Genomic DNA, 60777 nt, shown 5'->3' on the forward strand with positions numbered 1-60777 from the left:
CAAAGAGGTGACTGGTGGTAACCAACATGGTTTCACCAAGGGCAAGTCATGCCTGACAAACTTGGTGGCTTTCTATGCTGGAGTTGCACTATTAGTGGATAAGGGAAGAGCAACTGATGTCATCTACCTGGACTTGTGTGAAGTGTTTGACACTGTCCCACATGGCGGCATGGTCACCAGATTGGAAAAGCAGGGACTTGAGGGATGGATCACTCTCTGGATAAGGAAGTGGCCGGATGGTCACACACAGAGTTGAGGTCAATGTCTCAATGTTGAAATGGAGACTAGTGACAAGTAGCAACCCTCGGGGGTCAATACTGGGAGCAGCGCTGTTTAACATCTTTGTCAGCAACCTGGACAGTAGCATTGAGTGCGCCCTCAGCAAGTTTGTGGATGACCAAGCTGTGTGGTGCAGATGACACACTGGAGGGAGGAGATGCCATCCAGGGGGACTTGGACAAGCTTGAGGGGTGGGCTCAAGCCAGCCTCATGAAGTTCAACAGGGCCAAGTGCCAGGTCCTACACCTGGGTTGAGGCAACCCCAAGCACAAATATAGGCTGGGCAAGGAACAGCTTGAGAGCAGTATCGAGCAGGAGCACTTGGGGGTGTCAGCCAATGGAAAAACTCCACATGAGCCAGCAATGTGAGCTTGCAGCACAGAAGGCCAAACAGTGTCCTAGGCTGCATCAAAAGAAGTAGGACAAGGGAAGTGATTCTTCTCCTCTACTCTGCTCTCATGAGCTCCCACCTGGAGTACTGCATCCAGTTCTGATACCCCCAGCACAAGAAGGATCTCAGAAGAGGGCTGTGAAGATGATCAGAGGTCTAAAGCACCTCCCTTATGGGGAAGGCTGAGAGAATTGTGGCTGTACAGCCTGGAGAAGGAAAGGCTCCAGGGAGACTCTATAGCAGCCTTTCACTACCTGAAAAGGGCCTACAAGAAAGCTGGGAAGGGACTTTTTACAAGGGCTTGTAATGCCAGGACAAGAGGGAATTGATTGAAGCTTGAGGAAGGCAGATTTGCACTGGATATTTAAAGAAAAATATTCTTCACAGTAAGGATGTGAAGACCCTGCAGCAAGCTGCCCAGGGAGGTCATGGATGCCCCCTCACTGGAGGTGTTCAAGGCTGGGTTGGATAAGGCCTTGAGCAGCCTGGCCTGGTGGAAGGTGTCCCTGCCCCTGACAGGCAGGTTGGAAGTAGATGATCTTTAAGGTCCCTTCCAACCCAAAATATTCTATGATTCTGTGATAACAGGACTGGCAATTATTGTAATTGCAGTTTCACTTGCTTGTGCTTGCTTTGTGACTGTATCCCAGGCCACAATCGCTGCAGAGACTGCGATCTCTGAGCTGTGAAGAATTAAACAGCTACATTCCTGTTTGCCTCAGACACATACCCAGGCTTTCGTGCCTAGTATCCTGGCCACAACAAACAAAGTTCTCATTTATATACAGAAATAACAAGATGGAAAGATGTTCAAAGCATTGCCTGAAAGCTGCAGATCACTTCTGGCAATAGTTATTTATCTGTCCACCGTTTTTGTCTGGATATATTTCAGTCTCTGTGTTTAAAGTAACAACAAATTGCTCAGCAGAATCAAAGCTGCTTATTTTAAACTTACAATGCTCTCTTTTGACCTGTACACAAACAAGCAGCATAGTGGAGGACATATGCATGGCTCACACTTGGTACTCTCTTGGTGTTAATTTGTTAATATGCATCTGGTTGCTTTTCCAATAGAATTAACCAGGTTGGAAAAGACCTTTGAGATCATCAAGTCAAACCCAACACCAACAGACCAGTCCCCCTTCCATAATGAAAGCAGTAATAGGAAAATTGCCTGAGATGATATAATGAAAGCAAATTCATTATGATGTGTCTTTAGCAGGGTGGGTTAAGCATGAGTACCTTCTGTATTAACTGTTGCTTTCACCTGTACAGTACAAATTCTGCACTAACAATGTCAAGGTATTAGCATTTTACACAGTGAAGAGTCAGCATTAACTAAATATCCTTGCCAGAGGCCCTGAGGGAGGGGAATGTCGTTAATCTCTTTAACAGATGAGGAAACAACATTAGACTAGCATTGTAATTCCATTGATTTCTGTGGAGTTATTTCTACTGGGGTAAATCTGGAATAAGACTAACATTAGCCCTCAAAAGAAAAAGCCATTCTGCTCATGGTTATCTAGTCACAAATCTGCACACTCAGGTTTAGAGACTGAAGACATCCCCATTTCCTTTGCTGTTATAATGAGACTCACTACTAAAATAGCACCTAGCCTTTAGCTAGGATCATTAAAAAACAACTCACCAGCACAGAATCTTGCATTGTTCTCCCACTTGTGCCTAGAAATAATTGCCATGTCTAGAAAGGTCTGTATCCAATGGAAATAAATGAACAAGAAGGAATTATTTGTATGAACTCCTATGCACCCTGAAATGTGAATGTTTTTTCTGGGTGAATTTAACAGCAGAAAAGAATAATGGGCTTCAAAAGACTACCAATGAGCCAAGAATGTAAGCTGAAAGCCTTTTTATATGCAAATACTTCATTATGTTTGGAGGTTTTCCTCTTTCTACCGCCCCCCCCCTTTCATTTTTTGGAAAGCAAAAGCACAATGGGATATCAGTTATTGCAATTTAAATATGAATCCCCCAAATTCACTTTCCACTTACAGTTATTCCAGAGTCCTGGTGGTACCTGTCAGCATATGAGGTCTGGAGTGAAGCAGTCTGCTGACTTCTCTAGACCAAGTACCTTGCAGGAAGAAGGGGCCTACACTCTTTCTGCATAAACAGGAGATCTTTTTGCAAGGTATGTGTTCATTCCCAAGTAAGTTGTGGCAGCAGCATTATTTCTGAAGCAGTATGGCTTGAAAACACTTACAAACACGACGAGTGTGCCTCCTAGTTCAGTTATTTCTAATGCATCTATTACAAAACTGTTTAGCTGCCAGTTATGATATACTCACTGCAAGTCTAGGAGCTAGAGCTGAAATTCAGCCTTGCACAGAGGACCTGGACCAAGCTTCATGCATAAGTCCCACTCAAAAGAGGGTTGAAGTTCTACTCACTTATCTTGAGTTGAGTGGCCCTGATGCACTGATCAGTGTCCTCTTACATTGGCTGAGTGGTACCAAGCTGGGTGGCTGTGTCAATCTGTTAGAGGGTAGCAAAGCTTTCCAACGCGGTCTAGACAGGTTAGACCGATGGGCCAAGGCTAAGTATATGAAGTTTCACAAGGCTAAGTGCCTGTTCCTCCACCTGTGTCACAACATCACCATGGTAAGCTATGGACTTGGGAATGTGTGGTCAGAAAGCTACAACTTGGAGGGACCTGGGGGAATTGGTTGACAACTGAATGAGTCAGCAGTGTGCCCAGGTGGCCAAGAAAGCCAGTGGCATCCTGGTGTGTATTATAAACACTGTGGCCAGCAAGAAGAGGGAGGTGATCATCCCTGGAATGGTCTGCCCAGGCCATGGTGGACTCATCCTCCCTGGAGGTGTTTAAGCAGTGTGTGGACCTGTCACTTTAGGACATAGTTTAGTGTTGATCCTTCACTGCTGGGTTGAGGGTTGGCCTCTTTGCGGTCTCTTCCAACTGGATGTGTTCTGTGGTTCTGTACCCTATGAATGCAAATTCCTTCTTGAAATCAGGTTAGAAGATAACTATAAATCTTGAGTATTCCAGATTAAATACCATCAGATCTGTAGCCTGAAACTCCTTTTTCTGGGTGAGAAACTAACATGAATTTCATGACCTAGTTCAGTGAAATCACTGATGCTACACAGGTACAAATTCACATGGTCTGCTGAAATGGAAACTAATGTTCTTAAAAGGTTTGATATTCTTCTGAAAAATTAAAAGATTTTAAAATTTAACTATTTTAATTTTGAAAACCTAAACAGGGAGTAGAATATTTTTGTTCCAAGTTGGCTTTCACATCCTTCTGAAGGTAAGCGTGGAAGAAAAAAGAAAAATATGCACAAGTCTTTGCAAGACCAACTTTGAGCCAGAAAATTAAGTCCATTAATTGCACTAGAAATTGGAATCCATTGCCCACAATTTGCAGACAAGAATTGGAGGCTGAGAAAACCCTACTAATCTCAAAAATCCAAGGCAGCATTTTAAGAATCATAGGGTCACTAAAGTTGGAAAAGACCTCAGAGATCAAGTCCAACCTATCACCCAACACCTCAGGACTAACTAAACCATGGCTTCAAGTGCCACATCCAATCCCTTTTTGAACACCTCCAGGGATGGTGACTCCACCACCTCCCTGGGCAGCACATTCCAATGGCAAATTACTCTTTCTGGGAACAACTTTCTCCTCACCTCCAGCCTAAAGTGTTGATTGATTATTTATAGTAGTAAGTAACCATCACTGTTAAGTTGCCAAATATTCACTAAGAGTTAATATTCAAATTTGCAAAGGGAATCTGGAAAATATTTATCCCTGTTTTTCCTTCTCTGTCAGAGGGGTTTTCTTTCTAATACAGTTTATCATCAGGGGGGACTTTATCTGTTTCACATGGCAGCACTTCAGTGCATGAAAGATGTTGGCAAGTCGAACAGATTTTGTAGGGAAAACTCTTGCTTGGTAAATAGCAGTAACAACTTTCCTGTAAAACAAATTAGAAAGCCTAAGGACATCCAATTAGCCCCAAATGTGAAATCTATTTCATCTGCTGATGTTTGCTTATATAAGGTAAGGGGTATTCAGCTTTATTTTTAACTACTCGCATTAGTAAAACACAATAAGAGGTGAGATGCTAAAAGCAGAGATACAGAGAATGAGCTACATTCTCTCCAGGGAAAATTATGATTTACATGCAGAGAGGGACCTGGGGGTGCTGGTTGATTGTAGGCTGAACATGAGCCTGTAGTGTGCCCAGGCAGCCAAGAGGGCCAATGGCATCCTGGCCTGCATCAGGAACAGTGTGGCCAGCAGGAGCAGGGAGGTCATTCTGCCCCTGTACACTGCACTGGTTAGGCTGCACCTCGAGTCCTGTGTCCAGTTCAGGGCCCCTCAGTTTAGGAAGGAGGTTGACTTGCTGGAACGAGTCCAGAGAAGGGCAACAAGGTTGGTGAGGGGCTTGGAACACAGTGAGGAGAGGCTGAGGGAGCTGTGGTTGCTTAGCTTGGAGAAGAGGAGACTCAGGGGTGATCTTATTGCTCTCTACAACTACCTGAAGGGGGGTTGTAGTGAGGCGGAGGTTGGTCTCTTCTCCCAGGCAACCAGCACCAGAACAAGAGGACACAGTCTCAGGCTGCGTCAGGGGAGGTTTAGGCTGGAGGTTAGGAGGAAGTTTTACACAGAGTGATTGCCCACTGGAATGGGCTGCCTGAGGAGGTGGTGGGGTCGCCATTGCTGGGGGTGCTCAGGACGAGGCTTGACAGGATGCTTGGTTGCATGGTTTAGTTGATTGGGTAGTGTTGGATGATAGGTTGGACATGATGATCTTGAAGGTCTCTTCCAATCTGGTTTATTCTATTCTAACTATGTGAAGGGACGTTGTAGACAGGTGGATGTTGGTCTCTTCTCCCAGGCAAGCAGCACCAGAAGAAGAGGACACAGTCTCAGGCTACACCAGGGGAGGTTTAGGCTGGAGGTTAGGAGGAAGTTATACACAGAGTGTGATTGCACATTGGAATGGGCTGCCCGACGAGGTGGTGGAGTCACCATCACTTGAGGTGCTCAGGGGAGGAGACTTGACAGGGTGCTTGGTTGCATGGTTTAGTTGATTAGGTGGTGTTGGACATGATCTTGAAGGTCTCTTCCAACCCGGTTTATTATATTCTATTTAGTCTTATGTGGGGTGGATGTGACCCCATCCCACTGCCACTTCTCTGCCTTCTCCCTCACACAGGTCACACAGCCACAGACAGACTGTTCTTTTTCAGGGTCAGTCTCTCACCAGCTCTACAGCATGAACAGCTTACTCTGGGGTTACATTCACCCATATTTAAAGCATTCATCCTCCTGTTAGGCTTGCTTCCCAGCAGAAGCTTGTCATAATAAATCAGCAGGTCAATCTGGGATATGACAGGATCAGGCCCATGCTAAACCAGGAATATAAGCTTTTGATTCTTTCAGAATTGCACTTGGTTGTCCATACAACTTTCAAAAGCACAGGCCAAGAACAGAGGAAAAGGCAAGCCACCAAGCTGAGCTTACTCACTGGATTTACCTTGCAAGCTCCTCACAAAACAGACTGTCAAGCGCTGTAAGACACTGAGTTGCACAAGTGCTGCAAATGAATGCAGACAGCTTTATTGCTGCAAGTGAGGTACCAACCTCCTGTGGCCCACCAGTTATACAACACTTATTTGGACCACAGAAGATGGCTAGAAACTTGAAACACTTACAGGATAAAGCAATGCTCCCAGTTCAGGAACAGAAACTTTAATGTCCCCTCTCCTCAGAGGGTCTTGTGGCTGCTGGGCCTTTTCAGCCCTTTTTTTTTGGGGGGGGGGGGGGGGGGGTGGGGGTATTAGTTTTTTTTAACTTGGACAAACAAGGCAACAAAGCTGGTGAGGGGTTTGGAGCACAAACCCTGTGAGGAGAGGCTGAGGGAGCTGGGGTTGTTTTGCCTGGAGAAGAGGAGGCTTAGGGGAGACCTTATTGCTCTCTACAACTACCTGAAGGGAGCTTGTAGCCAGGTGGGGGTTGGTCTCTTCTCCCAGGCAAGCAGCACCAGAACAAGAGGACACAGTCTCAAGCTGTGCCAGGGGAAGTTTAGGGTGGAGGTAAGGAGAAAGTTCTTCACAGAGAGAGCTGTTAGCTTTTGGAATGTGCTGCCCAGGGAGGTGGTAGAGTCCCTGTCCTTGGAGGTGTGCAAGAGGGGATTGGACGTGGCACTTGGTGCCATGGTTTAGTAGTCATGAGATCTTGGGTGACAGGTTGGACTTGATCTTTGAGGTCTTTTCCAACGCTATTGATTCTATGACTGCCCCAGCTCATCCTGCAGGCAATGGCAACAACCCCACCTGACTCAGATTGGTTCAGGTCCTTAATTTCTCTGAGTGTATTTCCATTTGAACAAGCAGCAGACATTGATATTAGCAGAGAAAAGGACGGTGACACGAATCTATTTCCAAACAAAAGAGATTTATGGGACAGCTGAAATTACAGCACATTTATTTTCTTTAAAGGTAATGAGCTGCATGATCCAGTAACAATTATGTCTTATGCTTTCCCTAAAGCTCGAAAGGCATTTCATAATCAATTAACAGCTCAAGCCCGTCATTACAGAACATTTTGCAATAATCCATTAGGAATTAATGTAGAGTAAGCTTTCCATCATCACTAAACAAACCACTACACAGCTAGGATCCACACCAAGCAGAAAGGCTTTGAATTTTCTGATGAAGATTATGCATTCCCTGCAAGCATATTGCCAGGACTTTGTTTGCCTCCTCCCCAGCACCTGAGATTTTTTTGGCTGTTTAGCCACTTCTCTATATTCTGGTGAGCTTAATAAAATCCAGTGTTTCAGTGCTGCATCCCCTTTAATTCAGATATTTAGGACAAGATAGATCACAGAATATGCAGTGTGGAATAGTTATACTCCTGGACTGAAAATCAGTCCCTAGAAGGACTTCGTGTATTTCTGAAGTCCTCCTTATTAACTCTGAGTAAGACTCCCAAACAACCTTTTGCTGCTTCAGCTGAAATCTTGCTGCTCCTCCTAGTTTTCCCAGTTAGTAATTCTGGACATATCCCTACCTCCTCGGAGCAAACACAGCAAAGAGGGAGAAAGCACCTGTGTAGGTTTTTCCTAGCTGTTGTCAGACCTAGCAGTTAAGTACTTGGCTCTCCCGGGTATTTTAGGGCAGCAGTAATGCAATCAGGCTCCTTATATTTCAGAGATAGTCATCTGGAGCTAAAATTGAAGCTTGCACCTAAACAGCTCCCTCGCCTGGCAGTATCAGGCTATTCCCTCTCTGCCTCAGGTATCTGGCTTTCCACACTTATCTGCCCAGCAACAGTTTGTCTCTTCCTGTCTGCAGCAACTGCCTAATGTAAGCGTCTTGCCTTGAGATCAGCAGAAGGAACTCGCAGTATATGATTTACATGGGGGGAAAAAACCATCTTATTTTTCAGAGGTTAAAACTTTTAGATGTCTGACAGTGGGCCCCCACACTGACAGCATCACACAGGATGTAACTTTTAAGCTATTTAAGCAAGACATGTTTTTGTTTTACAAAGACAGCACACAGTCTATTATTAATCTTGTGCATGAGAGACATGGCAGTTTCCCCACTGTTATGCCAGACAATATGTTTTGATTGCTTCTGCCTCCTGTCAAGTCTCCAACTGGAAATGTGTAATATGAAATGAAGTGCAGCAAAACAGATAAGGATGTGCTGAGGTAGTTAAAACAATCCTGGGGTAATTAAGACTCAGTATCCACACTAGAAACAAAATAAGCCCAATATTTGAATGGTTTGATTAACACTGCAGGGTTGTACGGCTACAGATGAAAGGGAAAAATCACCTTAAATTGGGAAAGTCTGACATGAAATGGCATACACTGAGAACATTTAATTTATTTAAAGGTTTTCAGGAAATATTCTCCTCCAAGCAGAAGCAGGAATAGAAAATGGTTGTTGCAGCAGCTCTAGCAGCAATTTATATAGTGAGAGACCACTCTGATCCTTTTGGTAGCCTGTACTGCGTTGTTGTTATGAGCTTAGACCTCTGGCAAACGTAGCAATAATGAAGGAGACTGAATGTCAGCAGCAGAAAAAACCTAGCAGCAACTAACTACACAAAACATGAGGAACTCCTCCTGTGCATGCCACTTCCCTCCCCCCCCCCCCCAAAAAAAAAGCCAAGAGCTCCTGCTTTCCCAGCACTAACAAATGATGAAGTACTGCCTAGAACAGCAGTGCTGAACCATCAATTGCTCTTATTAATGATATATCATGCAACTTCAAAAAACAACCTGTTTTGCTCCAGAAGGCACCAGCATCTAAGAAATGGAGTGAAGCTTGCTTCAAGGTAACTGATCCATAACTCCTGTTCTTGTGAATCTCTTCTTTTACATTTAGATTACATTTGACCTCAGTCCCCTGTAACCTTGCAAAGCTTGGTCCCCAGCTGCACTTCTTTGACTGTCAAATAGAGTCATTAATTCCTGAGTCTTTAATTCTATGTTTACAAAGTAATCATCCCTCTTCTTTGGAGAAGCAACAGAGTCTGTTGCACCCATAGCTGTGCAGTGAATGTGAGAAAGGGGCAAAGGGTGGATGTTTAGATTTTCATAAGCTTCAAATGGGGTCTATGTCCAATAAAGGGGGAAAAAAAATAAACCAGTTCCCTCCAAAAACATATATTGCCTCATTTTCTTTTTCCTCCTCTTAATCATGCCTATGTCTAATCTCACATAGTCATCATCACTCTTTTCAGGTAGGGGAAACAGGACAAGGGATAATAGCTTTAAACTGAAAGAGGATCGATTTAGACCTCTAGATGTAAGGAAGAATTTCTTCACTAGGAGGATGGTGGACACTGGAATAGGTTGCCCAGAAAAGGGGTGGATGTCTCCTCTCTCCACAGTCAGCATGGATGGAACTTTGAGCAGCTTGATTTAGTAGGTGTCTGGGCCCTTGGAGGGGGGTTGGAACTAGATGATTTTTAAGGTCCCTTCCAAACCAAACTGTTATGGTTATGATTCATGCAGTATAGCCTTGCTCAAACTGAGAACATTCTGACTTTATTTCCCAAAGTGAGTGCTTCAATTGAACCAACTCAACTGGAAATTGCTGTGAGAGAGCCAACCCCAGCTTTCTGTGTTGTCAACTGAATGATGCACACTGCTGACAAGCTTGACAAAACAGGCCATTTCACAGTTGTGAGCTGCAGAGTGATTGAGCAGATGTGGATTTCCAGCAGCATGCCTTCCTGAAGAACTATGGCTTCACATTCCTCTTGTGCCATAGCAACGTTGGGGACACTCTTCACTCACTCCTCACACATGGAAAAAAAAATACTGCAGTGATTATTTCAAGATAAAGATTAACACCAGAGCAAAGCTTGTTAATACCAGCAGTGGTCTTCTGACTGCTAGGAGGCTGATTAGATTAGGCACCAGGCTAAGCTCTACTGGATGCTCCTGTCGTTTTACCTAACAGATTGTTGATAAGGATCTGAGTTTGAATACAGCTCAGGACACAAGAACTCAGTTGCTTCTTTTGCCATGAAAGTGCCATAATGTCCAAGTTATAGAACAGTGTGAATGTCTCTCTTGGTCACCTTTGATGACGTTGTACCACTCTGTGTAGAATAATTAATATCCACAGGAACCTGAAAGAGTATGTATGGCTTGTAATTCAGTGATTAAATTAGGCATCTGGAGAGGGAATGGGATTTCTTCTCTGTTCTCCAGGGAATATATGAGTTTAAATTTACTAACTATGTGGTTAAAAACTTAAGATGAATACTGGGCAGGCAATGCAAAATGACCCAGACTTATATTTGGTCATAACACTACTCAAATATGAACTGCTATGGCAAATGAGCATCTCTACCACTTCTCTGATGTGGATCTGGTGCCTCTCGGAGCAACTTCAAGCTGTGGTCTCTGCAGCACTCCAAGGCAATCTTCATTTTTGTAGGATTAAATGCACAGATGTACTCCAGTGGAGTAACCTCTCTAACAGCAACTAAAGGAGAAGAACCAGGTAGCTACATGTCTCTTGGATATGCAGAGTTGCTCAGGCATTTACATCACAACAGTTAGAATTAACCAGGTTGGAAAAGACCTTTGAGATCATCAAGTGCAACCTATCACCCAGCACCATCTAATCAACTAAACCATGGCACCAAGTGCTTCATCCAGTCTCTTCCTAAACACCTCCAGTGATGGTGACTCCACCACCTCCCTGGGCAGCACATTCCAATGGCCAATCTCTCTTGCTGGGAAGAACTTCTTCCTAACATCCAGCCTAAACCTCCCCTGGCAGAGCTTGAGACTGCGTCCTCTTGTTCTGATGGTGGTTGCCTGGGAGAAAAGACCAACCCCCACCTGGCTACAACCTCCCTTCGGGTAGTTGTAAACAGCAATAAGGTCTCCTCTGAGACTCCTGTTACATCACTGGGCAACTGAGTCAGGGCATGGCAAGCCTCAGTAGATCTGTAAGATTAAGTGAAACTTACTTGTAGTCATTGGAGTGGCTTTGTAATGATCTTGATACATAACACAAAAGTTATTGAATCAATCTTCATAAATTAGTAGAAGATTCTCATTGATTTCAGAGGAGCACAGAAATTACTCATTCCAAATCAGCAGACTGCACCTTGAAGAATCCCTGATGAACTAGACCAGTCACATATTTTAGTCTAAATAATTTTCTTTGGAGAGCACCACTTCTAGAGCAGTGGGGCCTTATGGAAAACTGTCCATTTAAAAATAATTTTTATCAGGAAATAGGGAAAAATCTTCCTCTTGCAGTATTCTACAAAGGAGAGCTATTCCACACTGCTCACCATTCAGTGATGAAGCTCATATAAAAGAAACTTAAATTGAAACAACATATTTTGAACAGATGAGAATCATAGAATCAACCAGGTTGGAAGAGACCTCCAAGATCATGTAGTCCATTATTAAGGTAAAACACAGGAACTTAACCAAAACTGATTTAGGTCTGTTTAACTAAGAATTCTCATTCCACTCCTCTCCTTGCCCCCCAAAAAGGAGGTGAAGCTTTTGTCCTGTTTAGGAGAAGGAAAACTCCTGTCCTGTTTTCACAGACAGAAAAAAGATATTTCCCAGTCAACTCTACCAAACAGACTCCTGTGTCTCAGAGCTGTAAATACAGTTTGCAGATCTTGCATCTGTCTTCTCTTTACAGTGACAGTAAGATATCTGTAGGTAGCTCAGGTTTTCCATGACAACAGTGTGTATTTCTACATTTCTAACTAGTGGCGGTTCTGGAAAACACAAGAGCAAGAGAATACAGAAAGAGACTCTTACAGAAAAAAAGGCAAGAATCTAAAGAGGCAGATGGAGGTAATACATAGAGTAGCCGAGCTTGTTCAAGTAGGTAATTGTATTAGTATTGACTCAGTGTAACCATCTCTCTTTCATAAATGAATGCTTTGCATGACTGGTTTTCTGTGAGTATAAATGCATTGGATTTTCTCTTGTTACTGAATTTTACAGAAAAAAACAACAACAAAATCTCCCCAAAACAACTACAGAGATGGAGGTGAAGAGAACTAATCGCTGTTATTTCATAGGAGAGGAAGTATGAAACACACCTAGCAGTGGATCCAAATGTAACTAGAAATTATTTGCACTGCCAGGGTGCACAGTCATGCCTGTCTCCACTGGAAAAAAGATCAAAACCCAGAACTCCAATCTGAAGCCATCACAAGCATACTATTTCAAACACCCCTTCCTGTGACTGTGAGCTCCCATTGTGGGCCTCGTTTCAAAACAGGATTTCATGCCAATCTCGCCTTGATGAGATTGCTCCTGTAGTCTTTGCTCATGCTGTGTAGCACCAGCTCATACAAGTTATTAGACTGAAGAAGGGGGTAAGAGTATCACCCCTCCTCACTTTTCACAGCACTGCAGAAAAAGTGTAATTGTGTCTTTGCAAGAAAAGTTATGAACTTGGCCTCTGGGATCCACAGGACTGAATTGCTGAGAACATCCAGAGATAAAATATTAGATATTATATCCATGGCTACAATGTGGAGGAAGACTTTGGAATTGAGCCCAGACAGAACTGCTGACACAAGACAATTCCTTATTCATCTCCTAAAATCTAGAAATCTGATATTAATAAATAAGTAGGTTTTCAGGCTGGAATCACACTTGCACAGTCTTATGAGGGACAGGTCCTTACTGCCTAGTTCAAATTGCATGCCAATATAACCCTCAGACTCTATCCAAGCTTTCAACTAATGTGGTAGTTGAGGAGGTCCTTACGGTCAAGTTACAAACTTCTCAGTAGAAAATAAACAGGAACCAAACATTCTCTTTTTACCATGTTACATATGAAAATGTCTTAGAGTTATACGACTAGCATTACTGGAACCAGCCAATCTACACCCAAAAGCTACTCCAATCCTCTACCCAACCATAAGCATAATCCCCCAACCCTTCCATCCTGACATAAGTACATATATCCACCTTAGAGTCAAAGCCTGACTGAAGTCTGTTCCATGGCCCAAAGCTGGCTTGTGAACAAGGCATCCCTGCCAGCCAGTCTGAAATATTCATCCTCTCTAGCTGCCAGTGCCTGCAATCCAGCATCTCACTTTTCATGGTTTTGACGGAGGAAAAGATAAATAAAAGTACATCTGTCCAGTTCTGCTCAGGAAAGTGAAGGGGCAAGAAAAAGAAAACTTCCTAATCACTTCAGGAAATCATCAGCCTAATTCAGAACTGCGAGTGCTATGAGCAAAGCAAGGACTGTGGACACAATCCTGCTCACTATGCCATGACCCATAAAGAAAGGAAAATGCCTCATGGATTCCTGAGTCCTGAGACCAAAAGGAACTGCAATGTCTCCATCCTATAACCTCAACCCACAGGCTGTAAATTTCTTCCAGATAATAAAAGCATCTTTTGTAAAAAAGATTAATAACTATACTTCTAAAACCCCCAAAGTTATAATGATCTACTGTTCCTTGTTAAGGCACCCTACTGTTTAATTATTCTCACAGATTCCATTTTATTTCAAGGTTGAATCTCACTCTGACTTAAAGCTCTTGGACTTTGCAATATCATCAGATGTGAAGGCCCATCACAAAGAATTATAGTGATATCTCTGTCAGAAAAGCACAGGAACCATCTCTCTGCTAAACATGCTTTATCTAGCACAGTACTGGACAATACTGCTATATGATTTTCTAATGTTACCTGGGGATACCTGCACTGCTCCTTGTAATTTCTTTATTTTACCTCCCCAGTCACTGTAAGGTGATCATCAGGGATGTAGAAGGAAGCAGAAGGCTCAGCTATGTGCCAGAAAGAATGAAGGACATGCTGTAAACAGTATCTATACGCCAAATGGCACTGGATCTTTCTACAGATCATTGAGCACTTAACAGCTCTGGTCTGGCATCAGGCTGATTGTTTAACAAAAAGTCTGCAACCAAATCAGCTCTCTGGCTGCTCTGATTTGGGAAAAATATAAAAGAGCTAACACAGCATTAGCATGTTCATATACACGAGGGAGGCAAATTATCTTCTCAAAGTCATGGAACTGCACATTAACTTTTACAACAAAAACCTTTCTCCACTTAAGCTTCTCCAAAACATTTTGCCCTCTGACACTGAAGGTAACATCAACAGAAGTTGATGGCTGGTGTGAGAATCCTAAAGGAAATGACAGTAGGTGTTTGCCAGTTAAGTATATCTTTATGTCAAGAAGAAAAGAAAATAGAAAATGTCAAAATATACCTAAAGGTAGCTACAAGTGTGTAAGCTAATAGGATTAATTTGCACTTGATTCTTTACAAGTCTCAGCTCTTCTTGCAAATAGTCAACTTCCTTCAATTCCTAAAAGATCAATAAGAGTTGAAAGCATATAATAATAATAATAATAATAATAATAATAATAATAATAATAATAATAATAATAATAACAACAACAACAAACAACCAGGTTGGAAGAGACCTTCAAGATCATTGCGTCCAACCTATCAACCAATCCAACCCACCTAATCAACTAAACCACGGCACCAATCACCCCATCACGTCTCCTCCTGAACACCTCTAATGATGACGACTCCACCACCTCCTGAGGCAGCCCATTCCAATGGGCAATCACTCTCTCTATGAAGAACTTCTTCCTAACATCCAGGCTAAACCTCCCCTGGAGCAGCCTGAGACTGTGTCCTCTTGTTCTAGTACTGGCTGCCTGGGAGAAGAGACCAACATCTGCCTGTCTACAACTTCCTTTCAAGTAGTTGTAGAGAGCAATAAGGTCACCCCTGAGTCTCCTCCTCTCCAGGCTAAGCAACCCCAGCTCCCTCAGTCTCTCCTCACAGGGCTGTGTTCCAAACTCCTCACCAACTTTGTTGCCCTTCTCTGGACTCGTTCCAGCAACTCAACATCCCTCCTAAACTGAGGAGCCCAGAACTGGACACAGGACTCAAGGTGCAGCCTAACCAGTGCAGTGTAGAGGGGCAGAATGACCTCCCTGTTCCTGCTGGCCACACTGTTCCTGATACAGGCCAGGATGCCATTGGCCCTCTTGGCTGCCTGGGCACACTACAGGCTCATGTTCAGCCTACTGTCAACCAGTACCCCCAGGTCCCTCTCTACCTGGCTGCTCTCCAGCCACTCTGACCCCAGCTTGTAGCACTGCATGGGGTTGTTGTGGCCAATGTGCAGAACCTGGCACTTGGATGTGTCAAATCTCATGCCATTGGATTCTGCCCATCTGTCCAGCCTCTCGAGGTAGCCTGTCGATTCAGCAACACGCAGGAAGTTCCTCGGCACCGCACTGTGGCGTTTATAGCGCAGATTCAGAAAGGCTGGCTGGAATGACAGATTCTTCAGAAAGGGAAACATCTTCAAGCACAGAAAAATCTTTTCTCAATTGTACACCTACAGGGATTCACCATAAGCCACACAACTGTTAATATATTTATGATGATTGAATGACAAAATGTTACCTGTAGCCGCCGAGTTTCCAAACGGCTGTGATTTAAAGAGCGGCAGGTGTCGCTTTTGTATATTTCACACAGTTCAGGGCCAAAAGAGGAGACAGCATGAAAAATTATAAGCAGATCCACCAAAGCATTTGTATCAATTGTCTGTACTGAAGAAAGCTTTGTCAAAGTCCATGTCTTATCTTTCCACTTCTGTAAAACATGTTATAGATGTAACTATCTAATCTGACTTTCAGTCACAATATTTAGCTACCTGAAAGATAAAGGATAATGTAATGCTATACATTTCTCTTTCAGGCTTTCTCTGCTCTGGAACTGGGAGCCTTTGAAAGCAGATGACATACTCAATTATTATCAAGCAAATTTTTTATCTGTCTTTTGATCACTTGTGACAAGTGAATGAAATGTAAAAAGGCTAGATGTGCGCTACAGAATTGGCCTGCAAAACATAATAGTTACTGCAGTGTATCCAACATACAAAATGTAAATTGCCTGTCAGAACTTTCTGAATAATGTCTTTATGCCTTGCAGATAAGATCAGCCCAAGTTCTGGTGACATGACATTTCTATAATATCTTTCAGAATATTATGCATCATGTCCTGCTGTAAAAAGAATTCTGAAGTCCAGCAGCGCTGTGGTAAATTGGAGTTCTAGGGAAAAAGGATGATGTCTTAGCTTGTATTAATCTTAGCTTCAAATGTTCCTAGATCAGAACTTCTCCTTTAGTAAATCAATGTAATTTCAGTGACTGCAACAGAGCTATGTCAAGTGAATAACAGCAGAATAATCCGATCTTTTGTTTTCTATCAATTCACATTTTCTTCTCAAGGTTATTTTAGGCTCTACACTGAGCAAACTGTTATGATTGTGGAAGTGTTATCCAGAGTTCAGATAAAAGAGTCCTGCAGGACGGTGAGAGCACAAGCTACTTCTTTTGCCTTGTCCATACTGAGTGGCTTTCTGTGGAAGAAACTTATCCCATAGTGTGCAAATGCAGAAGAAAGCGCTGTGATTAACATTTACTCCTCCTATAGATCCAGAAGTCATGACAATTTCTGGGCTCAATTCTTGTGTGAACTACAGTAGTTTTTTAAGGAAAGTGTCCTATCTGAATTTAGACATTTACCAGTATTAACACTTTTCAAGTCATTATTCTCCTTCCTCTTTATTTGCTTGCATTTAAAAAATGTCTCGTTCTTAGTGTGAGTATGTTGATCTTTCATCTCAGAGCCTGAGGAGTTTGTTCCTGAAATCTTGTTGCCCACATAGGTATTTCCAGTTCACAGCTGATTCGCTCCTGAAAGCATCTCTCTGATATGCTGCTTCTACCACAGCCAGATTGAACTCCAAAGATCTTCCCTCCATAAGAAAAGAGTGCCATTGTCTCCAGGACAGATAAATGAGTAACATCTATCACGAAGTCATCTCTGAGAATATAGATTAAGAGCCAAGTGGATTTCTCAGTTTTCAGAGACTAACAAACTACTTTCAGACAGCAATAACAAATGTCTTCTTGTATTCCAAGGGAGCTGCTGAGCTAGAAAAGGTGGCATTCATTATCCATCACCTCAGGTACCATTGTTACTAGGACAAAAGATTTCTAGGCTTTATCTTTCAATACTGACACTACTCAGAGTTTTTCTCTGACTTCACTGGCAACTTCATTCCCATAAAATGAAATTAATCTTAATCTGCTTTAATGTCTATATCTGATCTACTTCTTAAGCACTTTTTATAGTCTGTAAAAGATAAATAGGTACTTCCATGGTGCATCCCTCCTACCCAAAATTTGATAGATGTGTATCACCTATTTTGAGTGTTTCAGGTGACTGTACAGGAGATTTCCATGTAAAAATCTCTCTGTTTCACAAAACTGTGATGATGTGATTTAGGGGAGGTCCCACAGCAGTATGGTACAAACAGAGAATAAGGAAAACAAGAGGCCAGAGCACATCTGAAGAAAGCGCAGTGTCAAAAAGAAATCACGGAAAGGCAAAAGAGTTCTGAGAGGTAAAGACACCAGCAAAACTTAGAGGCAGAACTACCTACAGGTGGAACTGCACAGAATTGGGAAGGATTTGCTCTAACAGTACTGTGGATCCAGCACCCTCGGGAGAAAAAAAGAACCAGAGAATTGTTATGGGTGGAAGAGCCCTCTAAGGTCATTGAGTACAATCACCAACCCAGCACTGACAGGTCACCGCTTAACCGCGTACCTAAGCACACAAGTCCAGAACTGCTGGAGTCTGTGAAATCACAAATCCAAAGAGTCTTGGCACACAATATTTGTTTCATGTTATGAGGAAATATTTTGTCATTTATCATCTGAAAGGTTTTGCCACTGTCTGTTTTCAGAGAAGGAAGAAAAATGTCTAGGGAAAGGCCTTTGTAGTGTGTACATATTTGCACCCATACAACTACACTTTCTTTGTATTTGAACTTTTAACTACTACAGCAGTTACTGCACTTCAGTTACAGTTTATATGTGATGTTTTTACTCTTTTTCTCCATACACACTTATATGCAACCCATATGTATTTATTGAAAGGCTTAAGATGCTACTGTCACACTCAAGCAGGATACAACGAAAGGAGAAAGTGCTGAATGTGGTAATAGCATTTTTACTATGTAAACCCAAACAAAGTCTATAAATTCTGAGCAGGTTTAAGGGGAGATTACTGCACACTGACTTTTTTTTTGCTTCAAGATTAAAAATAAAAGAATAAAGATTGTAATCCAATCCTGGCAGCAGACATTTACCTCTACAGACATGTAGGTTTATTAAAGAACAGTGCAATGTCTTAAAATGTGAACTGAACCTTTTACTGAGCTGTGCTGCAGACTCTGCTGCTGCAATCAATACTCCAAACGGCCCTATTTTTCTTGGACAAAGACCATACATATATCTGACATTTGAGGAAGCCAGGTGAATAAATCAATAGCTAAACAAAAATGCACTTAATCATACTATTCTAGACAGATGCAGATTGGAAAATCCTATACAGTCCACATACTGCCTTCTGCTTAAAGCTTAGAAAGGAATGTGCGTGTCCTACATGGCAATGTCCTGTTGCTAGAGCCCTACTGAAGCTGGAGTGATTACAGCAGCAATTAACTGTGTGCCAGCCAGCCTTAGACAAACTCGAGTTCAGCTATAGTTCGCTATTAGAGTACTTTAGCATAAAAACAGCACTTAATAACCAACCAGTAAGGTACTTTGTGAGTGTAACAGCTTTCCTGGAACAGGTAGCAAAAATTCACACATCCACTTTAACCTTAAATCGACTGGGCTACGTCTTCCTACTTTAGAGTCAGACCAAGGCAGAATTTAATATACATACCTTACATATCTTTAATGGTTTTAAATGGTGACCACTACAGGCTTTTCTTGTGGCATTGCAGGTGATCATTAAACATACCTAATAGCCCTAATAAATTAGCACAGGCTATTGCAACAAAATTCCATCTCCAAAGGCACATTTGTCCACAGAATGGCTGCTGTGCTCAGAGGTGCTCCTTTATTTGACATTACTTCAGAAAGCCCTTTGAGATAACCACAATGCAGGAGGTGTTTTAGAAAAACACCGTTCTGTTTCTTCTCTGCTTTAGCCCTAAGCGGTTCAGCATTATTTGAACATCAGCAACAGCACTTCTTTACAACGTCAAAGTCAGGTTCCAGCCTCAAATTGGCAGTGCACCTTGAGAGTAAAAATCTGCCCGGCACTGGAATAAATGGATGTTTTAGGAAGAAAGAAGAGCAATAGGAAGTATCACAGTATAACCAAGGTTGGAAGAGACCCCAAGGATCATCAAGTCCAACCTGTCCCAACAGACCCCACAACTAGACCATGGCACCAAGTGTCATGTCCAATCTCCCCTAGACATGAGTATCACTCAATTAGAAGACAGATTAAGGTTACACTAAGGTGCCTGACATGTATGCTCTTTTACAGGGGACACTTTACGAAAGGCATGAGGAAAGAGGTGACACCATTAAGCTTGGGAAGGGTTTTGTAGCTTTTGCTATCCAAGAAGGTGAGATTCCTCCCAACTGACCTTTTCAGTGAAAACCTCCATGTCAGGCACTCTGCAACCATGAAGCCCAGGTAATGTCTTTTATTTTCAAAATGTGTAATCCTGAAGAGAAGAAAATGCAAATAGATGTCTGGAGCCTTCTATTCTCTACCAGTTACAGGTACTGTCTATTGAAGAACACAGTGAGAGGTCTCTCCTCAGTAAGAAAGAAAAGTACCTCTGTGGTGGAGCTAACGTAAATCGTGGAAAATGGTAAGCAGCTACAGGTGTTTTGGGGTCTTGCTGGTACAGAGATAAGTAATAGCAGTCGGGGCAGGGTTTGACAGGGTTCAATCTTCTTGCTGTCCCCATTCAGCCCTTGTTCCTGGAGGATGTGGCTGCTGCTCTCCATTTTTATTTTAGGCCTGTGATTGCACAGTTTGATCAACTCAACAAGTGCTTCCATCCTGCTGATACGCAAGAAAGAAACTGCATCTGTGATTTCACCTGTTTTGGCATTATCCTTTATAATTCACCAGTGAATGCAGCACCGCATGTCAGAGAGAAGCGCTCGCTGTGCAGCACCGCACCTGGTTTGCACTTGAGCCGCCAATGATTTCCACGCTCGCCTCTCTCTCTCCCGCCCACCTGTCCCACGCAGCCAGCGGAACGACACTGGCGGGGTCTAAAGCGTCGGAGGTGGGGGTCGAGTTCAACTCGCCCAACTGCACATACATCCGTGGGCTCCCTTCAGGGGGGCATTGCTCGCCCCTCTGCGTGTCATCAGCCCCACGTTCTCCACGGCGAGCGCTGAGGGGCGGCGGCGACTCCCCGCGCTTCGTCCTTCCGCTCTCACAGCCGAGCTCCCCTCAGCGTCCGGCGCCGACACAGACCGCGGCCGGGCCGCGTCTCGGCGGCGCCAGCGCAGCCGTGGCTGGGGAGACCGAGGCGAGGCTCGGGGGTGGCGGGTCCCTCGGCGTGCGGCAGAGGGCGCCCCGCATTCCGCCAGAGCGGGGCCGGGAGGAGTCTCCTGCGCTGCGCGGCTTGGCCGGGGAAGGAAGGAGGGAGGGAGCTGCCACGTCCTCTGCGCCGAGGGAAGCCAGCCCGCGCCTCAGCCCCACGTGTGGCGGAGCGGGGAAGTTGCCGGCGGCAAGCGCGGACTGTACCGGTCTCCAGTCGCTGCCGGTTCTTTCCCTTCCCTCGGGTGAGCGCAACTCCAAGTACAGGCGCGCGGCGGCGGCCCGCTCCCGCCCGCTGTCCCGAGGGAGGCCAGCGGGGCGGTGGGCGCGGGCGGCAGCGGCGTGCTGCACATGTTGGGAAGGGGGCGATGGGGAGCGCTGAGGGGCGCGGATCGAGCCCGCCGTGTCCCCAGGGGAGCCGTGGGGTAGCCGGCTCGGCTCCCGGGCGGGCCAACTTCCTGCGGACTTTGGCTCCGAGCGCTCCTTCCCGGGGCAGCGGGAGCAGTCTGGCAGCCGGGGCGCCGCGGTTAAAACCGGAAAGTTTTAAAAGACGGTGTTCGGGCTGGGTGCTGCGGCGGAGAGCCGGGAGGCGAGCGTGGCTCGGCGGCAGTGGGAGAGCCGCTGCCTCAGCCTGTGTGGCGAAGGGAGAACTCGGGCGGCTCCGGGCGCCCTCCTGCCGTCTCCCCGCGGGGCGGCCCAGCTGGCGGCTGGCTCCCAGCCCTGCGACTAAACCGCCTCGCGTAGAGACCCTGCGGCGGGGGAGGCCCGGGGGCGGCCCGCGCGGCGCCGGTCCCGCCACTCCGGGCGGGGAGCTCAGGTGTGCCGCCGCGCCGCGCCACGCCACGCCGGTGGGGCTGGATCGCGGCCCCTGAGAAGCGCTGCTGAGACATATAACGAAGAAAATAACTAGGAAAGCTTCCCAGAAGACTTCCGAATTTTGTGGTTCGGGGTTTTCGGGGGGTTGTTTGTTTGTTTTCCCTCTTAATTTCTGTTCCCCTGTGGCGAGTACAGTTGTGCTGGGGAACGACCGAGACCTGTGCTTCAGCAGCCTATTGGAAAAAAAGAACTCGGGAAAGCATTTGTAATGACCCGGGGAACGATCCAGATAATCCTTTGTGAATGTAAATATCTGGCTTTTGCCTCTCTTTTAAGCACTGTGCCTTCGTTTGTACGCGGTTTGGCTATGGGATGTGCAGACGTGAGTTCAGTTGCTATCTTTTTGGTTCTTATTGGTGGTTAGCTAGAAAAATATATTAAAAGGATCTGCCACGTTTCTAAACCAGTTATGGTTCAAACCTTCTTTTAAAACAACAGAGAAAATAACTAGAATAGAATTAACCAGGTTGGAAGAGACCTTGTGAGATCATCGAGTCCAAACTATCATCCAACTGTAGCTAATCAGCTAAACCATGGCACCAAGCACCCCATCCAGTCTCTTCCTGAATGTTCTCATGTGACAGAGATTCCCATTCCAGAATCCCAGTTGTGCCTGAAATTTGTATGAGCTTTGTTATCAGTCTCTGTGCGGTACCAACCTGGCTGGGACCTCCTGGGATTACCATATTTCTCTCAATTTTGCAAGTGTGATTGTTAGTTATTTTTAGCTTGGTTAAAAATGTCCTCCTTTAAATGAACAAGAGATCCTGTAGGATTTCCCTGATGCCCTGTTAAAAAAAAAAAAAGAAGTAGTTTAGATTAGTTTCTCATTAGTACATTTTTAATAATTTCCTTTCTCTTCCATTTTCTCTTAACTGCCTTTTTAGTGGCCTATTTATAAAACACAGACATCCTAGACTGAAGTTAAGAAGAAAGCTGATTTCAGACTATTATCAGCCTTTGCAGGTTTTCAGTGATCTTTGTCAGATAGGTGAACTATTCCTTGTCACAGCAATTTTAGCTACTGCTTTCCCTCATGCTTTGTGGGACTCATAGAAGGGACATCTGCCAACAGGGATTTCGGGCGCAGCTGTCAAATACCCCTTATCCTGTAAGAAACTCTAGGAACTACCTGTTTCTTTTAGTACTACTTTCTCCAGCATGGATTTGCACAGGTCTCTTATTCTGATCCTCAAGAGGGTTTTGTCAAAGCTGTTGACCAGAAATGCAGGATGACACAGAAGAGCGTGGGCAGCCCTTGCAGATATGCAGAGATAGAATAGAGTAGAATTAACCAGGTCGGAAAAGAGACCATTGAGTCCAACCTATCACCCAACACCATCTAATCAACTAAACCATGGCACCAAGCACCCCGTCCATCCAGTCTCTTCCTAAACACCTCCAGTGATGGTGATAAAGACAAGATGAGCTATTTACAGAACCAGACACCAGATGCTGCCAGGGTGGACATTGGAAATCCCTTCTAGGAAGTCAGTGACAGGACAAGAGGACACAGACTCAAGCTGCACCAGGGGAGGTTTAGGCTGGATGTTAGGAAGAAATTCTTCCCAGAAAGAGTGATTGGCCATTGGAATGTGCTGCCCAGGGAGGTGGTGGAGTCACCATCACTGGAAATGTTTAAAATAAGACCTGATGAGGTACTTAGTGCCATGGTTTAGTTGGTTAGATGGTGTTGGGTGATGGGTTGGACTTGATCTGGAACCTGGTTGATTCTGTGTGTGATTCTGTTTGTGTGTTAGCATGTATAAAACCCTCGTGGGATGTGACTGGTGCTCACAGACTGATGGGACTGCTTTGCATGAGAGATACTTAGTGGCTGTATGCCCACACCTGCTGTCTCTGGAGCACCACCTGAGCTTTGAAGCATCAGGCTTGTCTGGAAACTGCCCTGTGTGAGGTGGCAGCCCTCAGTCACACTCTGTAGATGGCTGCTGGTTTGTTTCTGCTTGTTTGGAGGTGTGTGCTGCACAGTGAGAGAGCGGAGTGTTTCCTTGCTGGTCATTGCTGTATCTGTAGGCTAGTCTCAGGGTTTTTAAAAAGAAACCTGTTTGCCCATGCATTAAATAGTGAAATACTTCTGTATTTGTGTAGGTTACACAGGCTGTTTGGGTGATACAAGCTGGCTTATGGGACAGTAAATGAACTATACACTAAATATTTTGGCTGTTAATGTGTCATCTAATGCAGCTTCCTTGTTTTTCACAAATGTTTCCTCTCTTCCATCATCTTTCTCCCTTGCCCATTACTTTGAAGTCCAACAAGCCCTGTCCCTCTGGCTGTGCACTACAAAAGAGCAGTGGTGTAGAGGAGCTGAAAGAATTCCTCCTATGCAGAGTCACAGGAAACTGCCCTCATTCAGCAGCTAGCACTGGTTGTCATATGGACTGCACTTGGAGCAATACAGAGAGCTTTACGGTGGTATCAAGGTTTGAGGGAACTGAGCACTTACTATCTTTGCTGAATTGGGCTGGATTTTGCTTTTTCCATTACAGCTCTGCCCCAGCTACTCCCAAAGCCATCTGAGCCCTTTGAGAGCGGTTCTTGAATCTCTTAATTCAACTCCTTTGGTCCAGGTGATTCAGAATAAAATGATCTCTTTCTCCATACTAGCCTCCATTATGCATTGCAAGCAGCATCTGTGGGCGGATTGGTGCCCACGGTGTCTGAGAGCAGTTTTCTGTTGCATGTCAATCTGAATGTCTCTGGGTTTTGACTGATTGTGGAGATCCTAACATGCTTGGAGAAACATCCCACAAAGAGATCTTGGCTGTTGTCTCAAGGCTGATTGCTGTACAGGGCCACCAGAATAGTTACAGGCTGCTCAGTAGCACAAGTTCTATAACTGGGTGGCTTTTTTTGTCCCCCCTCAATGGAAGAGGTCCTGAGAGGTCTCCATGAATAGAATAGAATAGAATAGACCAGGTTGGAAGGGACCCTCAGGATCATCACATCCAACCCATCACCATCTAATCAACTAATCCATGGCCACAAGCACCCCATCAAGTCTTCTCCTAAACACCTCCAATGCTGGCGACTCCACCACCTCCCTGGGCAGCCCAGCTCTCTGTTGCTTCAGTTTTGTTTTGTTGTGTTTGTCTTTTTCTTTTTTTTCCTAATAATTATTGCAGTATCAGATTTCCAGTAAGTGCTCCATAAAGCTGAGAAGCTACCTTCCCTTCTGCCCATTATGGGAAAGAGTTATGTTGACAGATGTGGGCTGTGTGAGGATTTGCTGAGCTCTTAATCCTGTTTGTGGCTAATAGGCCATGCTAATGTGGAAGGGCATCCCTTTCAGTGTGTAAAGGTCTTAACTGCCTGCTACCTTAGGGAAATGTGCTATTAAAATGCTGTAATTGTCTTAGCAGTAGTGGCAGGCCAGGAGGTTATCTATGTAAAACTCTGCAGCAGTGCACACCTCCACCTCCCACTGATTTGTTTTGTTTTATGAGAGGGATTTTTACTTGTTAGGGCAAACCCGAAAATAATGGCTGTAGGCAGTAGAAGCAGCAGACTTTGTATGTTGACTGTGGCAAACAGCCAGAGATCAGAGATTTATGAGCCCTTTAGGCACACGTGTATCCTGAGGGAACAAGAAGGTGGGATGATATTCTCTTTGTTGTCTTTGCCCTACCCCTGGTGCGCTTTCAGGCTTTTGGGTTTGTTTTTGCCGTCCTGCTTAGTCTGATTTCTTGTAGGCAGTTTTCAGTTGCAAAGAGGTTAGTCATTAGTCATCTTTATGCCTTTAACATACAAGCTTGGTACTTTTAGATGTCAGTGTGACCAGATGGTTCTGACCACTTCTGTCATTAGGGGGTCTCATAGAGTTTCTTGAAGCGTAGAGCATGCCCCAAAAGAATTATTTGGTATTAAAGTTCTGAAAGTAGAAGCATAGTTTAAAGTATCTTAGCAGCTTGGCAGAGACTTCTGTCTAGTCCATCAGTATGCTGGTCAAGACTTAATCTAAGTAAATAGTGTGCAGTGATGGGACTTTCACCTGCAGTTTCATCTGAGTGTAGAAAAATCCCACTTTCTGCCTCGTATAATTAATGTATGCTGTCGAAGCTGCTGCTTTATTAACGATGCAGGGTACGCTCTTGGGGTCAAAGGAGTTAGATTGTGTAGTTTGCTGCTGAGAGTCTTTGGTACTGAAAAGCTCCTGAGCAAAGGAATCCTAGAGAATCATAGAGTCTGCTTGACTTCCTGTTTGCTAATATGCAGTATTAAAGGCATATACAAGAGAATCACAGGATCAATAAGGTTGGAAAAGAACTCGGAGATCATCAAGTCCAACCTGTCACCCAACAGCTCATGACTAACTAAACCATGCCTTCAAGTGCCACATCCAATCCCCTCTTGAACACCTCCAGGGATGGTGACAATTACTCTTTCTGTGAAGAACTTTCTCCTCACCTTGAGCCTAAACTTCCCCTGGCACAGCTTGAGACTGTGTCCTCTTGTTCTGCTGCTGGTTGCCTGGGAGAAGAGACCAACCCCTGCCTGTCTATAACCTCCCTTCAGGTAGTTGTAGACAGCAATAAGATCTCCCCTGAGCCTCCTCCAGGCTAAGCAACCCCAGCTCCCTCAGCCTCTTCTCATAGGGCTTGTGCTCAAGGCCTCTCCCCAGCCTCGTTGTCCTTCTCTGGACACATTCAAGTCTCTCAATGTCCTTCTTAAACTGAGGGTCCCAGAACTGGACACAGGACTCAAGGTGTGGCCAAACCAGTGCTGAGTCTGGGGCAGAATGACTTCCCTGCTCTTGCTGGCCACGCTATTTCTGATGCAGGCCAGGATGCCATTGGCCTTCTTGGCCACCTGGGCACACTGGTGGCTCATGTTCAGCTGGCTGTCAACCAGTACCTCAGGCTCCTTTCTGCCTGGCTGCTGTCTAACCACTCTGTCCCAAGCCTGTAGAGGCCTTAGTTCTATGTTAACCAAGAATTTGGTGGATGATGTCGATAGCACCAGAAGCCAAAGCTAGGTTTGTAGATGGAAGACAGAGGGTGATTTATGACACTGGCTTGCAGTGAGACACTTCACTTTTAGGTTTTCCTTGAGCAGAGGTTGTAAGCAGTGCCAAAACATTTGTATTTTGCCCTTTATATCAAGTACTGTGTGCAGCAGCTGCATGGGATGGCTTCTTCTGTGACCATAATGTCTCTTTAAGTGGCTTAGAAAAAGGAAGACACAAAATAGTAGGAAGATTCAGTCTGGAGGAGTTCTTGTTTTTCTTTATACAGGTGAATGAGGGAAAGGTTCTGGATGCTGTGTACCTGGACTTCAGTAAGGCCTTCGACACAGTTCCCTACAGCATTCTCTTGGACAAAGTGGCTGACCATGGGGTAGACAGGCACACTCTTTGCTGACTCAAAAACTGCCTGGATGTCTGGGCCCAAAGAGTGGTGGTAAACAGAGTTAAATCCAGTTGGTGGCTGGTCACAAGTGGTGTTCCTCAGGGCTTGGTGTTGGGGACAGTCGTGTTTAACATCTCCATCCATGACCTTGATGAGGGGATCAAGTACATCCTCAGTAAGTTTGCACATGACACACAGCTGGGTGGGAATGTTGATCTGCTGGAAGCAAGGAAGGCTCTGTAGAGGGACCTGGACAGGCTAGATTGATGGGCTGAGGCCAACTGCATGGCATTCAAGAAAGCCAAGTGCTAGGTCCTGCACTTCAGTCACGAAAACCCCATGCAGTGCTACAGGCTTGGGGAAGAGTGGCTTGAAAGTAGCTTGGCAGAGTGGGATTTGGGGCCACTGGTTGACAAGAGTGAATGTGAGCCAGCAGTGTGCTCAGGTGGCTGGTGGCCAACGACATCCTGGCCTGTATCAGGAATAGTGTGGCCAGCAGGAGTATGGAAGTGACCATGCCCCAATACTTGGCACTGGTGAGGCTGCACCTGGAATACTGAGATCAGTTTTAGGCCTCTCACTTACAAGAAGGATGTTGAAGTCTTGGAGTGTGTCCCAAGAAGGGCAATGAGACTGATGAGGAGTCTTGAACACAAGTTCTGTGAGGAGCAGCAGTGATGGAGTCACCATTCCTGGAGGTGTTTGGATGAGGAGCTTAGGGACACGGTCTAGCAGTTGTGTACAGGGAGATGCTAAGTTGTGGTTGGACTCAATGATCTTAAGGTCTTTACCAACCAGGTGCATCTATGATTCTATGAGCAGTAACACTGGGCTTTTCCCAGTCCTTTTCAGGTACCTGTGGACTTCCAGAGCTGAAGGGACTTAGAAAAACAGTCTGGCTGCGTGCAGAGAGGGTGGGCTCTGGCCCACTCAGGTGGGTATTGACTTTCTGCATTATGTCAGAAGATGAGAGGAGTATACAAGGTTTCATGAAATAGCCAGATGCATGGTAGCAGGAATGCTGAAACTCATTATTGAACTGGGCTGAAACTAGTGAACTGGGCTAGAATGTCAACTTGTGACTGATGCTGTAAGCCTTAGTGCCAGCTAGCTTCTTATCTGCTCCTTTTCATAATGTTTATAGTCTCTGGCTTGCAGGTGTTTTCCATCAGATTTATTCTGGTGATCTTTTTGCTTTGCACTGTAGTTAGCAGCATTTTTCCTCCCTTTTTACCCCTAACTGTTCTTTGTCAGTTTGTCTGATTTTTTTTCCTTCTCTTTTTTTGGTTGTTGTATTGTTGGATTGTTCTCCTTCTGTGCTCCCCCTTCCCCTTCTTGTTTACACTTCTTCTTTCTTTAATCATCATCTTGTATTTTTCCCCTTTTAACTCCTATCCTTAGAGGAACCAGTTTTACTCTTGGAGACCAGCCCTTTCTTATTGATTGCCAGCTGCTTTTATTGAAAACAATTTGCATTCCTTGCTCTTAAGGTGCTAGACCGAGGACTTAGTGATTTTGAGTAAAGCTCTTTCCCTAAAGGCTTTGCTCAGAAATTGTCTCTGTATTTCACAAAAAGAGTGGAAAATAAAGAGCAGCATCAGTGCACAAGCTGCTTCTGCCTAAACCAATGTGCTTGTGTCGTGTGAAGAGTAGAAATGTGGCCTGCCCTGCTGCAGGCACAAATGACTTCTTCAGGCTGAAATGAGCTGTTGGGATGAGGGGAGTGCTGAATGATATGCCCCCTCAGATTCTGTCAGTGACAAATCCAAACCATTTTGACTGAGACTGGGTATTATGTTGGTACTTTTAGAATAGAATAGAATTAACCAGGTTGGAAGAGGGCTTTGAGATCATAGACTCCAACCTATCATCCAACACTAATCAACTAAACCATGGCACCAAGCACCCCATCAAGTCTCTTCCTAAACACCTCCAGTGATGGTGACTCCACCACCTCCCTGAGCAGCACATTCCAATGGCAAATCACTCTTTCTGGGAAGAACTTCTTCTTGACATCCAGCCTAAACCTCCCCTGGTGCAGTTTGAGACTGTGTCCTCTTGTTCTGGTGCTGGTTGCCTGGGAGAAGAGACCAACCCCCACCTGGCTACAACCTCCCTTCAGGTAGTTGTAGAGACCAGTAAGGTCTCCCCTGAGGCTTCCTCTTCTCCAGGCTAAACAACCCCAGCTCCCTCAGCCTCTCCTCATAGGGCTGTGTTCCAAACCCCTCCCTAGCTTTGTTGTTCTTCTCTGGACACCTTCCAGCAACTCAACATCTTTCCTAAACTGAGGGGCCCAGAACTGGACAGAGGACTCAAGGTGTGGCCTAACCAGTGCTGAGTCCAGGGCCCCAATGACTTCCTGCTGGCCACACTACTGCTGATGCAGGCCAGGATGCCATTGGCCTTCTTGGCCACCTGGGCACACTGCTGGCTTTTGCTTATAAACTCTTCTGTAGCTATGATTTTCAAGTTATTATTACTTATTTAAATTTTATGCATATCAGCAGCTCTAAAAAAACCAAAGTCTTAGGAGTTGAAGAGTTGGCTGTGTATGATAGGTTAGATTTGATGATTCAGTATCACCAAGGTTGGAAGAGACCTCAAAGATCATCGAGTCCAACCACAGGCCTCATGACTAGAGTAGGGAGGCCACTACTGCCCACTGCAGGCTTGAACTCACAACCTTCCCATTAAGGGTCTTATGTGCTACCAACTGAGCCACACAGCTGGAGTAATGGCAAGCTTGGAAACAAGTAAAATCAGAGCAGGTGGCTGGAGAGGCTTTAATGCTCCAAGTGCTGTTTGCCTCCAGATAGGCTTTTTGGTAAGAGTCTTTAATGGGGTTCCTTGGGCCTTATTAATTGCTAAATATAAAACCTTGTGTTCAGGCCTTGTTGATTGGGGGTTTTGTATCATGCAAGAGGTATGGATAGTCATGATTGGGATGTAAAAAATCTCAGTGTGTATCTGTTTCCTTCTGAGTCTGCTTTCTGTTTATAAATTGGTCTCCCTGCTTTTTCACCCTATGTCAGTTTGGTTTTGTTTGACACCTTGCCTTTGTTTGTACACTTGGAAAAGAGTTCTCTCACCATGGTACAGTGTTAAGTATTGGGTCTGGAGGGAAGATGTGCTCTATAAATCTGTTATTGAGACTCACTGAAGTGCTTTGCCTCTAAAATATTTGTTGCTGACACGGCTGCTCGCTGGTAGTTAGATGTCAATAGCAGCTTTACTTCACTTTATATAGCAGCACTGTGTCATGAAAGATCTTGTACTTGACTTTGACATCCAGCAAAAAGCATAACAAAAGTAAAGAACTGTTCAGGTGAAGTTGCAGGATGCAGCTTTTAGTTACAAAAGTGCACCCTTAAACATAGCTTAAGTGCATGGCTGTCATGATACAAAGAAGATGCAAGATCCCAGAGCCTTTTATTAGACCTTACTGGTGCCTGCCTCACATATGGCTCTGAACCAGAAGCTATGCCACAGAAAGGCTCAGGGAATTCACTTGTGGCTGGCTGTGCAAATTAAGGTCTAGTTTGAAAGCAATGTACTTCCTAGTGTGCTGGGTCTAGCCTTTGACCTATGACACCCACCACCATGCTTGAGCCTGCTTTGGCTGGGAGAGCATACAGTTAAGTTCTAGGACAAAAACTGAAGGATAAACATCTGTCTTGAAGTGGCTTGAAGAGTGTAGGTCTTGGTGCTGCATACCATCAGGAAAGAAAAAAAAGCTGAACTGAATTGGTAACTGTTGAAAGCAGTAACTTGAGTTACAAAGTTTGCTTGAAGTTACCTGTGGTGAAGGACTTGAGCATGGAAGAAAGGGTGGATGTCAACTTCTTGCCTAAGCAGTGCTGAGAGGTCTTTGTAGCTTAGGCACAGCACCAGTCTAGCCAATCACTGACTTTTGAACTGCAGCTGGCTTGCATCTGATCTTCTCTGACCACGAGTGAGGAAGATTGGGTCTGCCTGTGCTGTACCAGAAGTCTTGATGCTCTTTCTTGCTGCTGAGTTGAGATAATTTCAGTCTGCAGAGCAAGCCCTAGCCAGTTTCCCTCCATTGTTTAAGTCTTTCCCACAGTGGTAAGAGAAATATTTAACAGGATAGGAAACAGTGTCTGTAGAAGTAAGATTTGCTCTGGAATCTGATTGAGCTATTTCTAAGCCTTTCACATTTTGCTAAGTTGACTTGCTTCTTTCTGCTGGCTAATTTATTTAGCATGTTAACTTCTTGTACAGTTATCTCCAGCAAACACACTTTTGCTTTTCTAAATGACATTAGAAACTGTGGAGGAGAAACGGAAAGGTTTGTATATAATAATTTTATTGGGTTTTCCCCCCATGTCTTCCAGCTATAGCACAGCCTTCCTGAGTGGGAGGAAGTGAGACCTTTCTGTTCTGTGTCCAAACAGAACAAAATGCAGAAGCCAACAGCAGAAGCAGGAGTAAGAATCCATTTCAGTTTTCAAATCCTTGCCTTTGTTAAGAATAGCCTGGAGAATTAGGGATCAGTGCTGGGCCCCATCCTCTTTAATATCTTCATTGATGATGTGGATGAGGAGGTTGAGTCAGTCATCAGCAAGTTTGCAGATGACACCAAGTTGGGAGCAGATGTTGGTCAGTTAGAGGATAGAAAGGCTCTGCAGAGGGACCTCGACCGACTGGACAGATGGGCAGAGTCCAATGGGATGGCATTTAACAAGTCCAAGTGCCAGGTGCTGAACTTTGGCCACAACAACCCCATGCAGAGCTACAGGCTGGGGTCAGAGTGGGTGGAGAGCAGCCAAACAGAGAGGGACCTGGGGGTGCTGGTGGATAGTAGGCTGAACATGAGCCAGCAGTGTGCCTAGGTGGCCAAGAAGGCCAATGGCATCCTGGCCTGCATTAGGAATAGTGTGGCCAGCAGGAGCAGGAAAATCATTGTGCCCCTGTACTCAGCACTGGTTAGGCCACACCTTGAGTCCTGTGTCCAGTTCTGGGCCCCTCAGTTTAGGAAGGACATCGAGACACTTGAATATGTCCAGAGAAGCACAATGAGGCTGGGGAGAGGCCTTGAGCACAGCCCTGTGAGGAGAGGCTGAGGGAGCTGGGGTTGCTTAGCCTGGAGAAGAGGAGGCTCAGGAGAGACCTCATTGCTCTCTACAGCTACCTGAAATGTGGTTGTAGTCAGGAAGGGGTTGGTCTCTTCTCCCAGGTCACCAGCACCATAAAGGGGACACAGTCTCAAGCTGTACCAGGGGAAGTTTAGGCTGGAGGTGAGGAGAAAGTTCTTCACTGAGCAAGTCGTTCGTCATTGGAATGTGCTGCCCAGGGAGGTGGTGGAGTCACCATCCCTGGAGGTGTTCAAGAGGGGATTGGATGTGGCACTTGAAGCCATGGTTTAGTAGTCATGAGGTGTCGGGTGATAGGTTGGACTTGATGATCTCTGAGGTCTTTTCCAACCTTATTGATTCTATGGTTCTAATGGGACAGGTTATTGCTATTGAACATGATGAAGGTTATTAAATACAGCACATGATTAAAGGGAGTTCCAAATACCCAAAGAAACTTGTAGCAGTAAATCTTTGGAGGAAATTCAGGAGCAGAAATATTCAGATTGGTCTATGACTCTTAAGTCTGTATGTCTTAACATTGCTCTCCTCCTGGACTAATTATACCCCTCCTAATGCATAAAGAGTGCCTGGCAGACTGACCTATGCTTCCCTGCCCACGCTCTCACATAAGCAGACAGGAATTGGATCTTCTCTGTAAGCCTTCTAGCTTTGTTATTTCAGTGCTGGGCTCAACTTAAAAATGCAGTGCTGAGAGGTCTTTTCCTTTTTAGCTGAGGCACAGCACCAGTCCAGCCAATCACTGTGGCTTTTGAACTGCAGCTGGCTTGCATCTGATCTTCTCTGAACACGAGTGGGGAAGATTGGGTGTGCCTGTGGTGTACCAGCCCTTCATGCCCTGTGACTCTCTGGTAAATCAAAGCTGTTGACAGATGGCTTAGCTGTTTTTCTCATGTTCCTTTCCTTGCTCTCTGTATATGTTCCTGAGATACCCAGCTGTCAGAGGGAGGTTAGGCTCAACTCTCCTTTGTGACTTTGGCAAACTTCCATGGAGTTTTATTTTTTGGGGAGGTGTGATGTGGTCTTGGGCATTTTTGGTTGTGGTGTTTTGGGTTTTTTTGTTGTTGTTGTTTGTGTTTCTTTTTAAGAGGGTACATGTGCACTTGGTGCTTGGTACTAAAATACTTGGATTTGTTTTATTTGGCAAAGGTTGGTTTTCCAGTGCCTCTTGCAACAGTGAAAAGAACTGATTGGCCCCTGAAGCTTCTCCACACAAAGCACTTCCTTGACCTTTTTAACTACTTTGTGCTTTTTCAAGGATGTAAAGCTAGCCATTTTACATACACCATGGTACTGAACTGAATGACAGTTTGGAGATTTTGAGCTTTGAAGATAAATGCATATTTTTTTTCCCCCCTGCATGACTTTATCTTTATACTCTCTGCTGGGCACTCCTGAAGGAGAAATTCGGTGTGAAGAGAGGTCATCTGACAGTTTTGGCCTTAGCAACCCTTAGAAGCACAGGAGACAAAGAACTAAAGGAAAGAACTGCAGCCTGCAGAGTCTGAAAAATTAACATCAGTCCTTTTTTCATACAGGGTAAGGAAAATGGTGACTGGAGGAAGAACTATTTCCCATGGTACTAGCAGAGAAGCATAGCCAGTATTTGGGAGCCAGAGAAGGCCCCGTAAGCAGCAGAAGCTTATTGCAGTGCAGAAGCTTTCTGAGCTGTGATTGGTGTTCTGAAATACAGTTTAAGAAACTGCAAACAACATTATGTTTTCCAGAGACTGAAAAGATTACCAGTTAGTGATTCCTCTTCACCTGTAAGCTCAAGTGTGTTTAATAATCTTTATATAATCCAATTAAAAAGTATTTTTAAGCTTAGCCTTCTTTTCATCAAAAAGAGGCCTGATGGTAGGCTATTCTGCATTGCATGTTTGCTGAGCTATTACATATTCTGTCTGGGAAGATGACTGAAAACTCTGCTGTGTGGCCTTTGTTGGCTGCTATCTGTTGTGCCAAATTGTAGTTGTTGCTGGAGTTTTTCCATGGGTTTGTGATATTTTTCCTTCCTCAATGTTTTTGAGTCATTGTGTGACAATGACTTGATGTTGCATTACTGGAAACTAAAGTAAATGTAGGTTGTCATCAAACACTAACATCATCAGGTTGTTTCCCCATGGTTTAGTTGAGTAGATAGTGTTGGGTGACAGGTTGAACTTGATGATCTCAAAGGTCTTTTCCAACCCACTCCACTCTTCCACTCCACTCTTCCACTCCACTCTTCCACTCCACTCTTCCACTCCACTCTTCCACTCCACTCTTCCACTCCACTCTTCCACTCCACTCTTCCACTCCACTCTTCCACTCCACTCTTCCACTCCACTCTTCCACTCCACTCTTCCACTCCACTCTTCCACTCCACTCTTCCACTCCACTCTTCCACTCCACTCTTCCACTCCACTCTTCCACTCCACTCTTCCACTCCACTCTTCCACTCCACTCTTCCACTCCACTCTTCCACTCCACTCTTCCACTCCACTCTCTTCTATTCTCTGCCCTCAGCAAGAATTACAGTGGGTGCCCAAGGTTTGTAAAGCTCGAGGAGCGATGTAATGGCTTTCCAGAATAAATAGTACTTAGGAAAGTTTGTTTCAAGTGATCCACAGGAGAGTGAATATGCAGGGAAGGGGTGTGTGATGTTTTCTTTGGAGTGTACCTTTGCTAAATGTATTTTTAAAGGTTGCTAATCTGTGCCCTGCCTAGGAAACTGAAGAAGTCAAAGAGAGAAGGAGATTATGGACGTACCTGTTACCTCAGTGCTGTGGTGTTTCTGTGACTTCCATCTCCTGTGCAGGAGAGGCATAGGCTACTTGTGTTGAAAACTTGAAGGTTTCCTGTTTCTCTGAGCCAGCTGGTTTCTGGCTGGACCAGCTAACTTTTACTGCTGGGACATCTCCCTGTCTTGCATTGCCCTGGAAAATTTGTGGTCTCCACTGTTCCTGACCACCCTGGATAGTGGTCTCTTCCCTCCAAACCCACAGTACCAGCAGTGTAACAGCATCAGCTAAGTAGGAGTCTCTGAATTCTGCTGTCAGTTGTATTTCTTGTGAATAAAGTGTTGCTGCTACAGAATCCCAGGGAGCCCTGAATATAAACGTATCAATTATGTGTCAACACAACAGCATCTGTCATTGAAATTGGCTATCTTTTATTTGGCATCAGCCTAGCAAAGATTTTGGCTGACAGCCAAAGTAAAATGTTCCAGCAGAAACTGCTGCACCAGGAGCCATCTCTGAAGTAATTCTCTGAAACACAGGTAGCTCTACCATGATCTTCTAATACATTCTTAAGACATTAGGGACCTTAAGGAAAAAAATCAGCAGGTTCCATGTTCTGATCTACTTTTGTTTCTTTTTCATGTCTGGCTGTTGTTGCTTCTGCTCTCTGAAGAGAGATACAGGATGTTCAGGGGATTTCAAAACTTAAGCACAGAGATTGAAAAAGCTTACTTCCTGCTGAATGGGTGTAGCAAAGACTCCCTAATCCAGTTCTATGGTGAGTACATGCAGGCTGACCCATTTATGCCTGCAAACACAGGTGTATCCATGATGAGGAAAAATTACAATAGAATAGAATAGAACTGAATAGAATAGACCAGGTTGGAAGAGATTTTTGAGATCATTGAGTCCAACCTATCACCCAACACCATCTAATCAACTAAACCATGGCACCAAGCACCCCATCCATCTCTTCCTAAACACCTCCAGGGATGGTGACTCCACCACCTCCCTGGGCAGCACATTCCAATGGCCAATCACTCTTCCTGTGAAGAACTTCCTCCTAACATCCAGCCTAATTGTGTGACTCCACCAAGCTGGAGGATTATGCCACATGCTCAGGTATGTCAGACCCCTGCAGCTCCAGCTGGTTATTGATTGGATTAGGAAGGATTTGATTAATTTCTGGTAATAACACTGCAAGGTATTTACACTGACAGATTCAATGAGGAATTTGTCATGGACTAATCCTCAAAAAAAATAGAACCATAGAGTCAATAAGCTTGGATAAGATTACAGATGCATCTTGATAGAACAAGTTTCAGGGGAGCCTGAGCTGCTCTAGTACAGGCTGACACCTAAAGTGGCTGCCCCTGTATGGCAGGTAAAACCACCCTGACAAACACAGAAATCCTGACAAAGGGCTGAGGCTTGGTAGGAGGTGGAAATGATCAACTGGACACCTCATAGGCTTTGTTCTATGGGGCTGGCCCTTCAACTAATTAAAACTGACCACAGCACACTCTTGACTTTGGGTATAAATGGAAAGCTTAACTGTGGAAGAGGCAAAGCTTTAAAAATAGGAGAGTGAGAAATTTCTTGTCAAAGATGCACAGTTGTTTGCCTTTTTTTCCCCCCCTATTACTTCTTTTTTCTGATTAACTTAATCTCTCTGATCTTCCTCACTTTTTCATAGACTAAGTTTTATGTTCCCAGAGATGTGAGTAATTTCAGCAAGTTAGGGAACCCTGAGTCTGTAAGATGCTCCATTTGTCACAGGCATAATTGCTGTGGTTCAGTAAATGTTTCAGAGCAGCTGTGGGAAATGGGAAACTCAGATCACTTTGCTTTTATGGATGGTTTTTATCATACCCGAAGGAGGGTAAAGAAGTAACTTTTCTGCTTAAAGGTGTAGCTTGTAACAGTCAGCTGTCTTTAAAAGTGAAAACAGGAAGGTCAGAGTTGGAAAGCAGAAACTATGGCAGAAATAGCTGGGGTCATGTGATGTATCCAAATGCTTACCTCCTGTCTTTTCACTGACTGGACTGAAAACAGCTCCCATCCCTTCATCAAACTGAAGGTTTTCACTTGTGTGCTAAAGAAACTCCTTTCTAGGAAAGCATTAAGAACAATGCAGAGATAAAAGTAGTTAGGAGAAAATATTCATTGGATTTTCAGTGCTGGGAGAAAGCTTTTAGAATAAAGATGAGCTGGGTTTTTTTTTTTAAAGGTTTTTCATTTGCTTGTTTTGGTTTTTTTTCTTCCCCTGAGGTTTGAAGTCCTGTGAAGTTCAATTTCTCTCAGAGGGGAAAGAACAATGAAAGGGAGAGGGGGCTACCATATTGTCTGCATTTTAAATGGGTTGGTTTCTTCTTGGGTAGGAAAGAAAAAAGAATTCTGTTTGGGTAGTAAATTTGGGTTAACTCTTTGTACTATCAAATGAAATCACAAGTCTGGAGTTAAGGGATGAAACCTCTTTAGGAAAATCAATGCTACCTTTATCCAAGCTCAATATATTAGAATAGAATAGAATAAACCAGGTTGGAAGAGACCTTCAAGATCATCGTGTCCAACCTATCACCCAACACCACCTAATCAACTAAACCATGCAACCAAGCACCCTCTCAAGTCTCCTCCTGAGCACCTCCAGTGATGGTGACTCCACCACCTCCTCAGGCAGCCCATTCCAATGGGCAATCACTCTCTGTGTAGAACTTCCTCCTAACCTCCAGCCTAAACCTCCCCTGGTGCAGCTTGAGCCTGTGTCCTCTTGTTCTGGTGCTGGTTGCCTGGGGGAAGAGACCAAACTCTGTCTGTCTACAACCTCCCTTAGGGTAGCTGTAGACAGCAATAAGGTCACCCCTGAGACTCCTTCTCTCCAGGCTAAGCAGCCCTCAGTCTCTCCTCATAGGGCTTGTGCTCCAAACCCTTCCCCAACTTTGTTGCCCTTCCCTGGACACGCTCCAGCAAGTCAACATCCTTCCTAAACTGAGGGGCCCTGCTGCCCTGGCATAGCTTGAATTTAATGATTAACCTCTTAGTGGCTGTTCATGTGACTTCTGGCTTCCTCTGTAGTACTTTATGTAAGCCCAGGTGGTAGCAGCATGCTGCAGCAGCGTGGTGTGAGCTATTTGTGGAAAAATCCCTTTCTAAATCCTATATGCAGTGTGCATCAGCCCCAGTGAAGCCGAGAGAAGCCCATTAGGGAATCCCATCAGCTGTCTGCTCTCTAGATGAGTTAAAATCTCTGTCCAGTGTGATAATCAGTGATGTCTAACTGGTAGCTTGTCTGGTAATAGTGCTGTCATCTTCTGAAGAGGCACCTTCTCTTGCAGTTCTGCCAGGCATGTGTATTCATTTCAGCCACGCAGAACCCTGAGCTTCGAAGTGGTGCCCTGGAACACGTTGTGAAGTCTTCTTCAGCGCTGAACCTGGCGCTGTCTTGCACTGTTGTGTCGCCCTTTCAGTCACCAGGCTTCCTTGTGAGATTTTGAAGTGCCATGTGAGCAGCAGCATACAGGAGGAGGGAGGGCATGTTTTGTGTGAAAGCAGCAGAGGAAAGTGCAGCGTTAGGGTTGAGGTTCAAGGCAAAGTATTGTCAAGTACTAGACGGTGTGCTTGCTGTGTAGTGATCCTCTCTGCAGCTTAAACAAAAAGTAGAATCCATAACATTTTGGAAAGTCAGTGTGAAAAATACTTCAGAAGTAGTTTTAGTTAGTGGAAATGAACTAAATTCTAAATGATTTTCCTGTTGAAATGGAGAATGTGGGGCAGATCAGTTCTAGTGCCAGCAGTCTTTGATGTGCTTATCTCCATGAAATACAAATCTGCTGTCCATTCCATATCCAAAGCAGTTCATCTCTGTGGAGAAACCTGACTGAAACCTGTGAAGCACTGTAGTAGCAAACTGAGACGAGCTGCCAGATGGAAACTGAACTTCTCCTCAGCTTTTGCCAGATGTGCACAGCTCTGTATCTTTTGAAGATGTCTTGTGTTGGTAGTTGTTGCTTCTGAGCAGTGTTTGTTCATCTTCAATCTTTCATTTCACTTGGAGGAGGTGACTTTTGACTGCAGCTGTCCTGATAGTGTTGGTTGATTGGTTGGTTGGTTTTAAGTGCTGCACACTTATACCTGTGGGCTCTAGCAAGTTACTGTGATCTTAGCTAGTGCTTTCTACCTTCTTTACTGCATCCAGTTCTGGGCCCTTCAATTTAAGGAGGACATTGAGACACTTGAGTGTGTCCAGAGGAGGGCAACGAGGCTGGGGAGAGGTCTGGAGCACAGCCCTCTGAGGAGAGGCTGAGGGAGCTGGGATTGCTTAGCCTGGAGAAGAGGAGGCTCAGGGGTGACCTTACTGTTCTCTACAACTACCTGAATGGAGGTTGTAGCCAGGTGGGGGTTGGTCTCTTTTCCCAGGCAACCACCAACAGAACAAGAGGACACAGTCTCAAGCTGTGCCAGGGGAAGTTTAGGCTGGAGGTGAGGAGAAAGTTCTTCCCAGAAGGAGTGATTTGCCATTGGAATGTGCTGCCCAGGGAGGTGGTGGAGTCACCATCCCTGGAGGTGTTCAAGAGGGGATTGGCTGTGGCACTTGGTGCCATGGTTTAGTTAGTCCTGAGGCATTGGGTGACAGGTTGAACTTGATGATCTCTGAGGTCTTTTCCAGCCTTACTGGTTCTATGATTCTTTTGTATTTCCTTCTAAACTTGCTGTTCTGGAATATATTGATAGTGTCTCGTTTCTTTTTAAACAATTTTGAACTGTTGCTAGCATCCCTAGCTGATAAAAACTTCAGTGTGCCTCCAAGGAAAATGAGGTGACACATATGGTACAGAACAGTGGATAAAGGGCTCTGCTTCTCCCCCTTCTCAGAATCTGTTTTGTGTTCTAGTTTCAAGGTTTGGTTAATTTGTGGGGAAAATATAGGGAGGGGGGAAGAGAAAAAATCTGCCTTCTCTGTTGGACAGAGGGGTAAGTGATGGTTGGTGACCTGTATCTAGGGAGCAATAAGTACATCTAGATCTCTTCTGATGTCTCTAGCTCTTTGTAGGAAGAAGATAGCTCTCCAAGTCCTGCTGAAGGTGGTGAGTGCTGTCCTCACCTCCAGATGCACAGATTTGTTGTCTCTCTTGTTCATTTTGGTGAGCCATGCTCAAGAGGGTGAGCACACCTGGCAGTAGACCTGGCTTTATTTAGAATGTTCAGGTTCTGAACTAGTCAGTAAACAGCTCTGCTAAACCACTGCTGGTTTATTTGCCTCTCTGTCTTGAACCTGCATCACTTTCCCGAGTCTCCTCTCTACCTGTCAGTTCAAATTATTGGCAATTTTGGAGGAAAATTGCATTTTCCTTTTCCTTTACACATGCACCAGAAATTCAAGGGACAGAATGCCTCCCAGGAGTGAAGTGCTCTTTTACAGTAACCTCAGATTAAATATTGGGGTCGTTGAATCTAGTTCTGGCACCACGGCTCTTGTATTGAGGAACAGCCTGTTCAGAGCAGTGTTTGCAAAACCATTTCTGTGCATCTCACTGTTACAAAGCCAGTGCTGCAATCTTCTATAAGCCAGTCTCCATCCACTTAACTCCAGGACAGCTTACATGATTAATATTTATATAAAAGCTTCCATGTTTCCACAGTGAAATTGTCACACTCACAAAAGAAAAGGGGACTTTCCCCCCTGTGGACTTGGTGTGAAAAAGCTTGCAAAGGCTTTCACCAGCTCTGCAGCCCAGAGAAGTGTCAGCAGAAAAACCAGGGTCATTGTTAATTCAGGATTTCATTTTGTGAAATTGCCAGCTCCAAGAGAAATAAAACATTTACATGTGTGTTAACCAAAGTTTGCTATCTCTTGGATGAAAGCCAGTTCTCTCAGGGCCAAACAAATGCTCTGACTGAATGAGTAATAATCTCCTGTTGTCACTTCTAATTCAGGGATGGGTAGATGGAGCGATGCTTGCCATTTTAAGCTGTCCTGGTTGCTTGAAAGACTAGAAATCATGATCAGATATCAGCATGGGGTATCTGTATCATGTCTTTTCATAGCTGATTTACCTCAATACAGCTGCTGCAAAAGTTCAGAACCAAGCACCCTTGAGACTTGATAGGGTGCTCAGTTGCATGGTTTAGTTGATTAGGTGGTGTTGGATGATAGGTTGGACATGATCTCGAAGGTCTCTTCCAACCTGGTCTGGTCTACTCCACTCTACTCTATTCCACTCTACTCTATTCCACTCTACTCTATTCCACTCTACTCTATTCCACTCTACTCTAGTCCACTCTACTCTAGTCCACTCTACTCTAGTCCACTCTACTCTAGTCCACTCTACTCTAGTCCACTCTACTCTAGTCCACTCTACTCTAGTCCACTCTACTCTAGTCCACTCTACTCTAGTCCACTCTACTCTAGTCCACTCTACTCTAGTCCACTCTACTCTAGTCCACTCTACTCTAGTCCACTCTACTCTAGTCCACTCTAGTCCACTCTAGTCCACTCTAGTCCACTCTAGTCCACTCTAGTCTACTCTAGTCTACTCTGTTCTGGTCTGGTCTACTCTGTTCTGGTCTGGTCTACTCTGTTCTGGTCTACTCTATTCTGCATCATGTCTTTTCATAGCTGATTTACCTTCATACAGCTGCTGCAAAAGTTCACAACCTCCCCACACAATAAATGTGGAAGAGGATGAGAACCTAGGAAGGTTACAGATGTTTTGGGATAGTAATTTGGAATCTGCAGCCAGAGGCTGAAAAGATGTCTGGCATCTTCTTTTTTTTAAATGGCATGCAAGGTTCCTGTGCCTCATTCATTTTCTGAGGAGATCTGTACAGTCATCTCTCATCTTAATAGAAAGTTAAATCCAAAATAAAGCTGTGTATTCCCCTGTGGGGGTTTTGGGCTCAGCCTTTGAAATTTAGTTACAGATTTCAAGCAGAAAAGTAGAAATCACTCACTATTGGGTGTGAAAAGGAAAACAAAAGATTATTCTAAACAAATCCAGTGGGTAAATACCTAGAATGAGATGGCTGTACCATAACAATTCTGTCTCTTCTGATCTCTGCTCTTTTGGCTTTCTCTTGGGAGAGATAAGCTGCTTGTTAGCTGGCCTTGGCTAAGTCACAGAATCACCAAGGTTGGAAGAGACCACAAAGATCATCAAGTCCAACTCATCACCACAGTCCTCATGACTAAACCATGGCTCCAAGTGCCACGTCCAGTCCCCTCTTGAACACCTCCAGTGATGGGGACTCCACCACCTCCCTGGGCAGCACATTCCAATGGCCAATTACTCTTTCTGGGAAGAACTTTCTCCTCACCTCCAGCCTAAACTTCCCCTGGTACAGCTTGAGACTGTGTCCTCTTGTTCTGGTGTTGGTTGCCTGGGAGAAGAGATCAACTCCCTAAGTCTAATCCACTGCTTTTCTTACTGCTGCTTTCCTCTCCTGGAGCCGGGCAGGCAGGGGGGAGGCAGTGGAACAGCTTCCCTGGTCTCTGACCAGGGGGATTTTTGTGTTGTTTGCTGATTGTAAATATCTGTATAATATTGTAACTCCTGGGTATTTTGTACATATTCATTGCATTCCATTGTAGAGTGGAGATTCTGCTTGTAAATACAGCTTCATTTGCTTCTAACTGAGTTGGTCTGGCAAAGTTAATGCTGGGGGTGGGGAACTTCAACCCACTGCATCCCCAGACCATGACTGTATTGAGTTTTTGTTGTCAGTAGATAAGAGGAGGACATAACAGTGAGCACCTTACAATGATGTCTTCTGTGTCTGTGAGCCTTTTAATTTGCTTAATTTCTTTCAACAAATGCAGTTTAAAACAGTTTTGAAACCCTTGTTTTAATGCATCTGTGTGCATGCCTCCTTCATGAACTTAACAGCAATCTTGAGAAGATCAGGGTGAGTAAAACTAGCAATGAGACTTTCTTTTGTTGAGAAAGATGAGTGGTTTTAAGGGGGGCACTTAAAATCCTGTGCCTATAAACCCCATATGAAAGACTGTGAAGAGGCAAATAGCACAGCATCCCTCTGAAGTAGGAGTTTGAGGCACTGAGAGTCAGTCCTGAGATGAAATTGCCCTCAGAATGTCCTGTGAAGTCTTCCGTGAGATCTCCTGACTGGTGGTGGTGGAGTGTGCTCTGTCACACCTAAATGCATAGGCAGGAGATGGATGGGAAGCACCAACCTTACTTGTCAGCCACTAAGTGTAAATAAACACAGTGCAGAGGTGAGCCCAATGATTGTTGTCTGTGTTCTCTGATGGATTGACTCTTCCATCCACTTCTTTCAATCTTTATTTCACTTCCATGCAGATCTTTTTCCGTGCATTGGTTTTTCTTCCTTTTTTATTTCAGCTCTTTTCTTGCACCCTGAGGAGGCTTTTCTGCTCTTTCTGTCTGGGCTTTGTTTCCTCACTCACCTACTTGGACTGCATCACATTTTAAAGATTTTCTTCCCCTGCATAAAACTTCCTGCCTGTGGACTTGTTAAATGAAATAGCTGCAAGGGCACTTGGTGCTGTAGATACCAGGCTATCCACAGCCCAGGGTACAGCCATTAATATTCTGTCTGTAAGCTGGGGAAGTCAGGCTCTGAAGAGATGCCTAAGGACATGATTCCTCAGCCCCTCTGAAAGGTCAGGCATAGGACTTAAGTTCTCTGCTGTGCAGCCTGAGCTGTCACTGCTGTTCACAGGCACTTGGATAAGATTAAAAACTAATACCTCCATGTTTTGAGAGAATGTCAAATAATGTGAGCCAAACCCTGTGTCTGCTGAGTCATGGCACCTTTAAACACCCGTTTCCTGCACACCCACAGTTCCCACACTGCCTGTGGGCCCCAGCACTCACCTAACTTCCACTGTTAGAGAGGTTCAGGGCAAAACATGAAGTGGTTTGATTTTTAAACACCTGCCATGGCATTGACAAGAGTGATCCCCTGAATACACCAGAAGGCACACTCTTGGCTGTGGCTGGTGGTGAATCAAAAGGAATAGTATTTTTTTGAGCATTTTAATGAAAATGGGGGGGCAGGGACAGAAACAACTGCACCACAAAACCAACCAAAAAACCCCCCCAAGTCTAAAGACCAAAAAGAAACCCAACCAAACAACACCTGAACGTGTCCAGAGAAGGGCAACGAAGCTGGGGAGGGGTTTGGGGCACAAGTCCTGTGAGGAGAGGCTGAGGGAGCTGGGGTTGCTTAGCCTGGAGAAGAGGAGGCTCAGGGGAGACCTTCTTGCTCTCTACAACTACCTGAAGGGAGGTTGTAGCCAGGTGGGGGTTGGTCTCTTCTCCCAGGCAACCAGCACCAGAACAAGAGGACACAGTCTCAAGCTGCATCAGGGGAGGTTCAGGCTGGATGTGAGGAAGTTCTTCCCAGCAAGAGAGATTGGCCATTGGAATGTGCTGCCTGGGGAGGTGGTGGAGTCACCATCCCCGGAGGTGTTCAGGAGGGGACAGGACATGGCACTTGAAGCCATGGTTTAGTTAGCCATGAGGTGTTGGGTGATGGGTTGGACTTGATGATCTCTGAGGTCTTTTCCAACCTTATTGATTCTGTGAATTCCACTGAAGATAATTCCACCAGCCAACCCCCCCACCCAACAGCTTGGAGCAGTGTTTCTTGGAATTACTCTAAAATATGAAGCTATTAAGATTAATCTGAGTTAATCTTTCCAAAGTAAGACAGATTCCTCCTTAGATCTCAGCAGCAGCAGGTGCTTGCAGGATTCTAAATAGAAAGCAATACAAATTGAGATGCTTATTAAATTTGCTTTTATACTGCTTTGAAGAATTGCAGTGGAACAGAAGGGGAATAAAAAACCCAGTCACCAGAGGCTCTGGATTAGAAGGGTAAGGTAAATAGTTAGGCTGCCAAAGGAAACAGCACACAAACTAGAATAAGTGATAGACTTGTTAAAAATGTTATCTAGCCAATTTGTCTCTACCATGGAGAGATGGGCCAGGAGCTTTGAAGGGACATGATTGAACTGGAGAAAGCTGGTTTCTTATTCTTTTGGGTCAGTTTCGATACAGGATTGGATTTTAATGTGTTTTCCAGGAGACTGCACTGTAATCTTTTCCACCACTTAAAAGTTTTTCTTTCCCTTTTCCCCCAGTTCTGCAGGAAATGCTTCCATTTGAGAAAGACATTCATTCAGAGTGTTTTCTGCCTACTTGGATAAGGCTCTGGTGAGGGTCCTGTGTGTCATTCAGCATTGTCTGAAATTCATGGGGCACTGTTGGGCCTCCACAGCGAGGTGGCTGATCAGAGCAGCTAACAAATCAACAAGTAAACCAGATCGGAGCAGCAGAGACACTACTGAACTGGCAGAGGAGCTATGAAAAATGAATCAAAATCTGCAGGTTGTTTTTTTTTTCTTTAATGAGATACTCAGCTTGATTTAATTTGGCAGGGAGCATGCTAGGAAAACATGGCATGGGGAAATCAGCACTTTGGGGAGCAGTGAATCGCATGAGAACCAAGATCCTACTTAATGTCGTGAAGCACAAGCACACTTGCTGGTGGAGAGGAGGGCTGCAGTGGCACAGTGTCTGCCTCTCCTGTGCCCTTCTCCTCTCAGTTACTCTTGGAAAATGCCTGGCATAAAACCAGTGAAGGAGTCTGGGATAGAAATGGTGATAACAGCTGTACACATGCAGAACAGGGAGAGAGCATTGTCACAGAGCAAAGGGAGAGAGGGAGCACATGCGGACCACAGGACTGCCATCCACGATCAAATCTCCCTGGCACTGCACCTGTGGGCTTACACAACCTAAAGTGGCTTGTGTGCCATACATCATATTTCACAGAATCACAGAATCAGCCAGGTTGGAAGAGACCTCAAAGATCATCAAGTCCAGCCTGCCACCACAGACCCCATGACTAAACCATGGCACCATTTAATGTGTTCTACTTGTGGTTAAGAATTCAGTTGCAGCCATACACTTAGGAGTTATATGGGAAAGACAACTTAGGCAGTGCTGGAGCATGAGTACCCCTTGAAAAGGGGTGACCTCATTGCCCTCTACAACTACCTGAAAGGTGGTTGTAGCCAGGAAGGGGTTGGTCTCTTCTCCCAGGCAACCAGCATCAGATCAAGAGGACACAGTCTCAAGCTGCACCAGGGGAAGTTTAGACTCGAAGTGAGGAGAAAGTTCTTCACCGAGCGAGTCGTTTGTCATTGGAATGTGCTGCCCAGGGAGGTGGTGGAGCCACCATCCCTGGAGGTGTTCAAGAGGAGATTGGACCTGGCACTTGGTGCCGTGGTCTTGTTGTGAGGTCTATCAAGACAGGTTGGACTTGATGATCCTTGGGGTCTCTTCCAACCTTAGTGATACTGTGAAAAGGCTGGACCTGTTCAACAGGGAATGAAGCTGCACTAAGCTTAGTTGGATTAATGGACAGTTGTCTCTTTGGTAACTCTGAGAGCACTGTGAGTGAAAAGGGAGGTTGTACAGGATTAAATGAGAAAGGGGAATATGAATACTGTACCTGGGGGGGATGGAACAGCTTGGTCTTGGTAAGGACTTTTAAAAGGTTGCTTGTGCTTTATGGTGGTTGAACTGTGGTGCTGATCAATAGCTGTTTGCAGAACTGAGGCATCCTTCTCTGACTCCCTGGGCTTGCTTGTAATGGATTTTGTGTCATACAGTGCTGTCATTTGCCTTTGCTTCCGAGTTTTTGAGCTGGTGGGAAGTCCTGGCAGCAGGACTGTAAACAGGAGTGCGTAAATAGGTGGTGCAAGAACCAGTGGTGCAGAACTCATGAGGCAAAACAGGCTTCTGTTTAGAGGGTGGCTTTGCTGGGAAACTCCCCTTGGTTAGACCTGCAAAACTTCTTTTTTTCTTTCTGTCTGTGTAATTTTATTAAGTCTTAATTAAACTTTCTGCATTTAAATTAGTTTACATTAATGTCACACTGTCTTATTATACGTGTATTGACAGACACTGGCAGGGATTTGATCAGCCTAATCCAGCTGTATGTAATTATGTGCTTGCCTAAATCATTGCAAACAGAGCCTATCAATCATGGCAGGAAAGCCTGCTGCTCTGGGATGGTGTGGGATTGTTTGGTGAAATGGAGGAAGCCTTCAGGTTTGAGCTGGGGAGTAAACAGAATGAGATTTGTAATGAGAGCATTGATGGGAAGAAAAAACCCTCCCCACCCATCCTGTGTCGCAAGGCTCAGTTCTTATCTCCCTTCCCCCCCCCCCCCCCCCCCCAGAAAAGGTGTCCTGATTGCATTGTTGTCACACTGATGCTGAGAGTATTTATGTCATTTGAGAGGAATTTGGTAAAGGTGCCTAAGCCTGTGGTGCTCTTCTGATGCCAGCTGGAGGTTTTCATGTTAGTCATTGATAACTTGATTCCTGGGCCCAAACGAGAGCGTGCAGAGGGCAGCAGAGGTGGGAATGACATCTGCCAAACAGCAGCACTGCAGAAACTCTGAAACACCTGCCCCACTTGGAAAGCAAGGGGAGAAACACAGGCACCCACTGCAGTGGCTGCAGTGGGGTTGATTTCTGTGTGATTTAGTTACTCTCCAGCGTCACGGAGTCCTCCCTTGGCACATGTACGAGCAAGGAAAGACAGGCACCGAGCCAGCAGCCTTTCCACAGCCTCCTACTGGAAAACCATCCGTGCCAAGAAAAGCTTGAAAAACCAGAACTTCAGACACTCCCTGAAGGGGCTGAGATTGAGGCCTGAAGCCCTCCTTCAGCTTGCTGTGGCACTGCATCCAGCTTGCTTTGAAGCTGTGAATACCTCCAAGTTACTTAATAAAATAACATGCTAAGTGTCACTGCCGCTGCGGTTCCGGCAGCGTTCCCCCTGCAGGACCCTCGGGAGGGTTTCAGCAGTCCAGGTTCACATCCATCTTGCTTCCTGCTGTGGCAGAGGGAGCAGAGGGAGGGTTTCCCTGTGTGCCTTCTGAAGAAACAAAGTGTTTCACAAATAGTTGGAGTCCAGCACGCGGAGATCATCTTGCGGTGGGGAAGCTCATGCGTTGTTTCTAGAGGCTGCATTGCTATCCTCGGAGTTCTTTCAGCTTTTCTCTACCATCAGTCATTCACTATCATTCCCCTTTCTGGTGCACACCCCCCCACACACCCCTGCTGCCCCTGGCTCATCCCTTGACTTTGTGGTTTTTATGCTATTAACAATCTGTTGTTGCTGCGAGCATGGCTTATATTTTTTTGCCTGCCAAGCTGTATCCTGGACTGAATGCTCAGTGCCAGTTGTAATGACCAGTAGAATTATGATGAGAAGCAGTGGCAGACCCTCAGCTCTCCTGTTGGCTTTACAAAACTGTTAACATCAGGCTTTGGTGTCCTGCCTGCTGTGTGTGGGGGGGATCTGTTTCAAACAGGTTCACAGTGCTGCTGTGTGGCAAACCTGGTAGTGTGAATGGGAGAAGGAAAAAGCGGCCCACGTGCTGGGTGGTAGGAAGAGTGTTTCCCATTCAGGTCATCAGCAGCTCAAGAGCGTGAGTGTTCCTACCCTCTAGAGTCAGCAGTGACAGTGCAGGTCTTGGTGGGTTTGTGATGCTGATGCAGCTGTGCTGGGGAGCAGAAATGCTGTTTCCACACCGGCTCCCTGTTGCTGTGCTTTCTTTCAGATGCCCAGTGCTTGGGGTGGTCTGAGAGAGCAGCACGTGGAATTTGAGGAGCTCTGACACCAGTGGCTCTTTCATTTTTCTTCCTTTGTTTAGCTCTGTTGTTTAGAAGCTGACTGAATCTGTAAATACACTGGAAATACAAATGTTTTGTATCCAAAGGAGTCTTGTCAGGAACAGCTGAGAAAATTGCTTCTTAAGGAAACAGCTGAGCAAACACATAATGTCAAGTCATACGCTAGGTGCTGTGGCTTACTGCGTTTATGCACAAGATCATCAGTAGCTGTATAGATGGAAAATGGCAAGCTCTTCCTTTACAGCCTCCTCTAGGAATTGAAGTCATGCAGTGACAGAAATTCCATGTTTTGTTTTTCTTCTGTTTTCAGTAAACATTAATCATATTTCTTCCTTGGACTCCCTGCTGCAGCAGTTGCCTCAGTGCTGGTTCCCTGTCTACAGAGATGAATACAGATTATTTTTTCACCTGTTCATGGAGCAGAAGGATTTGCCTCTATTTTTATTTTTTTCTTTTAAATTGGATTCTGTCCTGGTCCTTTACTGCATTCTGGGCAGGGCTGAACATGAGCCAGCAGTGTGCCCAGGTGGACAAGAAGGCCAATGGCATCCCGGCCTGTATCAGGAACAGTGTGGCCAGCAGGAGCAGGGAAGTCATTGTGCCCCTGGACTCAGCACTGGTTAGGCCACACCTTGAGTCCTGTGTCCAGTTCTGGGCCCCTCAGTTTAAGAAGGACATTGAGACACTTGAATGTGTCCAGAGAAGGGCAATGAGGCTGGGGAGAGGTCTGGAGCACAGCCCTGTGAGGAGAGGCTGAGGGAGCTGGGGTTGCTTAGCCTGGAGAAGAGGACGCTCAGGGGAGACCTTCTTGCTGTCTACAACTACCTGAAGGGAGGTTGTAGCCAGGTTGGGGGTTGGTCTCTTCTCCCAGGCAACCAGCACCAGAACAAGAGGACACAGTCTCAAGCTGCACCAGAGGCAGTTTAGGCTGGATGTTAGGAAGAAATTCTTCCCAGGAGGAGTGATTGGCCATTGGGATGTGCTGCCCTGGGAGGTGGTGGAGTCACCATCACTGGAGGTGTTTAGGAGGAGACTGGATGGGGTGCTTGGTGCCATGGTTTAGTTGATTAGATGGTGTTGGGTGATAGGTTGGACTTAATCACAGAATCACCAAGATTGGAAGAGACCTCAAAGATCATCAAGTCCAACCTGTCACCACAGACCCCATGACTAAACCATGGCACCGAGTGCCACGTCCAGTCCCCTCTTGAGCACCTCCAGGGGTGGTGACTCCACCACCTCCCTGGGCAGCACATTCCAATGGCCAATGACAGGGCTTTTCCAACCTCTTAGTTGTGTACTCTGTGTTCAGCTAGGGTTGCACTGCAGTGCCATGTGTGCCAGAAATGCCATGTGGCAGTTTTAGGCCAGGCCTTCAAAATTTTTTCCCAGATCTTGAACATAAAGCAGTAAAATGTAAATAAATCACTATTGGGTGTAAAAAGGGAAATAAGGATAATCCTAAGCAATCCCACTGGAAGAGGTAAGGGACTGAAACTATTTGTACCAAAACAATCTCTCTCCTCTTCTTGCTTCTTCACCCCAGGAGAGATACTAACTTGCTGCTGCTTGACCTTGGCTGGATTGTTTTGGCTAAGCCTAACATCTCTCTGCTCCTTTCTCTTGTCCCTTTTGTCCAGGGGGGCAAGGGGGAGGCAAGGAGGGAGAAGCTAATAGCTTCTTGTGCTGTTTTATAGGTCCTTGTGCTGTTTATGAACTGTAAATACCTGCAAATACTGTAAATGCTGTGTATTTTTCTACATACTCATTGCAGTCCATTGAAGATGGCAGTTTTGCTTGTAAATGCAGCTTTCCTTTGCTTCCAGCTGAGATGGTCTGGCAAATATCATAGAATCATAGTATCATAGTGTCAGTCAGGGTTGGAAGGGACCACAAGGATCATCTAGTTTCAACCCCCCTGCCATGGGCAGGGACACCCCACACTAGATCAGCCTGGCCACAGCCTCAGCCAGCCTGGCCTTAAACATCTCCAGGGATGGGGCCTCAACCACCTCCCTGGACAACCCATTCCAGGGCTTCACCACTCTCATGGGGAAGAACTTCCTCCTCACCTCCATCCTGAATGTCCCCACCTCCAGCTTCATTCCATTCCCCCTAGTCCTATCACTACCTGAGATCCTGAGCAGTCCCTCCCCAGCCTTCTTGGTGCCCCCTTCAGATACTGGAAGGCCACAATTAGGTCACCTCAGAGCCTTCTCTTCTCCAGACTGAACAGCCCCAACTCCTTCAGTCTGTCCTCATAGGACATCTCCAGCCCTCTGCTCATCCTCATGGCCCTTCTCTGGACACCTTCCAGCACCTCCATATCCCTCTTGCAATAGGGGCTCCAGAACTGGAGGCAGTACTCCAGGTGGGGTCTCAGCAGAGCTGAGCAGAGGGGGAGAATCACCTCCCTTGACCTGCTGGCCACACTTCTCTTGCTGCAGCCCAGGCTCTGATTGGCTTTCTGGGCTGCAAGTGCACACTGAGAGCTCCTGGTGAGCTTCTCCTCCCCCAGCAAATATAATGTTTGTGGGGGGCAATTTCAACCCACCACGTACCATCACCTCAGCCCTCTTTCAAGGATGCCTTCCCAGATGCAGAGACCCATGGCTTTTTGTTGCTACCCCAGATTGCTTGCTCTACCCAAGTCTTTAGAATATCTGAAAACAGTATGGAAATAGCTTTGTGCTTGGGTGGCCTTGCTCCCTCTGTGACTTTCTGGCAGCATTCAGTGCTGGCTTTCATTGTTGCAAATTCTCTTGAGTAAGTTGCAAGACTCAAAGGCACACTTCCAGTAAGTGTGATGTTGCAGTAATGATGGGTCACTTCTGACCTAGGGCTGTAATTTGGGGGGAAGGGGGGGGAAAGAACCCCACACCACCCCTCACTTCAAAATATTCAACCAGCTTCAAACAGCATCTTAATGGTTCTGTATTGTTGTGTGCATAATTAACAGCTTTCACCCTTGCAAACAGGATGGGGTTAATTTGCTGATCATAATTCCTTGCTCCAGTCAAACAGACTGAGGTAAATGTTTCTGATCCTAAGGAACTGGCCTCATGCTGTAATGTGAGAAATCCATTTTTCACAGAGCAAACATTTTTCTCTTGATGCTTTTTCCTCATTTTTAGCACACTCTGAAGTGCATGGCAGAGAGCATCACTGTAAGAGAGGAGCTCGAATTTAGCATGGCAAGCATTATCTTCAGCTGGGCATGGTTTCTGCTGTGCAGCTTGTGTTTAAAGCTAACAAGCTGGGTGGCCCAAAGCATCTGACAGTGCAGCAGATGAGGTTATGTCTGTAGACAAAGTTGCTGTTCCTGCAGAGTCCTTCCTCATTGAGGTTCACAGTATCACTAAAGTTGGAAGAGACCTCAAAGATCATTGAGTCCAACCTGTCACCACAGACCTCATGACTAGACCATGGCACCAAGTGCCACATCCAGTCCCCTCTTGAGCACCTCCAGGGGCGGTGACTCCACCACCTCCCTGGGCAGCACATTCCAATGGCCAATTACTCTCTCTGGGAAGAACTTCTTCCTAACATCCAGCCTAAACCTCCCCTGGCACAGCTTGAGACTGTGTCCCCTTGTTCTGGTGCTGGTTGCTTGAGAGAAGAGACTTCTGCTCTTGCTTCCTTGAGAGGATGGCTTGTACAAACTGCGCTTTGGCCACAACAACCCCATGCAGAGCTACAGGCTGGGGTCAGAGTGGCTGGAGAGCAGCCAAACAGAAAGGGACCTGGAGGTGCTGGTTGACAGCTGGCTGAACATGAGCCAGCAGTGTGCTTATGTGGCCAAAAAGGCCAATGGCATCCTGGCCTGCATTAGGAATAGTGTGGCCAGCAGGAGCAGGGAAGTCATTGTGCCCCTGGAGTCCTGTGTGCAGTTCTGGGCCCCTCAATATAAGAAGGACATTGAGACACTTGAATGTGTCCAGAGAAGGGCAACAAGGCTGGGGAGAGGTCTGGAGCACAGCCCTGTGAGGAGGGGATGAGGGAGCTGGGGTTGATTAGCCTGGAGAAGAGGAGGCTCAGGGGAGACCTTATTGCACTCTACAACTACCTGAAGGAGGTTGTAGCCAGGTGGGGGTTGGTCTCTTCTCCCAGGCAACCAGCACCAGAACAAGAGGACACAGTCTCAAGCTGCACCAGGGGAGGTTTAGGCTCAAGGTGAGGAGAAAGTTCTTCACTGAGAGAGTTGTTAGGCATTGGGATGTGCTGCCCAGGGAGGTGGTGGAGTCCCCATCCCTGGAGGTGTTCAAGAAGGGATTGGAGGTGGCACTTGGTGCTAAGGTCTAGTAGTCCTGAGGTGTTGGGTGACAGGTTGGACTTGCTGATCTCTGAGGTCTTTTCCAATCTTGTTGATTCTATGAAATGAAAAGCTGCTTTTTTCAGGCAGGTGACTATCATTTCCCCTTGTTAGTGGTTGCACAGAGCTGTGCTCCAGTATCAGAAGGAACTGTCCTGCAGCTGGGGTGTTTCACTTCACCATGGGGCTGTGTCAGTGATGCTGGAAGTGGGTTAGCTGGGGAGATCTGGGGGGAGGGAAGATGCGATTAGGGATTCAAGTGTTCCGTTGAACCTCTGGGGAGGCAGCAGTCTCTGCTCTATCCATCTTTGTCACCCACACAAATGATTGCACAGAGCATTTGGCTCCTTTGGAACCTGTCAAACACTGCACATTTCAAAAAAATACAATTTTAAATCTAGTCTTTAAAATGGAATTTAATAACTGTGCTCCATGGGATGGAAATGGTGCTGCACAGCCCCTGCTGGAGTTCCTTAAAGCCTGTTAGAGTAGAATAGAATTAACCAGGTTGGAAAACACCTTTGAGGTCATCAAGTCCAGCCTATCACCCAACACCATCTCATCAACTAAACCATGGCACCAAGCACCCCATCCAGTCTCTTCCTAAACACCTTCAGTGATGGTGACTCCACCACCTCCCTGGGCAGCACATTCCAATGGCCAATCTCTCTCTCTGGGAAGAACTTCTCCCTAACATCCAGCCTAAACCTCCCCTGGCAGAGCTTGAGACTGTGTCCTCTGTGTCCTGTAGTATCAGAGAGAAGAGGTAGGGTCTGTGAATTGGTTTTTAAAACAAATACCCAAAGTCAAAACTTAGTTTCTTGACCTGGCAGTCAAGATGGTTTCTGTCTAGTCAGCAGGCCCCTGCTCTGGGGGAAAGCTTTTGCTGTAGTCAGCTTCAAAACAATCTCCTCACCTGGTGCAGTTTTCTTGTTAAATTTTAAACTGCAGCATTCATGGAAGGAAGGTGAAGTTACAGTCTCTGGCTGTTGCACTATGGATGTTGCACTTCTGCTAGGGTCTGTTAATCCCTTCTGCTGCTGCTCCAACACGTGTCCCAGTCGAAGGAGCTGCTGACTTTCCAGTACAAAGTGGTAGCTGATCTGGCCTGGTCACTCCCAGCCTTGACAAATGCTGGGGTCAGGTCGAGCAGTTAAGAGGAATGGGAGGATGCATACAGTCTGCAGCAGTGAGCCCTCTGCTTTCTGAGGGAGGCTAGGGAGGGAAAGGAGATGCTCAACCAGGCAGGTTTCCAGTTCTTCAGCAGCGTGAGGCTAGCTGGTCATGAAGGTTAGACCTACAAGATTGAAGTTCCTGTGGGACATCACTTTCTCATTGCCCTTCTGACAGTGACTTTCTCTGACACGTTTTCAGTGGGCAGTGCTCACTAGACTGTTTATTGAACCTATCCCAGTGCTCTATTATTTCCTTCCTCTCTTCAGTTCAAACTTCCCAGAGCACAAGCAGGATGGTTACTGGCTGAGGGAGGATGTAGCTCAGTAATGTGAGACAGTTCGCTCTCGTGGGCTGTGCATGCCACAGGGAATGAGACCCTAAAGTTGTAATCCCATCCCTGGCACTGACTTGCTGTGCTTCAGGTGTGTTTGTGCCTTTCCATCATTGTCAGTAGTCACCTGCCTTCCAGTCAGTGAAGTCCATGGGTGGCCAGTAAGAGGTTTGGCAGTGAGAGCGGTGGCTGTCTGAAGGGGGCCTACAAGAAGGCTGGGGAGGGACTTCTCAGGCTCTCAGGTAGTGATAGGACTAGGGGGAATGGAATGAAGCTGGAGGTGGGGAGATTCAGGCTGGAGATGAGGAGGAAGTTCTTCACCATGAGAGTGGTGAAGCCCTGGAATGGGTTGTCCAGGGATGTGGTTGGGGCCCTGTCCCTGGAGGTGTTTAAGCCCAGGCTGGCTGAGGCTCTGGCCAGGCTGATCTAGTGTGAGGTGTCCCTGCCCATGGCAGAGGGGTTGGAACTAGATGATCCTTGTGGTCCCTTCCAACCCTGACTGATACTATGATACTGTGGCTCTCTTACTGCACCTGTACAATGTGGGCCATAGGATTTCACCTTCCACAACTGAGCATTTCAGTGTTGTTTCATACCAACAGGCATACAGCAGCATGTGCAACACCCCAGACCTTTCCTGTGCTGTTTCTTGCAGCAACTGTTTAATACTGGTTGTCTAATGCTGGCAGTCATGTCCAGGCTCCTAGTGCCAACAGAAGCCTGGCAGCAACTTGCAGAGATTCTCTGCTTCCATTTTATGCTTCAGTGAAGATGAACCCTAAGGCTCATCTCCCTGAAAACCGTGGGCCAGTTCCTGTGCAAGTCCATCTCTGCCAGCAGCAAAGCCAAGTAACCCAGTCTGCTGGAAATGTGTGTGGAGAAAGCTGCCAGATTCTCAAACTGGAGACCATCAGCTTGCAGTTGAAGTGGTGCTGACATTTGCAGGAAGGCTTTCGTTCTAAGCCGTCAGATGTTAGCTAGTGTATGTAATTAACTGGGTGTAATTTCGCTTCAGAATGAAATATTCATTCAAAAGAGACTTGGGAAAAACACATCCTGAATGTTTTTAGTGTCTGAGTTGCAAGTGATGCTGCAGAGAGCTAGGCATGCATTTAGTGTTAAAGAGATTAGTTTCGTGGCAACTCCTGTTTGTTACCAGGGTACACAGCAAGTCCCAAAGGCTTTTTACTGCCCATCACTTCTTGGGGCTTGTGAGTAATCCAGATAGAAAACCCCACTGATGGACATTGACAGTGGGGACAGACAACAGCATGAAAACACCATAGCCTGAAATGATCTGGTTGTCTAATTATCCCAACAAGCAAAGATAAAGCTTGATTTTGCACACTGTTTATTCTAGAGTTGGGTAACAAAGTTTGTGACCAGAGGAGAGGAGAGGGAATGTCGATGGAATGCCCCAGAGGAAATGCAAGAGAGAGAAGTGGTAAACAACAAAACCAAACCAGAACCTGTAGCTTGGCAGAATCTTTGGTATTCTGCCTTCTGCTCAAATTAGTAAGAGAGTTGAGGATTTGCTGAGTAGAAACAGTTACAGAAGTTTAGAAGCAAAGTCATCCCATTTGATTCAGAGGCTGGAACAGGGTATCACACCTGGTTGCTACATCTAGCTCCTATTTACCTTCCCAGAATGAAGCTCACTGCTGCATCTCACAGAAAGAGTTTGAATAGAGTTAACCAGGTTGGAAAAGGCCTTTGAGATCATCCAGTCCAACCTATCACCCAACACCATCTAATCAACTAAACCATGGCACCAAGTGCCTCATTCATCTCTTCTTTCCAAGGCTTGAATGTAATTGCTGCTTCTTGAAAACCATTCCAAGCACCAGAGTGTCCCTGTTGGGCTTTAGCCAAACTGAAACCAAGTGTTTGCCTCAGAGGTTGCAGGGTCAATTTGCAAAGTTCATGAGCAGAAGGGACAGCTGCCTGAAAGCTGTGAGTGCATGGAATGCAGGATCATAGAATCAATAAGGTTGGAAAAGACCTCAGAGATCATCAAGTCCAACCTGTCACCCAACACCTCAGGACTAACTAAACCATGGCTTCAGATGCCACGTCCAACCCCCTCTTGAATACCTTCAGGGACAGTGACTCCACCACCTCCCTGGGCAGCACATTCCAACAGCCATTCTTTCTGGGAAGAACTTTCTCCTCACTTCCAGCCTAAACCTCCCCTGGTGCAGCTTGAGACTGTGTCCTCTTGTTCTGGTGCTGGTTGCCCAGGAGAAGAGACCAACCCCCATCTGGCTACAACCTCCCTTCAGGTAGTTGTAGATGGCAATAAGGTCTCCCTTGAGCCTCCTCTTCTCCAGGCTAAGCAACCCCAGCTCCCTCAGCCTCTCCTCACAGGGCTGTGCTCCAGCCCTCTCCCCAGCCTCATTGCCCTTCTCTGGACACCTTCCAGCATCTCAACATCTTTCCTAAACTGAGGGGCCCAGAACTGGACACAGGACTCAAGGTGTGGCCTAAGCAGTGCTGAGTACAGGGGCACAATGACTTCCCTGCTCCTGCTGGCTGCACTATTCCTGGTGCAAGCCAGGATGCCATTGGCCTTCTTGTCCACCTGGGCACACTGCTGGCTCATGTTCAGCCTACTATCCACCAGTATCCCCATGAACCTTTCTGCTTGGCTGCTCTCCAGCCACTCTGACCCAGCCTGTAGCACTGCATGGGGTTGTTGTGGTCAAAGTGCAGCACCTGGCACTTGGACTGTCATCATGTTGGACTCTGCCCATCTGTCCAGCCTGTCAAGGTCCCTCTGCAGAGCTCTCCTACCCTCTAACAGATCAACTCCTGCCCCCACCTTCGTGTGATCTGCAAATTCACTGGTGATGGACTCAATCCCCTCATCCAGATCATCAATAAAGATATTGAACAGGATGGGGCCCAGCACTGACCCTTGGGGCACACCACTGGTGCCTGGCTGCCAGCTGGCTGTGGCACCATTCACCATCACTTTCTGGGCTCAGCCTCCAGCCAGTTCCTATCCCAGAGCAGAGTGCTGCTGTCCAAGCCAGGGGCTGACAGCTTGGCCAGGAGTTTGCAATGGGGGATGGTGTCGAAGGCCTTGCTGAAGTCCAGCCAGGCTACAAAGTCCAGCTAGACTACAGAGTCCAGCTAGGCTACAGAGTCCAGCTAGACTACAGAGTCCAGCTAGGCTACAGAGTCCAGCTAGACTACAGAGTCCAGCTAGGCTACAGAGTCCAGCTAGGCTACAAAGTCCAGCTAGGCTACAGAGTCCAGCTAGGCTACAGAGTCCAGCTAGGCTACAAAGTCCAGCTAGGCTACAGAGTCCAGCTAGACTACATTCTATCTCTTCTATTCTCTCACTAATTTCTACATACATTTTATTCTGAGCATGTTAGAGAGTGAGGGGCAGGCATCAGGTCCTACTTCAACCAGTGCTTGTTACCCTCCAAATCTGTGTTGAGATACACCTGCTCTGTCTCCAGCTGCTGTGCCTCTGCTGAAATGGGGCAGGTGGCAGAGGGCAGTATAGCCAGGAAGTTGGCATCTTCCCTTCTAACGCAGTCGGTGAGTTGCAGAGCTGTCAGCAGCCTGGGGACAAAGCTCCTTAGAGTGCAGGAATACCAAGCACCAACTGATGCTCCATGTTTCAGAGAGCCATCCCTGTCGTGGTGCTTTTGTTAATCTCACTACATAGATGCTTCTGCTTTTAAGCATGGGTCTAGCAGATGCTTCAGAGCACCTGCCTTATTAATGACTGCTTGTGTACAGCAGTGATTTGTCAGCAGGTTTACCACTTAGGATCTTTGTCTCATGAAAATGACAGCTCCAACAGGAGTGACAGCACCGAGCCATCTTAGGATTTAGACTTTGTTCTGTGGCAGCAGAACCAGGAGCAGAAGTGCAGCAGCTCTTTGCCCATATATCTTTATGCTAGAATACCCTTTATTGTGATGAATAGCTGGGGTGGATGAACAACTCTTCATGCTGCTGTTTGCAGCAGGCTGCCTGCTTGCCTGTCCCTATTCTGCAGGTGTTATGGGGAGCCCCAGACCTTCAGTTGGGAGCCTGCTGCTGTGACAAGAGGAGGCAGCTGGCACTTTGTGTTGCTGCAAGACTAATTCATATTACTCTCTTTTAAGTCTTTAGTGATGTTATCTTGTTTGCCTCAGTGAATCAAATGTATGGTGCTGTGTGCTTGGTTGCTGGCTTAAAATGCATGTCGAGTGCTCCTGGACAAATGCACCCCGTGGTGAAGAGAAAAGAGGTCTCCCCAGAGTCTTAAATAGTGACCTTCCAATACCTGAAGGGGGCCTACAAGAAGGATGGAGAGAAACTGTTTACAAAGGCCTGCAGTGATAGGACAAGTGGCAATGGCTTCAAACTAGAGAAGAGCAGATTTAGATTGGGTGTTAGGAACAAGTTCATTACCATGGGGGTGCTGGGACACTGGAACAGGTTGCCCAGGGATGTAGTTGAGGCCACATCCATGGAGATATTCAAGGTGAAGCTCATCCTGATCTGGTCGAGGATGCCCCTGCTTAGTGCAGAGGGGTTTGGAGTAGATGACCTTCAGTGTGGCCCTTCCAACCCAGACCATTCTATCATTCTGTGAACTGTAGCTTTCATGGGGAAAGTGTTCCCGAAGAGCTGAGCTCATAACTGGAACACAGCTGGGATATGTGTAGATCTTGATCAAAAGCACTGTTTTTTTTCCCCTTCTCTTGCAGTTTCCTGCAGAGCCAGCCCCTTGCAGGAGAAGGAATTCTCCAGCCCTTCCTTTCGAAGCACCTTGGACTACTTGCTGCCGTCCAGCTCCCTTCGCTTGCCTGCTCCGGCGAACAAAAGATCCTGGGAGGAGCATGAGGCAGCTACGAGGCAAACCCAAAAAAGAAACCTCCAAAGACAAAAAGGAGAGGAAACAGGCGATGCAAGAGGCCCGGCAGCAGATCACCACCGTGGTGCTTCCCACGCTGGCTGTTGTAGTACTGCTGATTGTCCTATTTGTTTACGTAGCGACTCGCCCAAATACCACCGAATGATGCAGCTTCCCAGACTCTCTGGCTTTGGGGGTGTTGAGAGTTGTACCAAGAGCCAAAAGGAACTCTGCTCTGCCACTCTTTCAGTGTTTCACAAAGGAACTCGCTGGCCTTCTCGGTCTGTCCTCTTGGTTAAGGTCCCGCAGGCTGTCTCTAGGAATGTAACGTAAAGCGCATTGGTGGCTGTGCCAGCACGGCTCGCGGTGCGCTTCTGGTGCCTTTCAGACTTCTGAACCAGAGGTTTATTTCCCTTAAGTCTGTTTGAAGCTCTCTGTTGTCAGAGGAAATGGTGTTCTGCTATGAGGTTGTTTAAAGAAAGAATAATAATAAATGTGAAACCCCAGCTTCCAGCTTTTCTCACTGCCACAGATGCTGTTGCTCCCAGGAGCGGGAGCACTGTGGCCAGTTCTGGGCCCCTCAGCTTAGGAAAGATGTTGAGTTGCTGGAATGTGTCCAGAGAAGGGCAACAAAGCTGGGGAGGGGTTTGGAGCACAGCCCTGTGAGGAGAGGCTGAGGGAGCTGGGTTTGCTTAGCCTGGAGAAGAGGAGGCTCAGGGGAGACCTTCTTGCTCTCTGCAACTACCTGAAGGGAGGTTGTAGCCAGGTGGGGGTTGGTCTCTTCTCCCAGGCAACCAGCACCAGAACAAGAGGACACAGTCTCAAGCTGCACCAGGGGAGGTTTAGGCTGGGTGTTAGGAAGAAGTTCTTCACAGAGAAGAGAGATTGGCCATTGGAATGTGCTGCCTGGGGAGGTGGTGGAGTCACCATCAGTGGAAGTGTTAAGGAAGAGAGTGGATGGGGCTCTTGGTGCCATGGTTTAGTTGGTGAGATGGTGTTGGGGGATTATTGGACTCAACGCTCTCGAAGGTCTTTTCCAACCTGGTTAATTCTCCATTCTGTATTCTGTAAGAGCTCTTCTATGTCTATTTCAAAACTTCCAAAGAAGTCCATTCCTTTCTTTGTACTTAATGTCCTATGAAGTGCTTTGGATTCAGAAAGGATATATTTATTTTTTGAGCAAAAGAGAGAAGTCTTTGACGGAAACTTCCGATTATTTTGGGGAAAAATAAAGAAGAAGAAGCAGCAGCAGCAGTGATTTATTGTGAGAGCCAACATTGTGGAGTAATTCTTTTTTTGTTTCATTAAAACACTCTAGAGTTCACTCAAAATCCTTGTTGCTGTGAGATGCCAGCATGCAAAGTGAGTACTTCAGGATCCGCCGGAAGGCAGCAGAAGCTGGGGAGGGAGATTCTACCCAGTGTATGGTGAAGTAACTAATAACCAAGGACATGAACACAGGCAGTGGTTTAGCTGAATGGTAACTATTTCAATCTGTATCAGTGGCAATAAATCAGTGATTTTTGGATAATGCCCTGGATTCATTGTGTGATTGATGCTTTTTTGTCTGTTAAGGAAAAGCAGCATCCATGTAATTTAGTTCTCCCACCTGTTTGCTGAAGTGAGCTGATGTTCTGGGGCTTCTTAGGCTGGAGAGGAGAAGACTGAGGGAGGGATCTGATAAAAGTATGTAT

General features: G+C 45.9%; 1 protein-coding gene across 1 annotated transcript; it reads left to right on the forward strand.

Moving 5' to 3' along the window:
• Window positions 1-236: 236 nt before the first annotated feature.
• On the forward strand, window positions 237-59249 carry SMCO4 (single-pass membrane protein with coiled-coil domains 4). The gene is made up of 5 exons (XM_054164521.1): window positions 237-385; window positions 20355-20867; window positions 21634-21820; window positions 26757-26858; window positions 58938-59249. The coding sequence occupies exons 1-5, from the start codon at window positions 237-239 to the stop codon at window positions 59247-59249; spliced, it is 1263 nt and encodes a 420-aa protein (XP_054020496.1).
• The last annotated feature ends 1528 nt before the right edge of the window (window positions 59250-60777 follow it).

The sequence above is a fragment of the Dryobates pubescens genome, chromosome 10 (assembly GCF_014839835.1).
Source record: "Dryobates pubescens isolate bDryPub1 chromosome 10, bDryPub1.pri, whole genome shotgun sequence".
NCBI classification, from domain to species: Eukaryota; Metazoa; Chordata; class Aves; order Piciformes; family Picidae; genus Dryobates; species Dryobates pubescens.

Coding starts and splice junctions, on each gene's coding strand:
- SMCO4 (XM_054164521.1), top strand. CDS start 237: ATGGTCACACACAGAGTTGAGGTCAATGTCTCAATGTTGAAATGGAGA. Junction 20,868..21,633: donor GGTTCTTTCCCTTCCCTCGG/GTGAGCGCAACT, acceptor TGGCGAGTACAG/TTGTGCTGGGGAACGACCGA. Junction 21,821..26,756: donor TGGCTATGGGATGTGCAGAC/GTGAGTTCAGTT, acceptor TTCTTTATACAG/GTGAATGAGGGAAAGGTTCT.